We start from the raw sequence: 70,899 nt of genomic DNA, 5'->3' as shown, positions 1-70,899 counted from the left end.
GCTGCAGCAAGCCAAGTGCTGGACACGGCAAACTATGGCAGCACTTGGTAAAGAAAAAAGGCAGGGAGAGAATGTATGTGCATATATGCGCCTAAATGCATGAACCACTTCTGAAAGGAATCACAGGAAAGAAACTGAAAACAGTTGCTGCCAATCCATAGTAATACCGATCCTTGAGAGGATAAGAAGCAGGGGTGCTGGCAATACTCTCTTTCTTTATCTGAGTGCTAGTTAGAGGGTGGTATAGAGTTTGAGAAATTTTATCAACTCTCACCCCCATCTGTGCCCATTTTAAATGTATTTTACACTTAAACAAAAGCTTTTTTCTTTTTCTTTTTTTGCTTTTTAGGGCTGCACCAGCGGCATATGGAAGTTCCCAGCCTAGGGGGTGAATCAGAGCTACAGCTGCCGACCTGTACCACGGCCACACCAGATCTGAGCCTCATCTGCAACCTACACCACAGGCTCACCACAACGCCAGTTCCCCAACCCACTGGACAAGTCCAGGGATTGAACCTGTATCCTCATGGAAACTAGTAGGATTTATTTCCACTGTGCCACAACAGGAACTCCCGCTTTTAAATTTAAAATAAATCTAAATTTAAAAAATAAATTTAAATATTTACATAAATAAAATTTTAAATTTAAAATAAAATTTTAAAGTAAAAAGAGCCCTGTGCACAGCTCCCCATTTTTGTTTGATTCTTTATTCCAGGAGCTACCACTGAGAGTAGTTTGGTATTTCCTTCCAAGGTAGTTTTTATTAGTTTATATCGATAGGTTGGTCAATGATAAATGGACAGATGGATGAACACATATATAGATACATAAAGGATAAACAGATGGAAAGAGTTTTTGTTTTTCCCATAGATATTACCTACTGTTGTTCTGTGACTGGCTATTTCCTTTCAGTAATATGTCTTAGAGACCAGAGTACTTGAGTATCATAGATCTGTTCTTATTCTTTGTAAGCAGTACACACAGCATTCCATAGTGAGGCTACATCATAACTTGCTTGATCAGTGCCTTGCTCTTGGGCATTTAGGTTATTCCCAACTTCTGCCCTTGAAACAATGCCACAAGGAATATTCTTCCACCCGTATCTTTGAGAATTTGTATGTTTCTCTTGAGCAGAAGGCTAAAGAAGGAATTTCTGAGTCAGTGAATGAGTCTTTACAATTTGAATGGATGCTGCCAGATCACCTACCAAAAAAATGTCACACAAGGTGACATGCTGTCCACTCACTCATGTCACTCACTCACTCATGCCCTTGCTAAATATTTATTGAGCCTCTACTCTGTGCTGGTATATTGTTTTAGGTGCTGGGGGATTAACAGTGAAAAGGAGATAGTTCTTATTCTCATGGAACCACAGACTGGTCAGGAAAACAGCCCCCCACAAAAAAACACATAAATATATAATATGTCAGGTGATGAGAAGCACTGAAAGAAAATAGAGGTGTCTGATCATGCTCAACTTCTCCATACCTTCACCAACACTAGTGTTTCCCATTCTTTTGATTTTTTTTTTCTGATTTGATGGCTATTTCTTCTGTTGTGAATTCTATTGTGAATTGTGTCTTTATTCCCCTTTGTCCATTGTATGATGATGTGTTTTGTCTTTTTCTCACTGACTTGTAAGAAATCTTGATTTATTATGGATTTTAATCCTTTGCCTTCCATATGTTGCAACTACCTGTTACTTGTCTTTTATCTTTCCTCATGGTGTTTCACAAAGTCTTTAGGATGGAGAACCACAGGAAATTTATTTTGGACTTTTATTCCAGGAAAAGTTGGGTTTCTTCTCAGGAACTGGTTTTGTTTTGTTTTTTTCTCCCTATGAAACCATGTAGCCATATTTCTTTTTCCTTGCTTTGGCTGTAAGGAAGCTCAGAACAAACTTCTCTAGTCACCTCAGACATCCACTCAGAATGTCGCAGCAAGCATTCAGGAAACTGATCTCATCTTTGTTTCCTATTCTCTGGCTTTATAAAATCTGTCAGCTGCTTCAAATCATTTTTTGCAACAAGACGAGGCATAAATAAATGATCTTATTTCCTGCTTGTAGCAGCCCATTTCACAGATGATGAAACTGAGGGCCGGAGAGGGGCATTGACTTGCTCCAGGACTGCAGTGGGTCAGCAGAAAACTTTAGACCTTCACTCAGCCGCTCCATGTCTGGGGTGCTCCATCCTTGCTCTGGCTGTTTCTAAAGAGGAAGCATATCTTGATTTGCCAACTGTATTCATCAGAATTATTTCAGTTGCCTATGACAGAAATCCTGTTAAACAAGGGGAATTTATTGATCCACAGAGAGGTCAAATACCATGGGCTGCAGGTATGGTGTGATCCAGACACATGGGCAATATTGGAAGGCCACCTCCCCTACGCTTAGCTTTGCTTCTCTCTGTATATCTCCACTGGTTAGCATCATCCTTTTCTGCTTTAGACGAACTTCACTCCAGGTGATGTAAATATGACCCCACAGCTCCAAGACAACTTGAAGCGGGAGAGCCTCCCCTCTAGCCCCAGCAGAAAGATTCTAAGTGGCCCCAGTTCTTTTCCAACTGGAAAGCTCTCCTCTTGTAGCCAGAGTGACAGGCATCTTGATTGACAGCTCCATCCAGACTCCTGGAATCAAGGAGGAGTTCCCGGGAGACAGAGAAAAGGAGCAAAGAAAGTGTGATGGGCAAACTCTGCGCTGACTAATGCCTGTTTTCCCAGAGAGACAGAGAACTCCCCAGCTGGGGAGGGGAGATGCTCACCTTAAGAACAAATCAGCCAACAAAGCCCTTTAGTCTTTCTTTAATGGAAACTCACTTTCCCCTCCTGCTCTTGAGTTCTCAGTGGCTTTCATGGTATTCTACCCTCATCACTTTCAATCAAGGAATCTCTCAGTGGGGTCCTGCCTCCACGCACTGGCTTTTGCTGTTTGCATCTCCCGAATGCCCCCTTCCTACCCTCTAACCAAATCCTAGCACTCCTTTTCTAGAGATCCTTGCTTGAAGAGCTCAACCCAGGTGTCTCCCTCTTCTGAACAGCCCATCCCATCCAAAGATATATTTTTCAGCCATGACTCTGTGCTTGGCTCAGTGGGGGGCAATAAAGACGTGCAATGTAAGAAGGTGAATCTGTGTGACCAGAGATGCCATTTCAGAAGGGTGACTGAATGTTTCCAAAGGGCTATATAGTTCATGCTGGAGAAAGCCAACAACACACCTTTCACCATCTCCAGGGTTGTTTCGGAGACTAAGTGAGAAGAGAAATGGGAAGAGAAGACAGTGAATATGTGCTGGAAACTTTCTTCTGTGTACGATCTTGGTTTATGTGTGTGCTCTCCCCAAGTCTCCGCTACGTAACTCTTACTTTACAGACAAGGGAACTGGTGCTCAGAGAGGTGAAGTGGCTCACCCCAGATCACACAGCCAGTGAGGGACTCAGAGAACTTGGATTTGAATTGTCCAACTGTCCGGTCCTCTTCCCGCCCATTCCCTAATAAACACCCCCCATTATTAAGGGATGACTCACACTACAGAAACGTCTAATTAAATTTGAAAATAGGAAAAGCATTTGGAATGTCCTCTGAGGAGGCTAGCTTTAGCAGAATTATTTCCATACCAAAAATTTGTTCCCCAGCTATGCAGCAGCTGAATTTTTTTTGTATTCCTTGATGAGCGGGATGTCAGAAGCATAGAAGATGCCCAGTTTCCACCCTTCACTTTTTCCCTAAGCTGCCCTTTGTACAACAGGGATGTAGAAATCAATTGATCCATCAACAAAGAAACCTATCAATGAGTTCCCACTTCTACCAGATATGCTCATTTGGGGGAGTTAATGAGCCAGCGTGGACACAGCAAAGTCCTAGGCTCTATTCTCCCATACACAGTGACAATCAGTGGGGAAAATTAGTTTGTTTTACAGCCAACAGTCAGAGAACACATCTGCTGTCAAGCTCCAAGTCAAGTGACTAAAATTGTGGAGGAAAATATGGACTCTTTCCCTCTCCTACCACGCAGAGTTGTAGTAAAATAAGCTGAGTGTTATGATGCTGGCTTCCTCCTCCCTACGCTGTGTGCCCTGCAGGACAGACCTTCACGGAGCCTCTTATTTCCCATCAGGAGAATGGTGGGTTGTACCAGATGATTCTAAAGTTTGCCTCCAGAACTGGCAAGTGTCTCTTACGCTGAGCCCAGCACCTGGCAGGGACTCAAACAAGGAATTTTTGGAAAGACTTAATTGAGTAGAGTGAAAAGGTAGCATATGGGTGAATCTGGTGCCACCTCCTGGCCATGTGACCTCCAGCACGCTCCTGACCTCTCTAAGCCTCGACTTCCTCTTCTGTACAATGGATTCAGTGATGCCGGCTTTAGCAAGCCATGCAGATGGAACAGGTTAAGGGATGTGAACAGGGCTTAGGAATGGCTGACCCCTCCCCTTCTTTGCCCAGTGAAGGACAGACTTGCCTCCTGTGGAAGCCGATGTACAGAGCTCAGCCTCCTAGGCCCCCATCTCTGGCACCAACTTCAATGGCAGTTGTGAAAGACTCTGACTGGGTGGGCTGGTTGAAGGAGGGATCAGGAAGAACCAATGTCCCCAGCTCCGTGGTCCCTTCCCTGGCAGATGAGGAATCATTCTACTATTGGGGAGACTCCACAGGCTAACTCACCTGAAACAAAATTCATTTAAAGGCATCCTCCACTTTTTTTTTTTTTCTGCTGTTTAAAAGGGCTGCACCCACAGCATATGGAGGCTCCCAGGCTAGGGGTCAATTCAGAGCTACAACTAGAGCCACAGCCTCAGCCACAGCAACGCCAGATCCAAGCCACACCTGCGACCTACACCACAGCTCATGGCAATGCCGTATCCCCGACCCACTGAGCAAGGCCAGGGATTGAACCTGCATTCTCATGGATACTAGTCAGGTTCGTTTCTGCTGTGCCACAATGGGAACTCCCATCCTCAAGTTCGCTCTGTGCCACTCTGCTCTTAGGAAACATCCACATGAGCTCCTGTTTTCTAACAGAAAGAAAAACAAAGAGAATTTTCAATTGTACCCCCCCAAAGTCAAAAAAAGACAGAAAATAGCATTCAACATTTGCTTTGCAGTGAACCTCTATAGAGGTAGTGCCCCCCCCCCGCCCCACCCTTCTGCCCCCAGGCAGTGAGAGTGGCCCCACCCAGCTCCTTCCCTCAGAACGACAATAGCATCTCAGCATCAGGGCTCCAGAGCTCTGACCTGTGTCTGTGAGCATCTGTATTTTATCTCCGTTTATTCTGTGCATCCGTTAGCAAGATGTGTCCTAAGGGACCTGTTCCTTTACACCATTCTGGCTGGCAAAAGTTGTCCCAGGAACCCTCTACTCTCAGGTATCGGGGGAAACCTGTGTTCGTGGTGACCAACGAGGGCTGGCAGCATCTAGCCCAGGCTGGCCTCTTCATCTCCTATGTCGCCCTCCCTCATCTGCTCCATCCACACCAGCCTCCCTGCAGATCCTCAGGCCCATGAAGCTCGTCCCCACTCGCACATCTGCACCGTGGTCAGAAGGGCCCACTTCCTCGCCTCCTTCAGGCTTCCGCTGACGTGTCCCCTTGCCAGAGAGGACGTCCCCAACCACCGTTGGGCCTAAGTTACTCCCAACCTTGCTTCCCTGCTTCACTTGTCTTTGGAGCTTATGCCTCACGTACAGGGTGTATTTCTTTGTTTGTAGTCTGGCTCACACAACGAGAGCGTGAGCTCCAAGAAGGCAGGACTTTGTCTAGCTCAAAGTCAACCTAGAACAGTGGTGATGGTAGGCTCTCGGGGACTGTGGAATCAGTGGCTGGGTGGACAGGAGGATGGGAATGTAGGAAGGTAGGGGAATGTAGGAAGGTAGGTGATTGTAGGTTGGTGGATGGGTCGATGAAAGGGAGGGTGGTTGGGAGGATGGGCTGACTGGGTGTTGGGTGGACAGGTCAAAGGCTGGATGAGAGGAGAGGAGGATGAGCTGATGATTCAATGGGTGGAGTGCAAAGAGCGCTGGGTTTGGAATCGCACAGACTTGGGGTTTTGTCCCGGTCCTCTCGCCACTCCCTGTGTTACCTTAGCTGAGTTATTCATGCTCTCTGACCTTCTATTTCCATATCTGCAAATATATGAAACAAATTCTACCTCATGGGGTCATCCTTTGAACCCCTCACTTTTAAGAGGATGGTCAGAGGAGAGCTGAAGATAGATTGGGTACATAAAATCGAGGAATATTAGCAGAAAGTATTGTCTCTTCTGACTTCATTTCCAGGTGGGAGACCAGATGGCCCAAGATAAGACTGAAGCTACAGGGCTGAAACAAGTAGAGATGGATGGCAAAAATACGGGGAAGGAAGGATGGGTCGGACAAGTGACTCCCTTGATAAAAAGGGTCTGTAGAGAGAGTGGGACCATGTTCCCAGCAAAAAGAGCTCTAGATCAAATAAAAATGGGGAGTTCCCACCGTGACTCGGTGGTTAACGAACCGGACTAGGATCCACGAGGACGAGGGTTTGATCCCTGGCCTCACTCAGTGGGTTAAGGATCCGTCGTTGCTGCGAGCTGTGGTGTAGGTCACAGACATAGCTTGGATCCCACATTGCTGTGGCTGTGGCGTAGGCTGGCAGCTATGGTTCCGATTCAGCTCCTAGCTTGGGAACCTCCATATGCCACGGGCGTGGCTCTAAAAAGACAAAGGAAAAAAAAATGATCCTGGGCCCCCCAGTCACAGATTATCCTCTGGAACTCTATGCTGATTCAGAGAGGCAGCCCTGTAGTTAGGAACACGGAGCTAGGACTCGATCTCAGGTCTTGGCAGCCAGAGAGACCTGAGATTGAGTCCTAGCTCTGTTCCTAACTTGGGCAACTGCTTCCGCTCTCTGAACTCTGGTTTCCTCATCTGAAAAATGTAGATAATGATCCCTTTTGTCCCTTAAGGATGTTGTGGGGATTAAATGAGACTGTGTGTAACGTGCTGAGCATGGAATCCCTGCTTCCCTGGGGAGATAAGCTGCCATGTTGTGAGGAAACTCAAACAGCCCCATGGAAGGGCTCACGTGAAGGGAGACAGATTCCTCCACCGTCAGCCAGCGTCAGCTTGCTGGATGTTGTGAGTGAACTTCCTGGAGTCAGATATCCTGGGCTCAGCCAAACCTTTGCGTACGTGCAGTGCCACCCGACATCTGGACAGCAACCTCCTGAAAGATCCTGAACAGGAGCCACCCAGCTAAGCCATTTGCAAACTCCTGGCCCTTAGAAACCGGGTGAAATAATAAACGATTATTGGTGTTTTAAGGCAGGGGTCAGTGAACTTTTTCTGTCCAGATAGTAAACATTTTAGTCTTTGTGGGCCATGTGGTCACTGTCACAACCACTCTGCCACTGGAGAGCAAAATCAGCTATAGGCAATCCATAAGTAAATCTATGTGTTCCAGTAAAACTTTAGTTATAATAACAAGTGATGGGTCGGTTCCAGTCTCTGGCCCATAGTTGGCCAACTCCTGTGACGAGCCACTAAAATCAGTGCTTCACGTATTTCTCACAGTTTCTAAAAATGGTCCCTTTCTTCTGGGAGCAGATGATCTTGCCCGGAAGGCCATCTCCCGAACATCCTCTCTAACAGATTTTTCAGACCTTGAGGGAGGGTCTATGTTAATTCACTTCCATGTCTTGGTTCTTCTAACTCTCAGAGAAAGTGCTAACCTAACTATTTGTTGGAGAAACAAACCAACTCAAGACACTGTCTGTGCCACAAGTGCAAACACTCAAGGATGAGTGTGATCTGCAAGGCTTCCTGGAGGAGGTAATTTGAGCTGAACCTTTTTTTCTTTCTTTTTTCCTTTTTTTGGTTGTGGTACGCAGCAGCTCGATGTGCGATCTCACTTTCACCCTTGGGCCACAGGAGTGAAAGCACCAAATCCTAACCATTAAACCAGCAGGGACTCCCTTGAGCTGAATCTTAAAGGAAGGTATATAACCCATTAAGTAAAAGGACAATCATTTCAGACCAGAGGGAAAAGCATGAGCAAAGCATGGAAAAGCAGACGCATGGATCAGCGCATGGAGTGCCCTGAAGGCCAGGTAAGGGGCTTGGGTGTCATCCTAGAGACCAGAGCTTCTCAAATAGAGGCTTCATAGATGGGCTCAGGAGAAAGGCTGTGACTTTCATAAAATTCTGTGACCCAAAGACAATGAATCCACTGGAACAAGCCACTAAAGCCACGGAAGATTTGTGCTTTATTTTTAAACTGAAGAGGGTGGCATCTTGTTTTGGGTTGCGAAGCAGACACAAAGAAGAGGAACTGGGTAGATGTCTAGAGAGGGAAGTGAGGCCTGGAAGGAAAAGCAACCAAAAAAATCCAGTGTAATCAAGCAAGTTGCTAATATGAGTGATGAGAGCTCAACCTCAACTGGTCCTCAACTGGACCTCTGGGAGACAGTGAAAGACACGACAGTGAAAGAGTATCCCAGCTGAGGGTGGGGAGCTGGGTATTTACCCATCAACTCCCATTGGTCATTGGCCAAAGGTGCCTAGGACTCTTCATTCCCCAGCATCTCCATCCTCAGGCAGAGCTGCAGGTGCAAAGGAAGGCTCCCTGGTCACGGAGAGGTGAGTACCAAGGGGATACAGGCAGGACAGTCACAGCGTGTGCTATAGATGAGGTGACACACACACAAAATACTGTGTTAGGAAGAGGAGTTGAGCAGCTGCAGGAGGCGAGTGGGCACAGACAAGTGAAGACAGCCAGAGACTGAGACTCAGGACGTGACCACGGCGGACACTGAGGCAAGACCCTGCTGGGGCGAGGGGTGGAGGAGAGGGGACTGAGGACCAGACCTGGCTCCAGAGACACAGTGAGCCCAGGAGGGGTTAGAGATGCCCAGAGGACCTCGAGTGGAGCTGTCCAGCCAGGTGGGTGAAGCCCCACTTCGGAGCTGGGGAAGGGGTTTGGGAGAGCTGCAGAGATGGAGAGAGAACAGAACTGAAAACCGACTTGGGAGAGCAGCAAGGTGAAGGAAGAGCAAGAGGAGTTAGCAAAGAAGAAGAAAAGGGTACAGACAGCTGAAGGACAGCTTCTCCAAGCTGAGGCACGTGAGGAATTGAGTATGGGATTGTCAAGTCCTCGGTAGTATTATTGCTTTGTTGTTCCCTTTTCAGATGCATGTTTATGGGTCCTGGCTGCAAGTGAAAAATTGTTTAATCACTGAATGGATGTTCTCAACTCCATTTTGCAGATAAGCTAATTGAGGCTCGGAGGGCTGAAGCAACCTTGCTCCTGTTTTGCCTGACTGCAAAGCCCATGGTTCTTTGTTTTCAGTGGGTTCTGAAGTGTCACAGAGAAAATCAGAAAGACCATCCAGCAGGGCAGAAGGCCTGGGAGGTTGGAAAGAAAAGGCAGGTCTCCTGACAGAAAGGAACAGGTCCCTGCTGAGTAAGCAGGGAGTGGAGAGGCCAGACCTCCAGGGAGGGCAAGAAAGCAGTTGCTGTGCGGGTGGACATAACTTCTAGATGTTTCATGATGAGAGGGGCAGGTGCAGTGAAGGCGGGAGCAAAGTGGGTTGGAGAGGACAGACATCAGAGACTGGAGGCAGACAGGGAGCAGGGATGGGGAGGACCTCACTAGACACCCTGGGGAAAGACCAAAGGAATGAGGGAACCCCTGGATTTTTAGGATTTATCACAGCTTTTCTTCTGTGCTTCCCACCATGCTGTGAGGGCCTCATCTTTAACTCTCACCACTCCCTGGCACATAGTTGGTGCTTGGTAATGAATCAATGGCTCAATCAATGAATCAATCATCAACTCCAGAGTTGCCGTTGTAGTTCAGTGGAAACAAATCTGACTAGCATCCATGAGGATGCAGGTTCAATCCCTGGCCTCGCTCAGTGGGTCAAGGATACGGCGTTGCTCTCAGCTTCCGTGTAGGTCACAGACACGGCTCGGATCTGGTGTTACTGTATGTAGCTGTGGTGTAGGCCGGCAGCTGCAGCTCCTATTCAACCCCTAGCCTGGGAGCTTCCATATACTGAGGGTGTGGCCCTAAAAAGACAAAAAAAAAAAAATCAACTTCTAAAGTTGGAATCAAGACAGGGGATGTGGGTAAGAAAACTTGGGGGCCCAATGTCCCTCACTGCACTTCATGTGAAGTACTTTTTCTATTCCTCGAGCCCTGCATATAGTAGGATGCATGAAACATTTTTTAACAGGTAATAATAGTTAACACTTATTAGGCACTTTCTATGTTCTAGCATAGTTCTAAGTGCTTTGCATGTGTTAACTCATTTAGTCCTCACAACAACTTGTGTATCATGCGCATTTTACAGATGAGGAAACTGAGGCTCAGAGGGGTTCAACAACTTGCCTGAAGTCACAGAAGTAGTAAGTAATATTACCAGGACTTGAACCCAGGAAATCTGATGCCAGCCTCCACATACCACCAAGCTCTACTGCCTCTCAGCTGACAAGCAGTGGATATAAATAATAACAACGGCAGCAACTATGATAACTTGCACCTGCCCAGAGTGAGGACTGTATTGTTCCCATTTCATAGATGGGAAAAGTGAGGCTCAGAGTTACGGGCACACAAGTATGAGGCTCTAGGTCTCAGCTCCTTCCAGAGTGAGAATGTTCAGAGGCCTGACCCTTGGCTTTTCCCTCCACCTCTCTGTGCTCCTCCATCTCCTGCCCCCACTGCCACGTTTGTGTAGACCTGCACCCCTGCTCCCCAGCCACCGGAGACCTGCCGCCCCCACAAAGCTAAACTTCTCATATCCTTCCCGTCTCTCCCCCAGCCAATTACTGAGAAGTCAACTTGATTGTGAACATGTTTTAGAAATATTTTCACTGTTGTTTTAAAATGTTTTTCCCTTTGTTTGAAAAAACATCACAACTTCAACCGCAGGGGCAAGAAAAACCCTATGCCAGCACACTAGGGCTGTGAGCGTAAAACCAGGAACGACTGTATTAAATAATCACAGTGGAACACCACCCAAACAACAGAGTTCTGGCGTCAGGAGGCCTTGGGTCTTTGAGGCTGCACCAGGTTGGGGAGGTGAGGTTTGCAAACAGGGGAGAGGAGATGGGGTCTTGCTGCCCATCATGGGTTATATAAATCCTGCTGATGCCTGGGCCTTCTCCGCAGGTCATTCAGAGAAGTTTTCTCTTCCACCGTTTTCTGGGTGATGGACTGAGGCCTGGGGAAGACGGGCAACTGGGTTCATGCAGCAGATCCGGGATGAGGCTAGAGGCAGAGTTCCAGGGGCTCCACCTGGGACCAAAGCTGGGGCTCAGTATGAAACTGGGATCATAGGTCAGCATGGGACTAGGAGTATGACTCAGTCTATAACAAGGATCAGGGCTCAGTCTGTCACAGGGTCAAGGCTCAATCTCACATCAATCTCTCAGTCAGAGGCTGGAACCAGCCCCTGGTGTGAAACAAATTCAGGGGTCTGACTGAAACCAAGATGGTAGCTTAGTCTGGGGCTCAGTTTATGGAAAGAAACATTAAGAGTGGGGTCAGCATCCCAGCTGGGACCAGGATTATAATTCAGTCCAAGATCAGGGTCAAGTATCAGTATGTGATGAAGGACCATGGCTCTGTCTACAATGAGAATCAGGGTTCAGTGTTATGAGCAGGACCAGGATTCACCTTGGATTCTCAAACCACCAATCGGGAATCCACCACTTCCTGAGACCATGGGTGAGTCACATACTAGTCCTCAGTTTCCTTTCCTGAAAGCCAGGCTACTCATAATCCTTGTCCTGAATCCTTCCATAGTTAAATGTCAGGCCAGAAGAAACAGCCGATGTCAGCAAGCTTTGCAAACTGCAGGGCGAGGGCAGATGTTTATATACATACCTCAGAGGAAACCCCAAAGAAGGCTCATTGTGGAAAATCTAAATGTCACTCAGCCTTTTACTTTTCTATCCTACTTTCTCATCTGCCTGTACAACTAATAATAGCCAACAGTTGCACAGCATGGCCTTGTGCCAGGCACTGTTCTAAGAGCTTCACGTATACTTAATTTAATCCTCAAATAATTCTAGGAAGTAGGTACTCATGGTATTGTACTTTCAGAGGAGGAAACTGAGGCAGAGGTAAAAATTTTGCTTAAAGTCATTCTTAATACGTAGCAACTCTCCAAATCAAACCCAAGGCAGTCTGGCTCCCAAGCCTATGCTGAGTATACGAACTAGGGGTGGGGAACGAGTCTGGGGGATTCTTCACGGAGCAGACAGGCAGGGGTAAGAGGTGCAATCAGTGAAGGGCCGGGAGGTGACCCATGGCCCCCAGTGGCCTGCCTTTGCCCAGGATGCTGAGTCTCTCAGCAAATCCCCCCTCCACCCCCTGCCCTGCACTCCCGCACGGGGGACATAAAAGGCTGGCGAGGGAGTTGGCGGGTGGCATTAAGGCATCTCTTTAAACTTGTTTGTTTATGGAAAGAAATTTCAGGCCAGCTGCTGAAAACCTGTATTTTATGGGTAATTTTTCAATTTATTTCACACTGGTATTAAAAAACAACAACCCAACCTACCATGGAGGCTGTGATTCCACTGGGGTTGGCGAGGGAGGGGCGGTTGGCTTGAAGCGGCTCCTTTGTTCGCCTGAGCATCGCAGGGACACGGCTGCTCGCCTTCCCTGGGGAAAACACAGATGAAGAAAAGAATGAAGTCAGGGTTACAGGGGGTGTGGTTAAGAGGAGAATAAGATGAAGTCCAGCAGAGAAAGGTGGAGGATTCCAGGCCTCTTTTACAGATGATGAAACTGAGGTATAGTTAATGGAAATGAGTAGTGAGGATTTGCTCTGGATTAGACACTGCTTTGACCTGCACTACCTCGGACGTGGTAGGGAGAATTAGTAAGATACTAATTTGATGTTAGATATTTTGATAATTACATACTTTCTTCGTTTGGGGTTGCTGAGGAGCAGATTCTGAGACACAGATTGGAATCCAAGAAGTTAATTTGAGAATTGATCTTGGGGAAAACAGGGCTGAGAATAAGGAGGGGAGCAGGACCGAAAGGCAGCCCATGAAGGATGGGTTATCAAGACGGTTACCACTGGGCATGCCTGGAGCTCAGTCCTGCTGGAGACAGCACAGAGCCCGCCTCAGGCTCCCCCATGTATTGAAGGAGGGAGTTGAGGTACTTGTCCATCAGGGGGTATCTCCACTCTGCTATTTAAGTCTATCAGTAAAGTTTTTGTTCCAATTATTGTATTGATCAGTTTTACAATTTCTTTTTGGTTCTTCCTCAACTTGAAAAAGAGCATCCATGGAGTTCCCATTGTGGTGCAGTGGAAATGAATCCGACTAGGAACCATGAGGTTGTGGGTTCGATCCCTGGCCTTGCTCAGTGGGCTAAGGATCCAAAAAGAACCAAAGATAACTTCTGTTTCTTTGTCAAGATTTTCTTTGTTTTCATTAGTCTCCAGAGAATGTATAATGTCTTCTCAAGGCACTTTTTATGACTGCTTTAAAATCCTTATCAGATAATTCCAACATCTGAATCGTCCTGGTATTAGCATTGGTTGAATGTCTTTTCTCTTTGGTTTTCCTATGGATTTCTAGTTCTTGGTATGATAGGTAATTTTCTATATATCCTGGACATATGAGCTATTAAATTAGAAAACTCCAGATCATATTTAAGTCTTTTATTTTAAGCAAGAAGTCTCACTGTTTAGGTTCTCATCTACTTTGGGGGGGCTGTAGTTGCAAAGACCATTTAGTTTCCAAAGTCCCTGCAATTTGTTCTGGTCCGCTTTGTTCCTCTGGTGTTACTCGGGCTAGCGTCATCCTAATACCAAAATCATACAAAGACAGTACACAAAATTACCTATAGATCAATATTCTTCATGGATATAGATGCGATAATCCTTAATAAAATATTATTAGTAGAATTCAGCAATATATAAAAATAATCATACATCATGGCCAAGTGGGGTTTACTCCAGGGAGAGGAAGGCTGACTCAACATTCAAAAATCAACCAATGCATCATATCAACAGACTAAAAGAAGAAAAATCACATGATTATATCAGTAGAGGCAAAGAAAGCATTTGACAAAATCAACACCTATTCATGATAAAAATTCTCAGAAAAATAGAAATAGCAATAGCAGTGATGGAGAAGAACTTCCTCAACTTGAAAAAGAGCATCCACGGAGTTCCCATCGTGGTGCAGCGGAAACGAATCTGACTAGGAACCATGAGGTTGTGGGTTTGATCCCTGGCCTCGCTCAGTGGGTTAAGGATCTGGCATTACTGTGAGCTGTGGTGTAGGTTGCAGACACGGCTCAGATCTGACGCTGCTGTGGCTGTGGTGCAGGCTGGCAGCTATAGCTCCGATTGGACCCCTAGCCTGGGAACCTCCATATGCCGTGGGTGTGGCCCTAAAAAGACAAAGTAAGAAAGAAAAAGAAAGAAAGAAAGAAAGAAAGAAAGAAAGAAAGAAAGAAAGAAAGAAAGAAAGAAAGAAAGAAAGAAAGAAAGAAAGAGAGAAAAAGAGCATCTACAAAAATCTACAGCTAACATAATACTTACTGGTGAAAGACTGAATTCTTCCCCACGAAGACTGGGAACAAGACAAGAATCACTCTTGTTCGGCATAGTGCTGGAATTTCTAGCCAATGCAATAAGAGCAGGAAAAGAAAATAAAAGTAATATAAATCAGAAATAAATATATAAAATGGTTCCCATTTGCAGCTGACATAATAGTCTATGTTGAAGAACACTAGAAATCTTAAAAAATACTCTAGAACTAATAAATGAATTCAGCAAGGTTGCAGGATAAAAGAGCAACCCATAAAAATCCGTGGTATTTCTCTACACTAGGAAGGAACACATGGGCGGCAAAATTAAAAATGCAATGCCATTTACAATAGCTTTTAAAAGAAATACTTTGGTGTAAATCCAATAAAACATATACAGGACGTATATACTGAAAATGACAATACACTGATTTTTTAAAAACAAAGAAAATCTAAATACATGGAGAGACATACCGTGTTCATGGATTGGAAAACTCAACATAGTTAAGATGTTATCCCCAAATTGATATGTATGCTTAATGCACTTCTAATTAAATTCCCAGCAAGATTTTTGTTGATATAAACAAAATTATGATAAAATTTATACTGAAAGGCAAATACACTGTAATAGCTAAAATTTTTTTGAAAAATTATTCTTTTGGAAATGAAAAAAAAGAAAAATAATAAAATGGGTAGGATCAGTATAACCAATTTCAAGATTTCTTATGAAGCTATTGTAATCAAGATAGTGTAGTACTGGCAGACAGAATGACACGCAGTCCAAGGAACGAAATAGATAATCCAGAAACAGATCCCCACAAATATGTCCATTAGGTTTTGAGGGAGGAGCAAAAACAATTCAATGGAGGTTATATAGCCTTTTCAACAAATCATACTGGAATAATTGCACATCCATAGTCAAAGAATGAACCTTAATTTAAACCTCACACTTTATATAAAAATTAATTCAATTATATATCAGGGACTTAAATGTAAAACAATATAACTTCGAAAAAAAGGGAGAAAACATCTAAGACTTGGGACTAGGCAAATGTTCTTAGACTTGACCCCAAAAGCATGATCCAGAGAAGGAAAAATTGATAAACTGGACTTTATAAAAAATAAAACCTTTGCTCTATGAAAGATCCTGGTAAGAGCATGAAAGAATAAATTACAGACTAGAAGAAGATATTAGCAAAGAACATATGTAATAAAGAAGTCTTAACATGCAACAATAGAACAAAAAATCCAATTAAAAATGTGCAGGAAGACATGCACAGGCAATTTTGCCAAGGAAGATATACAGAAACTTGACACAAAGGATCATAGTAGCTTTATACTTAATAACCAAAAACTGGAAATTATTCAAATGTCTTGATGGATAAATGGCTAAACAAACTATAATACATCCATATCATGGAATACTACCTAGCAGTAAAAAGCAACTATTAAGACATTCAATAACTTGGACAAATCTCAAGGAAATTATGCTCAGTGAAGCAAGCCAGTCTCAAAAGGACACAGATCGCATGATTCCATTATCTAATAGAAACGTAACAACATAATGATAGAAATGGAGAACAGATGAGTGGTTGTTAGGGGTTAGGGCAGAGGGGAGAGTGTGGACAGAGTCCTAAAGGATAGGAGGAGGGAGTCCCACGATGGTCCAGTTAAGTACCTCGACGGGGTGGTAGGGACGTGAAGCTACACATGAGATACAACTGCATCCCAGGCAACACTTCAATTCCTGGCAAACCAGGATAGTTGGTCCCTCTAGCAGGTCGCATCCAGCAGTCCTTGCAGCTCTTAGAAACAGTCCTCTGGCTACTTAGGAAGAAGAGCTTGCAGGGGCCAGAACTGACACAGACAGGAGCTACTCTGTCACTGAGGCAAGAGTGACCCAATGTGGCAAACTGGCCAGATGTTCACCAAACACTTGCTTTTCCTCCTGAGCACATGGCTAGACTGTATTTCCCAGCCGCCTATGTGGGTAGATGTGGCACGTGACCGAGTTCTGGCCAATGGGATGTGAGGGGGTATGTGCTTAACCTCCCATAGGTGGTCCTCTATACCCCGCCCCTTCCACAGTGAGCTTAAAGCCTTCTGCTGGAGAGAGCAGAGCCCAAGCTGGAAGGAACCTTGGTCCTGGCTCTCTCGCGGAGGAGAAGGATTTGCTGATCAGGGACACGCATAATGTACTGCTGCCATCATACCAATCTTCATTTATGTGTGACAGTGTCCAGTAATTGCTTAACTCACGGCCCTGGTGTGCACACCTCCTATTTTGCCATCAGCACCACTGGCCTCAATGTCCTTACTGGGCGCTTACATTGGAGGAGGAGGGCGACTGGATGGCAGGCTGGGATTTCCAAATAGCCCCCTACTGCTACAGAGAACAAGACCCTCTGAGCAACTCAGGGTTGGGTGGGGACCTGAGTCCTGGCTCTCAGAACCTTAAAAATACCAAATTCTCCAAGGCAGTCCTTGGAGAAGGGCTCTCAGAGAACACAAAAATCCCACCCGTGCCATTGAAACACTAGGGAAACCGAGGCCCCGAGAGACAGCAGGAGGAACTGGAGGTCCCCGAGAGAATCAAGGGATGAGTGAGTTCTCATTCATTCACTCATTCATTCATTCCACAACTATTTATTTAGCACTCGATGCATTAGCCCAAGGATAAAACGGAGGACTCCTGCCCTCACGGAACTCACACATAAGCAAATCACAAACATGAAAGGCCTGGTGGTGCTTAGCACTACACACAATGAAGCAGGACAAGGAGATAAAGGGCACAGACATCCCACTTTATCTGGAGTGGTCAGAGAGGGCCCCTCTGATCAGGTAACCTTGATTGGAGACAGTCCCTGAGGATATCTGAGGAAGAATTTTCCAGGCAGGGGTAACAGCAAATAGCCCTCCTGGGGACACATGGCAGAGTTTGAGAAACAGAAGGAAATGGGTGGAGGAGGTGTGGGGTGGGGGCGGTGGGGAGGACACGGGAGCAGAGGGAGGGCGGAAACAAGAGGTGAGAGGCCACGCCTGCAGAGCTATGTGGCTGCTGAGCGGCCCCAGCCTCTGCCTGACTTCCTGCCCTTCCCCAGCTCTGCTCACCTGGGGATTGTCCTGCTTTGGACCCTGGAGACATCAGGACTGGCGGTGGCTGGGTAGGCGCTGACTTTCCAACTTCCTAAAGTTTGATCTTTAAGGGTCATGTCACATCTCCAAGCACCCAAATTCTGTGTATAAGCTGGGAGACTCCTGCATCTGGAGAACTCATTCATTCGTCCCTTCTACAAACATTTGGGGATCTGCTCTGTATCCAGCCAGAGCCAGGCTCCAGGCATCCAGATAGGAAGGACCACATCTCCAGCCTTAAAGGGTTGCCAGTTTAGAGAAAGGGACATACACATCCATAGGTACCACCTGAGGGGAACCAAGCTGTGAATCAGAGGTTGTGGGAGCCCAGAGGAGGCACTGGACCTGGCCTGAGAATCAAGGAAGTCTTCCTGGATGAAGGGCATATTCAAGACTGGGTCCTGAATGAGTCCATGGGGAAGGGGGATGGGAGGTAGGCCAACAGTCCATGGAGAGGCCACTCATGAAAGGCTCAGAGGTGTGAGGGGACTGGAAGTATTTGTGAAGCACCACAAGGAGTTGAGATTTCTGGGATTTAAGGGGTGAAGGATGGGGTAGTGGGGAAGGCTGAGATCAGAGAAGTTGAAACAAAAGGGCTTTAGAATTCTTTTTGTTGTTGTTGTTGTTGCTATTTCTTGGGCCGCTCCCGTGGCATATGGAGGTTCCCAGGCTAGGGGTTGAATCGGAGCTGTAGCCACCGGCCTACGCCAGAGCCACAGCAACGCGGGATCCGAGCCGCGTCTGCAGCCTACACCATAGCTCACGGCAACGCCGGATCGTTAACCCACTGGGCAAGGCCAGGGACCGAACCTGCAACCTCATGGTTCCTAGTCGGATTCGTTAACCACTGTGCCACGATGGGAACTCCTGGGCTTTAGAGTTCTTGTTGTGGGTTAAAGACTCCATGTTGTTAAAGACTCCATGTTGTTTCTATGAGGATGCAGGTTCAATCCCTGGCCTCATTCAGTGGGTTAAGAATCTGGTGTTACTGCAAGCTGTGGTGTAGGTCTCAGCTGCAGCTCCGATTTGACCCCTTGCCTGTGAACTTCCATGTGTTGCAGGTGCAGCTGTGAGAAGAGAAAAAAAGAAAGAGAGAGAGGAAGGAAGGAAAGGAAAGAGGAAAGAGAGAGAGAGAGAGAGAGAGAGAGAGAGAGAGAAAGGCGGAAGGAAGGGAAGAAAGAAAGAAAAAGAAAGAACAAACAAATTAACCAATGAACCAGAGGGCTTTGTAGGCTATGGTGGAGGGGACCACTCATGCTGGGACACTTGGCCCATTCCACCTCTGCCCTAGACGTGCTGGGCTACCTGAGAGACACCTTCAATCCAGAGGCCTCAGTGGCCCCATCTGTGCAATGGAGCCATTTGCGGGGGTGGCTCTGACATTCCACCCAGACCCCTGGATGTTGTCTGCCAGTGCTCGTGGAGTCCTACGGAAGGCCGGCTGCTTCACTCTCTGTGGTCTCCCTCCCCCTGACATGCCTCAAATGTCCTCATTGCACTGGGGGCTTCACTAAGGATGAGGACGAGAAGATGAAATGGCGATGGCATTTCCTTTTTTTTTTTTTTTTTAATCAAAGCACACACATAGGAAAAAGGAAGGACAGTTGTTCAGCAAGAGAGTGCCAAGAGCCAGTTCCTCTGTGCCCAGAGAAGTGGCTAAAAGTGTGGGCACTAAACGCAGACAGATCGCTAAAATGCTGAATGGCCTTGGGCAAGTCACTCCGCCTCTCTGAGCTTCCCTTTCCTCTCCTGTGGAGCTAATGAGAACAGAACCTCTCTGGATTGTGTTGAAGGTTATACGACGAGTAAAATGCTTAGAGCAAAGCCAAGCACATAGGCCTCAAAAAATTACAGTGTTATAATTGTTGTGATCGTTTTCCGTGGGTAGGGGGTTGGGAAGGCGGATGTATTTGGCTCCGACAGGGTTAAAATGAGACCAACTGCTCCCATCCTGTAGATAAGGTTGGAGGAAACACAGTCCAGGTCCCCGACCTTTCAGAGGCGAATTTACGAGGTGCTGGTCACTTTGAGGCTCAGGAGAAACAAGAAACGGAGAAAGTAGGAAAAGAAAATCCCAGGCGGGGAGCGGGACGGAGGGAGCGGGAGGAGGGTCACCTGGCTTCCGCGCGTCTGTACCTGAGTGCGTGGCGTGGGGACCATATCTGTGTCTTGCTGCGGGACCGTCTTGGGTGCGAGAACGACGCCGGAGCGCGCCCTTGGGAACGAAGCCACCTCCCGGCTCCTGGCGGCGGGGCGACCCCCGCCACCCCCACTGCGCACCGGCCGCGAGCGGGTTAACGCGCCGCCCCCGCCGCGCCGCCTCGTCCCGCCCTCCGCGTCCAGGCTCCGCCGACGCCCTCACTCGACCCGGCTTGCCCGCCCCCGGACAGACAGCGGGTCCCTGGCGGCGGGACCGACCCCGCACCCCGCGGATGCGCCCGGCGCGCCTGGAGCAGCCCCCGCGCCCGCCGCGCCGCCACCGGGTCGCCGCTGGGCCGTCGGGCCTCACGGGGAGCCCCGTGCGCCCGCCGGGACCAGGCTGCCCAGATGCGTGCGCCACTCTGCCTGTTGCTGCTCGTCGCCCACGCGGTGGACATGCTCCCTCAGAACCGAAGGAAGAAACAAGGTAAGAGTAGCAGCCGGCAGGGTGGCCGGGCAGGCTCAGCGGGATGGCGTCGGGGAGGGAGGGTGGCCCTTGGGGCATCTGCCTCGTGCCCAGCGCCCTGGGCCGGTAACTCTTCCAGATAGCTGTCAATCCCATTTTACAGATGGGGAGACTGAGGCCCCAGGGCCAAACTGGACCAAAGAGCCTCTCCAGGGAGAGAAGGAGCTGGCAAGACTCTCTCACTGCCCACTGTATCGGCATTGCTGGGGGAAGGAAAGTAACTTGCAGGGACAAGAAGCTTCAGGTGGCAGGCTTGAGGGCACAGGGCTAGGGGACAGCATGAGTGGCTCAGAAAACATCCTGAGCATCTATGCTGAACCAGGAGGTGACATAGAGCACCAGATGCCCTCGTCTCAGCCCTGTTATAGATCCTGACTCCCTGTGTCACCTCCGAGAAGGCAGTGATTTTGGTGGGTACTCCTCTGGGGAGGGAATGAGCTGCATGAGCTCAGAGACACGAGTTCGAAGACATTTATTCTGGGATGACCTGGAAGATGTCCAGCCCCTCCAAGAGCCTCAGTGTTTCCACCTTGATCTCCTGGGGCCCCTGGGAGGACAAACCAAAGTTCAGATTCTAAATGTACCTGGATCACAAAGCCAGGGGCCCCTTGCATTCTCACCTTGGGGTCCTGTGCCATGAGCGCTCCCTGCCAGAGTCCGAACGTCCTCAAGGGGTGGGTTCGAGGCTGTCTGTGCGGAGCCAGGGTTGGCAGAGCCTGTGGGACTGAGGAGGTGAGCAGGCAAGTCTGCCACCTGAGCCAGCAGCCCTTCGGCCTTAAGTCTGAGAAGTAACAGCCAAATGCCAGCCACCGTGCTCAGGATTTTCCAGGCACGGAAGGCATCGCCACTCTATCCGTGTGACATAGGGGTTGTCCCATTCTAAACGCCAGGTGCCAAGGCTCAGGCAGGCTAAGGGGCTTTGCTGAGTTGTCCGGCAGCGGAGTAGAAGACACAGGCTCTTCTTTCTTTCCAGCTCTGTTGTTAGGTCTGAGCAAGACTACATAGGAGAGCGAATGAGAGTCTGCCCTCTGGGGGCTTCTGGCCCATTTGAATGAAAAGCCCTAAATAGACACAGTCACTCCTGGAGTGAAACAGGACACAGAGATGGGCTGTGGGAGAGCTGGGGGTGGGGTTCCACAGGACAAGGAGGCTGTGGCCTCAAAGACTCCAACCCCAGATGTGACTGGACAGAGGGACCCACAGAGGGGTCATAGGAGCCGGGGGAGGGTGAGACCTCCTGGGACCATTGCTCTGGGAATGTCTCTGGTATAGTGGTCAAGCCCCTGGGTTCTGGAGTCAACCTGCCGACTTCAAGTCCCTGCTTCCCCAGTTGCCCGCTGAGTGCCTTGAGGAAGTCGCTTTGCTTCTCTGAGCCTCAGTTTACCCATCTGAAGGTCTTGTAGAAGCTCTCTAAGATCTTCTTACTCAGTTCTTGAAAAGAGCAAAAAGCGAAAAACAAACAAACACAAAAAACCTGTCTCCTCAGCGACTCCTCTTTAAAATCAGAATAATAATCTGGAGTATCCAACTCGCAGGGTTGTGGGTAAGACAGAAGGAGTTAGTGTGTATTTTAAGCGAATAGCCAAGTGCATTAGTCACTCTCCTTCCCTGTCCATTGTGTCCTTGACTACTCCTAACAGCCTAGCGGGACGGGGTGGGGGGGATGCTTGTTTTTTAGACGAGAAACTGAGATTTAGAGAGAGAGACTGATTTGCCTGAGGTTGCACCACAGTTTGGTAGCAAAGCAGACTTGAACCCCAGTCCGTTTGAAATGACGCTGAGAAGCTGTCTCCTGAGCTGGGTTGGTTTTCCCTTCTCGGAGCCTCAGTTTCCCCATGTGTAGTGGAGCTGCTTTAGAAGGTCTTTAAGATGCTTCTCTGAAAGACACACACACACACACACACACACACACACACACACACACACAAGAATAAAGGAAAAGAACATTTCCAATCCCTCTCCATCTCCACTTGCTCAGTTCGGTCAGGCATGGCTGTGCCTACCGCTGCCACTGAGGGTCAGGGGATGGGTGATGCCTGTCCCCACGGTAGCTGATCTCTTGCATCTGGGGCTGGGGTGGAGGTGGGTGTCACAAAAGCCTTCCTGTAGCATGTTCTTCAAAGTGGTCCTGGAAGTCCTGGCCAAATAGACTTGGGAGATGCTGGTTTGAGCAGATTTCTCGACTGCGGGACTTAGCACATTCGTGGTGAGGGGGCTGGGGATAGAGGAGCCCCTTTCCCAAACCAGTTACAGATTAGAGACCATTTATTCATAAGACGGCTGCTTGGAAAATTCCACAGGAGATCCCTGAGCGTCTTACCAGCTTTGACATTCTGGTCTAACTTTGCAGGAGAATGTTTCTGGAAGGCACCTGGGTATTGGCGGGGCCTCTTCTTTCCTTCCTTCTTTTCCCTTCCCTTTTTTCTCTTTTCTTTTCTTTTTTTTTTTAATTCTTTCCTTTTCTTTTTCCTCCCTCCCTTCCCGTCTTTCCTCAGTCCCTCCCCTCACCCCTTGTCCATTCAACAAGTGTTGCAGGGCGGGCACTGTGTCAGGCTCCGGGCTGAAACTTTGGGATCATTCAGGCGAGCAGACCTGAGGCTTGTCCTTGAGGAGCTGCCGATGTGGAGGGCTGCCCTTCTCTCACCTCCTCGCTCTCACCTCCCTTCCACGCCCCAGTCCTTGGCCCCAGCCTGCTCTCTAAGGTCAGAGGGAACACTCATTGGGCCCAGCAGCCGCCCCAGCTGAGATGTCACCCTCAGGGACCAGCTCCCAAAGATCCAGGCTTCCTCAAGCTCCAGGGTAATTGTTTTTCGAAGAAACCTAATTTTTCTCTTTCTGAGACCCGAAGGACGGAAAGGAAAGCCTCGAGAAAGGTTCTTGGATCTCAAGTGTCTCTTACAAAACAACATGTTGATTAATTAAGTGTAAATGAATCAGAACCAGATGGCGATGTTTCTCTTGAAACATCCTGGGGTATCCTGGCAGTGGGGCAGGCGGGCAGGGTGAGGTCTGGACCCCCATCTCCTTACGGAGCTTCATGCAGACAACAAGGGGGAGACAGGTCGTGACGGACTTCCCTCGGCATCCAAGGCCTGCTGGGGAGGGGGCTTGGTGGCAGCAACTGTCCCCCACATTCACTTAGCATCTTTAGATCCTTCTAGACCTAAGGCAGCAAAGGGCAGAGGGAGGAGCTCTGGAATTCAGGGACCTCCTGCCTGGGCCACAGGCATCTGATCCAGGGTTCCACATCTGTGAAATGGGGACGATTGTAACTTCCTCTTTGGGACAAATTCACCACAATTCCAGAGGGACGGTGTCAGAAGGCATACAGTAGGTGCTTCATAAGGAGTCAACTACTTCCCCCTCCCCTTTTACAGCAGAGTGGGTGCTCCCTGGGCCAGTGGGGCAGGGGGGGGTTGTCTCCTGGGTTTGAATCTCACCCCAGCACTTCTCCCCTCTACGGGCCTCTTTCTTTGTCTGTAAAAGGACTTTCTTTGCCCACCTAAGCTTGTCGGGCGGCATCAGTATAATAATTCTCCATAAACTGAAACGGCCCATGCGGATGGCCCAGCAGGCAGCACTGTCCCCTGCATGCAGACAGAGCCACTGAGACTTGGCAAACAAGCACCCGAGGTGGGGGCAGCGACTGACTGGGGGGATCCAGGTTTCTGGTCCCCAGGTCAGGGCCGTGGCTGGGCTCAGAACAAGGTGTGTCCCACCTCCCTCTCCCGTGGATGGAGACCACCCCACCCCTGCCCAACCACCACCTTGAGGCCACTCAGAGCCAGCCACAGGCTGGGAGCTGTGCCTGTAGGTTACCCAGTCTGGCTGTGGTGCTGTGTGTGTTACACCTGTTTCCCAGACAAGGGGGCTGAGGTGCAGCAAGGGGCAGGGAGCTGCCTGGGAATTGCCAACAGTCGAGCTGGGATGCGGACCCAGAATTTTGGAGACGCCAAAGCCCGTGCAGAGAAATGGAAATGAATCCTGCCAGTGATGTGCCAAGGACTGCAAGGAAGAGGCATCTAAGAGGAGCCTCATCAGAGGGGCAGGCCTTAGGAATTTGTCAGGCAGTGGGGGCCAGCAGGGTAGGGGCTGGGGACTCCGGCAGGAGGAGGGAGGGTCTGGCTGGGTGGGAAGGGCCAGAGGGGCCATGTGGCAGGGGAAGTGGAGGTCCCATTGCAGACAGGACCAGAATCTAGTCATGGAGGGTCTCAGATGCCACTTGGCCTGTCACCATTGCCACGAAGAAATATTTATGGAAACCCCTCCTGTGGGCCAGGCCCCAAACTAGGTGTGGACAAGGACAGCAGAGATGGGCTCCACCACCCGTTCTCCTAGAGATGTCAGGGATGGATCCATCAGAAAAAAATGACATAGACGGGGCCCCATGGCTCCTCAGCGAAGCCTAGGGTGGCTGGTTGGCGGCCGTCCTAGTCTCAGCTGAGGAATCTGAGACTCACAGATGGGACGTTGTTTGGCTGAGGTGTCACAGGAGAGGGGGACCTTGTTTTGTTCCCCTGCCTCCTCTTGTCTGTCTGTCAGGCCACCACGTCTTCATCCATCTCTCCATCCTTCCATCTAGTGAAAAAACTGAAGTTCACATTGATTCAGGCTTTTTCAAACTGAGGTTTGCAACCCAGCAGCAAAAATAAGTTTATTAAGTACAGCTAGCATTAGGGGTTTTTTGGGGGGAGGGGAGTTAGATACTTTTTTAAAAAAAATTATTTTTACTTTTATTTTATTTTTTTGATCACCCCACGGCACATGGAATTCTCAGGACAGGGATCAGATCCGAACTGCAGTTGTGATCTAAGCCACAGCTGCAGCCACCCTGGATCCTTAACCCACTGTGCTTGGCTGGGGATTGAACCTGTGTCCCATCGCGCCAGAGACTGTGCCCATCCCATTGCGCCACAGCAGGAGCTCCACAGCTAGCATTTTGCGTGCTAAAATGGAGTAAAATAGAACAAAACAGTACAGTACAGAATAGAATAAAATAGAGTGGGCTCGGCAAACTTTTTTTTAAGGGCTAAATAGTATTTTAGGCTTTGTGGGCCACGTATGATCTATCACATGCTCTTCCTTGTTTTTTTTCTTTATAAGCTCACAGGCCATACCAAGAGGCTATAGCCCAGATTTAGCCCATGGGCTGTAGTTTGCCAACCTCGTTTTTAGAAAATACCAGAGTGTGTCGCAAGATTATCATTCTGAAGAGTTTTTTTGTGATGCAGCGTGTTAAAGGGTCTGGTGGTGTCACTGCAGTGGCTCAGGTCACTGCTGTGGTGTGGATTCTATCCCTGCCCCAAGAACTTCTACATGCTGGGGGCATGGCCAAAAAAAATTAATTATTATTTTGAGAAATGTGTTTTGACTTACACATGTATGTGAATGTACGAGTGGGTGTCTCTGTGTGTGTGTGTGTGCGTGTGTGCACGCAAGGGTAGATGTGTGTGCCCATGGATGTGGGAAAGTGTGAGAGTGTGTGTGAATAAGTATGTGTGTGCTCTGTGTACCGGGTGCATACTGATGTAAAAATGTAATTTGTGAACCCGGAGAGTCTGGCTCTGGAGCTCCAAACAGGACACCCAACTGCCTTTATAAGTAGTAATCACCCACGACACATTTTGCTTCTTTATTTCTTTTCTTTCTTTTTTTTTTTTTTTTTTAGGGCCGTACCCACGGCGGCTAGGGGTCCAATTGGAATTACTGCTACCGGCCACAGCCACAGCCACAGCCACAGCAATGCCAGATCCGAGCCGTGTCTGTGACCTACACCACAGCTCACAGCAACGCTGGATCTTTAACCCACTGAGCAAGGCCAGGGATCGAACCTGCAACCTTATGGTTCCTAGTTGGATTCGTTTCTGCTGCGCCATGACGGGAACTCCAGTTTTGCTTATTTCTAATGGCCCTGAATCTGGTGGCCATGTCTTTCCCAAGGCTTTTTTTTTTCCCCCTTCTTCTTCTTCTTCTTTTTTTCCCCAGGGTGTATTTTCATCCCTGGAAATGGAAGGACCCCTCAGGGCCCTAAATATCCTTCTGCCTCAGGCACCCCTGAGCAGCCGGGGTATAGCAGGTGAGCACCAGACATTGCCTATTCCTTTTGCATCGCCCCCCGCCCCCCTCAGCTATGTGAGGTGCCCCCTCTTCCTTTACAGAAGAGGCAGCCTGGTTCAGAGAAGAAAACTGGCTGGCCCAAGGTCACATAGCAAATGTTCCTGATTCCAGAACCACAGGAGCAAATCCTGCCTACCATAGACTGCTCCAGAAAAATCTGTCTGATGCTGCCATTAACCACCCTCCCATTTACATAGCACTTTACAGTTTGCAGAGCAGTTCAACCTTCATTTTCCCTCTGGCATTCCGGAGAAGGCTTGTAGAATAATTGGACTGTTAGGGCTGAAAAGGCCAGTTGAGACCTTTACAACCCATGGGTATAAAAATGGAGCCTCGGAGTTCCTGTTGTGGCTCAGTGGGTTGAGAATCTGACTAGTATCCATGAGGATTCAGGTTTGATCCCTGGCTTTGCTCCATGGATTAAAAGATCTGGCATTGCTGTAAGCTGCCGTGTAGGTCGCAGATGCGGCTCAGATCTGGGGTTGCTGTGGTTGTGGTCTAGGCCGGCGGCTGCAGCTCCAGTTGGACCCCTAGCCTGGGAACCTCCATATGCCACAGATACGGCTCTAAAAAGGCTAAGTAAATAAGTAAACACAGAGTCTCCAGCGAGGAAGTATCTCATGTAAAGATGGCCCACCTGGGGGTGGTGGAGGTGAGGATGCAGGAGAGGTGGAGGGGGTCAGAGTGGCTCTGATAGGCAGAAGAAGCCAGTTTGCTCCAGAGCCTAAAACCTAGATCGTTTCAGAGCCTCAGTTTCCCCCACATGACTGGGGCATGCTCGGTCTGCTTCGCCTTTCTCCCAGGCCTAGAATGCTCGTTAGATGAGAGGCTGGAACCCAGAGGGCTTTCATAGCGTGAAGATTGTCTGCAGAGGTTTCTGCATAACCAGAGGCCAGCCTGGGGTCCAGGAGCCTTGTAAGGTCCTCTCGAATTATCTGAGTGCCACACGGGGGTCTGTGTGTGAGCTTGGCCGTGCGGCTCCCTGAGCGGGCCCTGGTGGAGGCCTGTGCGGCACACAGACCCCCAAGGCCATGGGGCCCGTCCTTCCCTCAGAGCCCCAGGCAGTGGACACTGTCAGGACACAGGGCAGCCCCAGGCTCTGAGGAACACAGCCCTCGTGTACATATCTACACGCATCTATGTTCCTTAAAACATTCATTTGTTTCTTTAAAAATAACGGTTTTTCACCAGCATCAAGGGTTTAGAAAAGTCACTTTGTGATTTGGTTTTATGGTTAAGCATTTATTCTCTGCCAGATGTTACCTGGGTTGTTTTATTTTATTTAACAATGTCAGGCCCTCGCATGGTACATGTGAACTGACTAAATTCCCCTAATAAACCTGTGATGTGGGTACTATTATTATCCCTATTTTAATAACGGAAAACCAGCCTCAGAGGGGTTAAGTGACTTTCCCAAGGTCACACGGCCACGTTCAAATCTTCCTGGTCCCAAAGCCCCAGCTCCGACTTCTGAGCTCAGTTGCTTCCCAGCCTTATTTAATCCTCACAGCAATCTGTGAAGGGATTGTTATTAGCCACATTTTACGGAGAGAACTGAATTAAGGGGGGGGGGTTAGTTGAAATATATGAAATAGTCATTTTTGTATGTCGAAAACAGCCAAATATTAGCGATTTCGTATGTTTCAGTCCAGTTGCTTGGCAAGTAAGTTTGGCAAAGCCAAGACTTAAACCCAGACAATCCATTCCAAAGGTTGGGTGCATAGCCGCCCTGCCCAGCCTTCTCCCGATTCATCCAGATGATAGTGCATGGGGTGATTGGATCCTATTATTCTACAGAGCCCCTCCAAACTCAGAGAGGGCAGTCGACTTGCCAAGGGCACACAGCCAGGGTGGGGAATGTGCCTCCAGGTCTCCGTGGCCAGAGCCTCCGTTCTTAGCCTCGCGCAGCAGTCTGCACCACCCAGGACACACACATCCTTGACCCCACCCCTGGGGATTCCTCCAGGTCCTGGAGGGAATGATCTGGTTCCCAGCGCATGGATGAAGCTCATCTGGGGCACTGCTGCCTCAGGCGAGGCCACCACCGCCTTCCCCAGGCACGATTTCTTGTAACGCCACATGATTCCTAGGGCCCCTGCTCTGTGTCCCGCGGTGGGGGCTCCTCTGTGCCACCATCGCAGGTTGGGGGGTTCTGTTTCACCAGCTCAAAAGAAAGGCATTCCCAAGCCCAGGCGACCCAGACCACATAAGGAAGCCACTCCCTTTTGCCAGAAGCCTCCACTTTCCCTGCAGCCTGACAGCAGTGCCCACATCCGCAGGGGTGGAGCCACCCAGAAAGGAATGTCACAACTGCCCTTCTGCAGCCTGCTCTGGTGTTGGCAAGCAGCTGTCTCTAGCGAGTCCCAGATGAACAGTGGGAGGCCAGCAGGCTGTCACGAAGGCCACGGGCCCTACCGCTCACCAGCTGAGTGATCTTGGGCAGGTCACCTCTTTCTCTGCGCCTCTGCCGGCTCCTTTGCAAAAATGAGGCATGAAATGCATCCCTAGCACCGAGTGAGCACCCAGTTAGTGAGGATGAAGGGGGTCCAGTGCCGGGCAGGGAATGTGGGATCTGGGCCAGAGCTCAGCCCCCAGCTCTGCTGCTGCTGTGCTGGGGCGAAAATAGTTCACTCCTGAATCTCAATGTTGTCAGTACTACGAGGGCGATCACTGCATCGGTAGCACTGGGTTGTCCTGAAGACCAGAATTATGCGTGTAACCCCCCTGGGAGATGGCGGGTGCTAATAAGTGGTGACAACGGTCATATGCATCATGGGAAGGTTGGAACCTGATGTCAGACATGCTCCTGCCTGTGGTTTGAAAGTCATCAGTAGACCTAAGTCTCCGAAAGAAAGTTATTTTGGGGGGATACCAGGTTCAAAGCGTTGGGTCCTAAGTGCTGGGTGTCTATGGTCCAGTGACTCATGCTCTCTGAGCCTCTGTTCACTCCTCTAGGAACAGCAGCAAAGATGGAAGGGTGTGTTTGTGTGTGTGTGGTGCTGTATAAATGATGTGATGACTGTGGATGAGGCCATGGAGGAGCCTGACGTCCTGCCCTCTGCCTACGGCAGGATGGAAAAACTCGGTCAGATGCTGCTTTGCAGACATGCTTTTCCTTCCTCCTCCCCTCCTGCCCGGCTTCTGGTAGGCCTTTGAGTCAATCAGACTTAATTCATAGCACATTATCAGCGTCAGTCGCGCTGATAATGTTCTTGTTTTTCCTCTTTTTTTTTTTTCTTTCCTTTTTACGGCTGTACCTGCAGCACATGGAAGTTCCTGGGCTAGGGGTCGAAGTGCAGCTGCAGCTGGGGCAACACCAGATCTAAGGCGTGTATACGACCTACACCACAGCTTAAGGCAAACAGCAATGCTGGATCCTTAACCCACTGAGGGAGGCCAGAGATTGAACCCACATCCTCACAGGGACACCGTCAGGTCCTTAACCCACTTAAGACACAATAGGAATTCCTTTCTTTGTTTTTGAAATAGTTGTAAATTGCCAGTTTTTTATTTCACTCTTAAAATTTATTTTGCTTATTATCAAATTTTTCATTTTTATTTTATTTAAACATTTTAAAGTTTTCGTTTTTATTAACTTTAAGGTCATTTATTTAAATTTACAGATGTATTTTTTAATTTTATTCTTGCATTTTATTTTTCTGTTTTTATTTTATTTAATTTAGTTTTAAAATGCCGTCTTAGTTAAAATTTTTATTAATTTTAATTATTTTATTCAATTTTTTCATTTTAAATCTTAATTTTGCTTTTTTTAATTTAAAAAATGTTATTATGTTTTTATTTGCCAACTTTTTCAATTGGGTTTCCTGAATTTTTCTTACTAGTTTATAGGACGTCCTTGTTTTACCTACATATTAATTCCCTGTTGATTTTGTTGATTTTGACATGGAAGAGATCTTTCTTCAGCCCGATTCCCAGCTGCTAACATTGTCCTTGGAAAATTGAAATTGTTACTTATGAGGCTGTTCATGTAGTCAATGCCTTGGAGGTTTTTTTGATAGGAAGTAGGCGGGGAGTTCTTCTGCCTTATGGTCTGAGCTTTTTGATCTTACAAAAAGTCCTGGTAAGGAGCTCTCATGAGGGGAGTAATGAGCCTGACTATTATCCATGTAGATGCGGTTTCAATCCCTGGCCTCGCTCAGTGGATTAAGGATTCGGTGTTGCCTTGAGCTGTGGTAGGTCACAGATACGGCTCGGATCTGGTGTGGCTGTGGCTGTGGTGTGGGCTGGCAGCTATAGCTCAGATGCGACCCCTAGCCTGGGAACCTCCATATGCTACAGGTGCGGCCCTAAAAATAAAAAAAAAAAAGTCTCATGAGAATGGTGTGAGCACATGATTTTCTCTCCTTTGGGCCACCACCTTTCCCACAAGCAATTTTTCCTTGACGAGTGTGAACAGTCCTGATGCAGCAGTCTCCAGCCCTTCCCCAGGTCACTCCTGAAACTCTCAGATGGGGCGTTGCTTCTCTGTCCACCTTCATTCCTGGATGTTCCTCAGGTCACTGCATCTCAGCCAGCACATACCTGTTGAACACTTGCTGTCAGCTGGACCCTGTCCTTGGAGGGCCACAGACTGAGGAAGGTGACAGGCCCAACAGAGTAAGTAGGAGAGGTGTCAGCCAGAAAGCCCTGGCTGGAGAAGCTGGCTTGACGTCCTCCCCACGAGCTGAGCTTCCTCACCAATGGTTTACATTCTCCCAGGGCTGCTTTGGCCTTCAGTTCATTGATCATCTTGTTCTCTTGCATCAACAGCTGCCCCTCCAGCCGTCTCCCTGGTAAATGAAAAAGAAAAGAAACCAGGTACTCAGGACATTTGTGGGTGATGCAGACTTTACTGAAGGCCTGGGGATGAGGTTACGGGCTCCTTCTGCAGTGCAGACAGTTTCAGATTTAAGACCACTGAGTTGTTCCTGCAGCCCTCTCTCTCCTCCTCCTATTTGTCCCTGAAAACAGCTTGGGGCCCCCTCTGGTGAGGCTCAGGCCCAAGAGGCGTATGACTTTCAATGGCACTTCTCTGCTTTTGGAGAGCCACTGGGCATGAGTCAGCAGGGAGCGACCAACAGGCCGCCAGGCAGGCGCAGCTCCCAGCAGTTAGGAGCCAGGGCTCTGGTTTGCATCCCACCTGACTCCCTCCTGTGAGTTCCTGGGTCAACCACTTCACCTCTCTGAACCTCAGTGTTCTCATCCATAAAAATGGGGTAAGTGTGGCCCAGCTGTGCAGGACTGTGATGGGTTTGCAGGGATTTAACACGAGGACTTGGTAGCACAGGGTCCTGCCTGCTGCACACGCTCAGCCAGCATCAGCCTGGTTCTGCCCATCTGCAGACCTGGTCCCTCAGAGGATCTGCAGGAGTTCACAGAGACCAGCATCTCTGGCTGTGGCTGCTCATCTTGATTCCAGCCTTTAATCCTGGTTTTAGATGATGGGCAAGAAGGATAATGGTTCCCATTTTGCAGATGAGGAAACTGAGACCCATAAACGGTGGGTGTTGCATTTCCAGGCCCTGCAAGCTTAGGTCCCCCTGACTGCCTGGGTTCTGGGGTAGTGGAGATGGTGCCCCAGGACCACAAGAAGTTTCCAGGGTAGAACCCCACCACACACTGTGCCTGTGTCCCTTTCTTCCATTCAGCTTCTCCCTACTGGCATCATCCCATTTCTTGAGCACCTACTATGTGCCAGGTGATTTGTGTGTATTACCCACAACCTTAGGAGGTAGGACCCATTTTACAGAAGAGGAAAGTACGTTCCAGATGGGTGAAGCCACTTGTCCGGGTTTCCACAGCCCCCATAGAGTCTGGTTCGGAAGCCCGGCTGGAGATCCAAAGCCAGGGCTCTTTTTCACTGTGCCAGGAGTTGGTGAGCTGAACCCAGGGCAGAGCATGAGGATAAATTTGGTTCCCATTTCTGAGTCCTTAGCGTATGAGCCAGGCACGTGGCTCAGTGCTCTGCGGGTTATTATCTCCTTTTATTCTCCAGGCGACTCTTCGATAGCATGTTCTTATTTTGTGGCTGAGATGCTGAGGCTCGGAGAGGTAAAAGAGATGTCCCAGGGTCAAGGTGACAGAGCTGGGATTCAAACCCAAGTGTAAGTGACCTGGACCCCCGTCTGCCCAGCACTGTCTCCCATCTCCCGTTTCCTGGGGTTGGGCAGTTGGTCTGGGGTCCTGACCTGGGCAGGTATCACTGTGACTCACCACCTAGTCTCACCTTCCAGAGTGACTTAGGGAACCATCCAGACAGGGCCTTGGGTTCCACCCCAGCTTCAGGGCCTCAAGTGTGCAGCAGGTGTAGAGAGCAACTGAACAGCAAGGTGGCTTAAAACAAGCAGAGGAGGAGTTGCCACAGTGGCGCAGTGGAATTGGCAGCTTCTCTGGGGCACTTGGATGTAGGTTTGATCCCCAGCCTGGCACAGTGGGTTAAGGATCCAGGGCTGCAGCGTAGCTCAGATCTGATCCCTGGCCTGGGAATTCCATATGCCACAGGACGGCCAAAAAAGGGGGGAAAAAAAAAGAGGAATCTCAAATGAGTACCGCGTCCTGGTGGCCTGTGACAATCAGGAGGTCACAGTAGGTCACCCAAACCAGTGACAAGGAGGAGCAGAAGTCACTCAGCCATCTCCGGAGGAGGCTGTGGAGTAGACACAGTCACGGGAGTGAATGATCAGGTCCCTTTAGGTCGCTGAGACCTGCTAACACCAGTTACATGCCGCACCCCGGACCAGGCCACATACCTTTTAATTCTCATAAGAGCCCACGAACAAGACTTTTCTGTCTGCTGGTCCAGACGCCCTGAGGAACTGCAGGTCTTGGCCCTGAGCTCCCAGCTCCCCCAACCGTCCATTCTGCTCAGCCCAGAGGGTGCTCTGAGGATGGCAGACACTCGGCGGCCTGCACCCCACAGTGCCTGCCCGGCTTGCTTCCAGGAAAAACCAGCACCACCCACCCTCCTTCTGAGCCCACCACCTGGGTCTGGGCTGATCCGCCTTTCCAAGCAGTCCATGTGCTTTGGCCTCACTGCCCTCTGCCATGCTAAGCTCTTTCTAGTCCCTGGACCTTGGTACCTGCCATTCCCTCTGCCAAGAAGGCTTTCTTTGTATGTGTCAGCAAGCCCTAGCTTGTGGCCCAGACTGCTCTCCTCTCCTCCCTCTGTTGATTTTCATTCACTCCCTTTCACTATCTCAAATGCTCTCTTCTCCCCCTTAGGATTCAAACTCCATGAGGGGAAGGCCTGGCTTGTCCGCTGATGTATCCCCAGTGCCTAGAGCAGTCTTTGGCACATAGTAGGCCCTTGATACCTATTTGTGGCAGGAGCAGGCTTTCCAGTGAGTGGGTGGTGGCCTCCATCTGACATCTGAGCAAACCAAGGTTAAATAACTGTCCCTATAAATAGGGAGTGAAGTGTGAACTGGGCTTTAATGGCAGCGCTGTCTGATCCCAACCTAGGGCTCCCACCTCTGGTCTGTGCCTCACTGCTGAGCAGGACTGATTGGGAGCCCCATCTATGGTGGGGAAGGGGTGACGATAGAAGATGTGTCACCTGGAACAGCAAGGCTCCAGCCACCCTCAGTCCCAAAGGTGGTGCAGCAATGGGAATAGCAGGTCTGGCCTCCCAAGTCAGGCCAGGGACCAGGCTGTTCACAAGGCCAGACAGGAGGGCCTACTGGCCAGAGGGAAAAAGCCAAAAGCACCCATCCAGAGACTGGGATTCCAGCCCTGCCTTCCTGGACCCACCGTGTGTCTGCCACTCTCTGAGCCTCAGGGCATCACCTGTAAAATACCCCTGCCCCCATGCTACAGAGTTCAAACTTTAATAGACACTGCCCAAATGCTTCTAGAAAGTGAGCAGGGGAGGTTGCCATTCTTTTACTTTGCCTTTCTGGCAGGTCACAAGTAATAATATTTCATTCTTGTTCTAAACATCATTTTGAAAAGTTATTAGTACAGTGGACCAGCTCTTCATGAGGTTAGTGGCCCATTTCTCTTTCTTCTTTGAATTGCTTGTAGTATTTTTGCCCATTTTCACACCTTGGGTTTTTCTCCTTTTTAATTTAATTTAAGGAGCTCTTTGTATATTAAGGATGGTAATCCTCGGCCTCCTTTGTGTGTAATGGGCTAAATGATCAGACTGATCATGTAACAGAGGGTCACAAACATGACTTTTGTTCTCTCTTCACCCCCCCCCCCATTCTGTTATATCTCTAAAACCCAATCCTTACTAACTTTGAGGAGGTCTCAAGAGTTTTTCCTGGTTTTAAAAGCTCTAATCTGGTGCTAAATTTTAAAACCACAGATCTGGGAGGCTCAGTGATTAACCAGCCTAACTAGCAACCATGAGGATGCGGGTTCAATCCCTGGCCTCACTCAGCTGGTTAAGGATCCACCATTGGCGTGAGCTGTGGTGTAGATTGAAGATGCAGCTTGGATCTGGCCTGGCTGTGCCTGTGGTGTAGGCCGGTGGCTACAACTCTGATTCAGCCCCTAGCCTGGGAACTTCCATATGCCGCAGATGTGGCTCTAAAAAGGCAAAAGACAAATAAACGAACAAATAAATAAAACCACAGCTCTAACTCAGAGCTCTCTCCTTCCCCATCATTGACTTGCCTCCTTACTCTGTTGATCCCTGGCGGGGGGCGGGGGGGGGGGTGCTGCCCATCCTCCCTCCCTCTGTCCCCTGTGCATCATCCCCCAGAAGAAGGGAAGCAGAACAGCCGTGTCTCACTTCGCCGCTGTTGTGGTGGCCTCACAACCCATCTAGTATCACTTTGTGCATCTTTCTGAAATGTTCCCACAGCTCTGTGATTTGTCTTTTCACTTTGTCAAATACATCAAAAGAAAAGAGATTTTGTTTCTGGTTTTCACTGGAGTCTAGACAAGGGCCTGGTACCTTGTCAGCCTTCAAGAAATACCTGCTGGAGGGCTGGGCAGATGGGTGGAGGGGTGGTTTGGGGGGTCCTTACAAACAGTAAGTTCAATCGTCCATTGGACAGATGGGGAAACTGAGGCCCAGAGACAGGGAGGGACTTGTCTGAGGACCCATAGACTTGGGATGAGTCCACGCCTAGGGTGCTCTCTCTTCTACAAGGTTTTGAGAGAGGGGAGTCTGTGGGGAGAGAGCAGACCCAGAAGAGTAGCCCTAAAGATGCTTCCCCCTGTGTCCAAACTGGATTCCCAACTCTATTACCACTTGGAACCTCCAGTTCTCCAGGTACTGGCTGAAAGGGGCTAAGACTGTCCCTGGAACCCCCGATAGGGTCCAGGGCTAAAGCCTAGCCCCCTCTTTGGGCTGAAGCCCAGCCCCCTCCTTGGATGCTCATTGGCACTGGAGCCCCAGGTTTTCTCTGTGCTGGGAGCTGATGGCCAAAGCTTCCTTAGGACTTAATTGTAAGGGGGTGTTTATATGGGACATGTTTCAGGAGCCAGATTCTCCCTAGGCTTTAATAATAGCTACCAGTTACTGACTGCCTGGCTTTCAATCCCAGCTTGTCACTCAGCAGCTGTGTGATCCTAGACAACTTACTTACCTTCTCTGTGCCTTAACTTCCTTGTCTTTAGGAGGAGATAATAATATCTCACAGGGTTGCAACAGAGTCTGGCCTTGAAAGAGCTCCACACTGCTCACGGGTACCCCATTGTACCCCCCCATCTACCAAACTCTATACTGAGCATGTCAGACGCACCAACTTACTGAACCCTCACAGCAGCACATGAGGACAATGGATATGCCCATTTTACAGATGGGGAAACTGAGGCTTAGGTTAGGATTTGCATCCAGGCTGTCTGCTTGCAGAGGCCGACTTAACTGCTCCATGAGGCTACCCTGCCTCTCCACTGCATTCACGTGGTGGGACTTTGGGGCTTGAAGGTCGTTAGAGAGTATCCATGCTGTCAGGGGACACCCCTGGAAGTGGGCAAAGGGCACCAAGAGCGTTGGCTCCAGATCCTTCTGCTCACCCCCCACAGGCCTCCGTCAAAGCCCCTCAGCTCTCACCTGCCCTGTTAATTGGGTTCCCACATCACATCCCATCTTGGGAAAAAGAAAGCTTTCTTGGAAGAGAAAAGTTTGAAAGCCCTTTATCAAGACCAGTCCCTAAGGATTTCCCATCGTGGTTTATCTGTAACGAACCCACCTAGTATCCGTGTGGGTGTGGGTTAGATCCCTGGCCTTGCTCAGTGGGTTAAGATCTGGCATTGCCATGAGCTATGGTGTAGGTCGCAAACACAGCTTGGATTTGGCGTTGCTGTGGCTGTGGCTGTGGCCAGCAGCTACAGCTCTGATTCGACTCCTGGCCTGGGAACTTCCATATGTCACAGGTGTGGCCCTAAAAAGACCAAAATAAAATAAAATAAAAATCCCAACCAATCCCTGTTTTTTCTGCTGGGAAAATGGAGGCCTGGCGTGATGAGGTAAGTTGCCAAAGGTCACACAGTGGAGTTCCCGTTGTGGTGCAGTGGTTAACGAATCCAACTAGGAACCATGAGGTTGTGGGTTTGATCCCTGGCCTTGCTCAGTGAGTTAAGGATCTGGCATTGCCATGAGCTGTGGTGTAGGTTGCAGACGCCACTTGGATCTGGAGTTGCTGTGGCTCTGGTGTAGGCTGATGGCTACAGCTCTGATTAGACCTCTAGCCTGGGAACCTCCACATGCTGCGCGAGTGGCCCTAGAAAGGGCCAAAATAAATAAATAAATAAATAAAGTCACACAGTGAGCCTGAGTCCCCAGAAGCCCCCAGCTCTTAGCCCCGCACTCTGCTCATGGCGGGTCTTCAGCACGCGGGGGGAAGCAAGTAGTTTGTGGAGCAAATGGCAAAACCTGGCACCTTGCAATCATGTGCATCCTAGGAACCATGGGCTCTCATTTCCTCTCAGGAAGTTCCCCCACCTTCTGTGGGATCCTGGGACTCACCCTCCCTGGGGCTTGTGGGGGGGCTCCTGGTCTGGGTGCTCCCCCTAGATGTGGTATCGGGTCTCCAGATTAGCTGGACATGTCCTGCCAGGTCCTAACTGCTGTAAGGTCTTCCCACAGGGCCAAAGCTGAAGCCTTCATAGCCTCCCAAGAGCCACAAGAGGCCCCCACAGCCACAAGGAGCCCAGGAACCATGAACTCCCTGGGTCAGGGGGAGGGAGGGAGGGGAGGAATTAACAGCCAGTATTTCCTGCCTCCTGTACTGCTGGGCATTTTATACCCAGCTCTTAGGGCCCTTTTAGCACCCATGGCGGGCTCAGAGAGGATCAGAGAGGCGAGAGACCTGCCTGAGGCCACACAGCCAGATGGCCCCACTGTGGGCAGAGCCAGGACTTATCTGAATCCAGTCCCCAGCCCACAAGTTTTCATTGAGCACCTGCTGTGTACCAGGTACCAGCCCTACAGCCACAAGCAAGCCAGAAGCACTGGCCTCAAGGAGATTCCATTTGTGGGGTGAGTGGGGGTGGATGTAGCCAGACCTTTTGAGCACCTACTATGTGCAGGCACTGTTGTGAGCATCATGCACTTGATCCTCAAAATAGCCCGGTAAACTTGGCACGGAAGAAGAAACTGAGGCACAGAGAACTTCGGCAGCTTGTTCAAGGCCACATACACACACACACACACACACACACACACACAGAGCAACCCTGTTCCTCTGACACAAAAAGAAAAGGATCTGTCCTCTCCATATTTTTCCCAAAGAATGGCAACCACACATACTCAACACTTGTGACAGTTTTACATGGGACAATTGCGAGACAGTTCCTTCCACCATTTCACATACCTGACAATATCATGACCCTTTCACACACGAGGGAATTTTGTGCCAGTTCCCCAGACTGATTTGGCGACAGGTACCCACTCAGGGCAGCTTGGTGACAATTCTGTTCATGGATAGCGTCGTGCCAAGCTCTGGGGACACGCGTCCTGGGGAAGCCCCTAGAGGGTGTGCCTGCCTCCCCTGACCTTGGTCTCAGCCGCTGCTCCTACCACCCACCCCATCCCTGTGCAGCTCACTGGATGATGAGGAATTCGGTAATAATTCTTTTTGTTAAAAAAAAAGTGCTGATTTTCTGGAGGTGGCTCAGGGCCCCCAGACCTCCCACCAGGAACGCAGATATGACTGCCTTTCATGAAGGGCTCGTGGAGGGCAGACAGCATCTGAGGAGGGTCCAGCCTGGGTTGCTAAAAGATGGGAAAGTGGCAATTTGGGTTGGTGGGGGAGGAAGCCCTGGCAGGAGGGCCGGGCAGGGGCAGTGCGGGCAAGGCCTTGCCATGCTTCAACCCCTGGGCACTGGAACCCTTTCCACGGGAGCGTCAGCACACACCTGCCACTGTCCCAGAGTCACGCACATGCTCAGGCACACGCGAACCCAGCCCCTCCCCTTCCAGCCATGCTGGGCTGGCCACAGACTGTCCCCACCTTGGGCCACATAGGAAAATACTCCTCCTGTGAGTGGTACAAGAGGAGTCAAGCTGCCCCTTCTAAATATCAACCTGACCTCTCATCCATCCTCAGGCCATCAAAGCCAGGCACTGTGACACAGTAGAATTTGGGGACGCTGTCTAGCTCTGCCACTTACAGTTGTTGGCCTTCAAGCCTTGGTTTCCCTCCTCGGTAAGATGAGGAAAAGTAACAACACCTGTCTCCTTGCTTCTTCTTCTTCTTCTTCTTCTTCTTCTTTTTTTTTCCTGTCTTTTTAGGGCTGCACCTGCGGCATGTGGACGTTCCCAGGCTAGGGGTCTAATCAGAGCTGCAGCTGCTGGTTTACGCCACAACCACGGCAACCCCAGATCCCAGCCTCATCTGCAACCTACCCCGCAGCTCACAGCAATGGCAGATTCTTAACCCACTGATCGAGGCCAGGGATCGAACCCTTGTCTTCACGGATACTAGTTGGGTTTATTACTGCTGAGCCACAATGGGAACTCCCTCGCTTCTTAAAACATGGTCTGGAGGCCCAACACCATCAGCATCTCCAGGGAGATTTGTAGAAAAGCAGAACCTCAGGCCCCACCCCAGACCTATAGCATCAGAATCCACTTTTGAACCCAAGATCCCTGGACACTTTGTGTACTCATTAGAGTTTGGGAAGTCCTGGCGGATCTAATGGGGCAGATTCTGAAGATCACACAAGATCACTAGAGTTCGTTCACATGTGAAACCAGGCACATCACCAACAATAAACCAACAGCATCTATGGAAAGGTGGCCATGCCTCTGCTTTTAATAACCAGTGACAGTGATTCTGCTGTGCATTTAAATCCGAGGATCACCACTGGCTGGGAGACAACAGAAGTGGATGTGAACCCTGGCCCCCCCCTCCCCTCTGCTCAGGGAAGCCTGTGTCTGCAAAGGATTCTGTGTGGATTTCAAGCAGGAGCCTCCGGGGCCAAGATGGGTGACAAGGAAATGAGAGTTTAGAGGGGACTCACAGGACAGAGAAACAGGCATTTCACCCCCTGATTGAACAGACATGTACGGATCTGCTCTGCAGGATGAGGGAGAATGAATGAGAGGTGCAGAAGAGGAGGAGGGGGGTCAGTCCTGGGACAACCTGTATTGCCACTGTTTGGCTATTTTCCTGTCTCGGTCAAGGTCAAATGGACATCGAAGGAGGCAATGGCCTTAGCACAGCCCTGGGCCTTAGCAAGAGGAGCCCTTATTCTGTGTGGAGGATTAAAAGAGGCATGGGGCTACACTGACAGCCAGGAGGCTGAGTGACCTTGAGATTAACCCTTCAGGTTCTGCAGTCACACTGCCTGGGTCTCCTTATCCAGTATACCTCTTACTAAGTGACCTCGGGCAAGCAGCCGCACTGCCCTGGACCTCAGTTCCTCTTCTCTGAAGTGGGTATGATAATAGTGCCTAAATGTGTTTCACAGCATCTCTACACGGAATGGTAAGCAGCTATAAAAAGATAACTTAAGCCAGCAAAGCAAGGCGCTGAAGAGCCTGAGCAGGGTGCTGTGGTTTTTCCCTGCCTTCCTAGAGCTCACCTTTCAGTGGTGGGTCAGAGACATCAAAAAACTCAAACAGGGAGTTCCTGTCATGGCTCAGTGGTTAAGAATCTGACCAGGAACCATGAGGTTGCAGGTTCGATCCCTGGCCTTGCTCCATGGGTTAAGGATCCAGCATTGCCATGAGCTGTGGTGTAGGTCACAGACTCGGCTCGGATCTGGCGTTGCTGTGGCTGTGAGTGTAGGCCAGAGGCTACAGCTCGAATTAGACCCTTAGCCTGGGAACCTCCATATGCCGCGGGTGCAGCCCTAGGAAAAAAAGACAAAAACAAAACAAAACACCTCAAACGGGAGTTCCCATGGTGGCTCAGTGGGTTAAGAACCCCACATAGTGTCCATGAGAACGTGGGTTTGATTCCTGGCACCGTTCAGTGGGCTAAGGATCAGGCGTTGCCGCAAGCTTCAGCATAGGTCTCAAGATGTGGCCTCGATCCTGCATTGCTGTGGCTGCATCCTCAGCTGCAGATCCAGTTTGACCCCTAGCCTGGGAACTTCCATATGCTCCAGGTGCAACCCTAAAAAGAAAAAACCAAACCAAACAAATATGTCCCATGTTGGGTGAGGGTAAATACCCAAGAGCAAAGCAGGACGAGACAGGATGCAAGGATGGGTGCTGCCTCAGGTGAGGGGGTCAGGGTGGTCCCACAGGGAACAGGACATTCCAGCAGAGACCTGAGGGGGTGAGCCCTGGAGATGAGTGTGGGAAGGGAATTTCAGGCAGAGGGAAGGGCAAGTGCAAAGGCCCTGAGGTGGGAGTGGTCTTGGCATGTTTGAGGAGCTGCAAGGATGAGGCCAAGGTGGCTAGATCAGAAAGAGTGACAATTGGGAGGTGCTGGCGCAGACAGATTTCTGATAGATCACGTGTGAGACCCGGAAGGAAAGAGAAGAGGGAGCTGACTCCAAGACTTTTGACCATGAGTAGAGACCACTGACCCAGAGGGACAAGAGAGGCAGGTTTGGGGTGGGGTGGGGGGGATGGAATAACAAGATTCCATTTTGGATGTGCTCCTATTATTATTATAGCTCAAAGTTCCCACCCATTAACCCCTTGGTGTCGGGTACTGACACCTTAGCCGGGATTTGCAGCCTGCCCCTTGCCCAAGTTCCCTCCCTGCCACCAACTTCTATAAGTCACCTCTCTGAGAAACCTTTCTTCCTCCTACACAAACTAGTCCTGCTCTTGTCCCCACATCTGCCTCTCCAGAAAACCAACCCCAATGGCTCCAGTCTGAGCCCAGCCCCTGGCTGCCTGGGTCCTTGGCTCCGAGCTCTGTGAGCAGACAGCTTTCTTTCAAGTGTAAGAGCCTGGTCCTCCCAACTAGACAGCAGGCTCCCGGAGGACGGTTGGTGAGCCATCATTCACTCATTTAAGAAATGTTGGGCATCGGAGTTCTCATTGTGGCTCAGCGGGTTAAGAACCCCACATAGTGTCCGTGAGGATGCAGGTTCGATCCCTGGCCTCACTCAGTGTGTGAAGGATCCAGTGTTGCTGTGAGCTGTGGTGTAGGTCGCAGACATGGCTCAGATATGGCGTTGCTGTGGCTGTGGTGTAGACCGGCAGCTGCAGCTCCACCTTGACCACTAGTATGGGAACCTCCATAGGCCACAGGTGCTGCCCTAAAAAGAAAGAGAAAGAAAGAAAGGCAGGTGGGCATGTACAACATGCCGGGCTGTGGGAATGTGAAGGAGAGTGAGCCTAGCTGGGCCCCAGCCCTCAAGAGAGCACTTTGGGGTGTCTCCCATGCATCTCCCATGAATCCAGTAATAAAATCATGCTCAGAATTCCCGCTGTGGCACAGTGGGTTAAGAATCCCACTGCAGGGGTTCCCATCGTGGCACAGCAGAGACAGGTCCGACTGGGAACCATGGAGTTGTGGGTTTGATCCCTGGCCTCACTCAATGGGTTAAGGATCCGGCATTGCCATGAGCTGTGGCGTAGGTCACAGATTTGGCTTGGATCTGGCATTTCTGTGGCTGTGGCTGTGGCCAGCAGCTGTGGCTCTGATTGAGCCCCTGGCCCGGGAGCCTCCATGTACTGTGGGTGCAGCCCTAAAAAGACAAAAGCCAAAAAAAAAAAAAGAATCCGACTGCAGTGGCTCAGGTTGCTGCAGAGGTTAGGGTTCAATCCCTGGCTCAGTACAGTGGGTTAAAGGATCCACCATTGCTGTAGCTGTGGTGTAGTTGGCAGCTACAGCTCAAATTCACTCCCTGGCCCAGGAACTTCCATATGCCCCAGGGGCAGCCATAAAGAAATTAACTACATTAAATTAAAAAAATAAAATTAGGGAGTTTCCATTGTGGCTCAGCAGGTTACGAACCCAAGATCCATGAGGATGCGGGTTTGATCCCTGGCCTCACTCAGTGGGTTAAGGACACAGTGTTGCCATGAGCTGTGGTGTGGGTCACAGATTTGGCTTGGATCTGGCATTTCTGTGGCTGTGGCGTAGGCCAGCAGCTGCAGCTCCAACTCTACCCTTGGCCTGGGAACCTCCATATGCCGCGGGTGTGGCCCTAAAAAGCAAAAACATAAAAAATAAAATAGTGCTCCTTCCTCTGCGTGTGAGCGGCGCTCAGTACTTTGCATGCATGAACTCACAAAGGCCTGGGTGGCAGTCGCTGCCGTGGTCCCCAATTTGCGGAGGAGGAGACCGAGGTTCAGAAGCCGCTCGCCTGAGATCACCCAGCCAGAAAATGGTGGTTTGTCGTGCTGCAAAGCTGAGATCATCTCAGCATCCCCATACCCCCCGGGGAGTCTCCCAACCAGGAGTCATCTCCCGGGCCCATGCCTTGTTGGGGATGGTGCAATCTGCCCCCGAGGCAGGAATGTGCCTGGGGGTCCTCTGAGCCTGCCTCCAGGGACAGTGACTGCCTCCCATATGTGGCCATCTGAGCAGGCAGACGGGAGCCCAGATGTTGTTTATTTCCTCTGGTCATCGGTGACATGCCTCCCCCACTGCCAGGCAGGGATCGGAGGCTGTGCTGCCCGTCAGTCTCTGCGTGGGGCCCCTTGCATGGTTCTGGATCCTTCTCCAGGGCTGAGCAGGGCTCGGGGCAGGCCCGGTCCTCCTCAGATTGCACTGCCTTGAGGCGCTGGCGGAGCGGGAATGGTCTCTTTTTCTTCTTCCCCATCCTCCTCACCCCCGGGGAGTCCTTCCGGACAGCTGTGTTAAATCCTTTAGTCCCCCATGACACACGATGTTCTCATGCAAGACACACTTCCCTGGGCACACCCCAATTATGAGGAAACTCTGCCCCCAAAATGTTGACATCACATGAGAAGTTCTGCACCGATTGCCAAAGCAAGTCCAAGATGGCACACGCCACTGGAGGCGTGGCGGGTGGCGAGGGTACTGAGACCCTTGCTAAGTGCCTGTGCAGGCCAACTGTAAGGGTGGTTGGTATGATTCCTAGTTCACACGCGGGAAAACTGAAGCACAGAGAGGTGAAGGCACTAGTTCGAGGTCACATGGGCAAGGAGAAGGGGCAAATCTGGGATCTGAACCCAAGCAGTCTGGCTCTTAACCTTATTGTGCTCTTAAATTGGGAACTTGCTGGCAGGGCGGAGGCTCAGGCCCGGCCCAGACATACTGAATCAGCAGCTCTGGGGGGAGGCCCAGCCATCTGTGTGTCGACAAGCGCTCCTGGTTGGGAGTTCCCTGATGGTGCAGCGGGTTAAGGATCTGACACTGTCTGCTGTGGTTCAAGTCACTGCTGTGGCACGGGTTCAGTCCCTAGCCCGGGAACTTCAACATGTAGCAGGCATGGCCAAAAAACAAAACAAAACAAAACAAGCCCTCCAGGTGAATTTGATGCATGCTCAAGTTTTGGAACTCCTGCTCTGTATTGCCTTTTTTTTTTTTTCTCTCCCCCCTCCCCCCCGCTTCTTTCCTTTTTAAGGGCTGCATCCAGGGCATATGGAAGTTCCTGGGCCAGGAATTGGATCTGAGCCACAGCTGCCACAATGCTGGACCCTTTAACCCATGGCGCCAGGCTGGAGATTGAACTTCTACAGTGACTGGAGCTGTTGCAGTCAGATTCGTAGCCCACTGTGCCATAGCAGGAACTCCTGCATTGCCTTATGTGTGAATGAATGGAGTGTAAGGTAAATATTAGCTTGAGGGGGATAAAACATGGCAGCTGGGAAGTTCCTGTTACAAACCTGACGAGTATCCATAAGGATGTGGGATCGATCCCTGGCCTCTCTCAGTGGGTTAAGGATCTGGCATTGCCATGAGCTGTGGTGTAGGCTGCAGATGTGGCTCAGATCTGGCATTGCTATGTCTGTGGCATAAGCTGGCAGTGGCAGCTCTGATTGGACCCCTAGCCTGGGAACTTCCATATGCCACAGATGAAGCCCTAAAAAGCAAAAAACAAAACAAAAAAAAATGGTGGCTGATCTTTGCCCTCAGTGACAGGGAATATTCGGGAGGGGAGGGGACCATGGCAAACCGGAAAGCAGATGCCCCGTCTGGGGAACTCCATCCAGTGCAGGCCTGGTGTTTATCACCATTTCCAGAGAAGTCCAAATTCCAGGTTCTTAGGTGAAAGCTGATGTTTTTAAATATTGGCAAATTAGTCTTTGTTGTTGTTGTTGTTGTTGTGTGGTTGGTTTGTTTTTCAATGTGTAGCTGGTGTTCTTGGCTTGGGTATTTGGTATTTTTCAGTGGCAGCCTCCTCGTGGGCTGCGGAGGAGGTGAGGCTGTCTGGGGAGAACAGATAGTGTCCAGGGTCCTCAATGTCACCTTGTGCCTTTGATTCCCCTCGAGGAACGCGCTGCAGAATGAAGGGGGGTAGGAGGTATGATAACACAGAGATGCCCCTGAACCTACTCAAATCCATAAATGGAAAAATACAGAGATCCCTTGCCAACACAGAACCACTGACTCCTCTCACAACAAGGGGTTCATCATTCTTAGGATGTGGGCGACCCCGAGGCTGGGAACCCTTGTTTCAAAGAGCCCAGGTGGTTTGATCCCAGTGGAAAGAATAAGCTGCCCTTCACCCAAGACCAAGGCTGTCTCCTCCTGTCTATGCCCTGAACCCTTCACCATCCTGAGGGGGAAAGACCATTTCCCTGGAGATGGTGGTTGTTGGCTGGCATCCACCAATGCCTCTGGCCTCCGTCTGCTCCCCTGTGAAAGGGGAGGACGGTCCAAATGGGGGTTGATGACCCCACTGTGTGTCATGACGGTGAGGAACAGGAAAGGAACGTACGTTTATGGGGAAGCCCCTACTACGTGCCAGGCACTTCGTGCCAGGCTGGTTTGTTTGCGTGCACTCATAACAAAGCTCGCGAGAGTAGGAGTTCTGCAACAGTATTTTTCTTTTTTTCTTTTTTAATCTTTTTTCTTTTTATGGCCGAATCTGTGGCATAGGCAAGTCCCAAGGCTAGGGGTCGAATCGGAGCTGCGGCTGAGGCTTAAACCACAGCCACAGCAACACCAGATCTGAGCCACATCGGCAACCTGCACCGCAGCTTGCGGCAATGCCAGATCCTTAACCCACTGAGCGAGGCGAGGGATTGAACACACAACCTCATGGACACTAAGTTGAGTTCTTAACCCACTGAGCTACAATGGGAACTCCTATGCCACAGTCTTTCAGATGGGGAAACTGAGTTCCACAGGGATGAAGGTAGCTTTCCAAGGTCACTCAGTAGGTGGTGGAGCCAGGATTTGAACCTGGGCATCTCCATCATAACACACATCCTTAGATATTTGAGTGCAGAAAACAATTCAATAACAAGAGCACCATTGAATCAAGTGTCTGCTGCCATTCTCTGATCTAAGAGTTCTCTAGGTACCATCTCCTTTCATCACAACAACACTGCAAGACAAGCATATCATCCCCTCTTACAGCTAGAACAACTGAGGCCCAGAGAGTTAAAGTACTTTACCTGTAAGCACACAGCTGCTGCCCTCATTTCATAACCATGGAGCCCCTAGTGCTGGACCTCATACAGAGGCTCAGTAACTATCTGTTGAATGAATGGATGGACAGATGAATGGATCATTCAACTCGGGACTAATGTGCATGCTCAGAGGGTTTTTTTATTACTCAGTGAATTTTATTACATTTATAGTTGTACAATGATCAGAGTTTTTATGAGCCAGCATCCCTTTGTAAACTGCCAACCCCAATGTGATAAACTCTCATTCTCCATAAATGGACATCCGAGTGCTTGGGGAATGACAAAATGACTCAGATGTCCCTCTGTGCCCTGTCAGCTGCTGGAGCAACGCAAGGCCATACTTTTTGGGCCAACTGGCATTTTGGCTGGAGGAGGAGGGTCTTGATTATGGGAGAGAGTTATTAAGGAGAATCACGTGGGGTGCCACCCCCTCTGATGCTTCAGGAAAACTCAGGGAGGTTGCAGTCAGAGCTCTGATACTTTCATCTACAAAAGTACATCAGAGCTGGGAGAGGCCAGCATCTGGCTGAGGTGTAGAAGGAGCCAGGGGTTTTCAGCATGTGCTCCCTAGAATCAGGGCCCCAGAGCATGCCATGGCGGTCAGGCTGGGTGGGCAGTGCTTCAGTCCCATCAGCCTTGCTGAAGCAGAGCTGCTCCATCGTGATCCATTGGGCTCCATTTCTCTGTTGAGCTACATTGTTGTGATTGTAAGCTGACAGGAGGAGAGCTAGCTCAAGTGAACAAGGGACTTGTTTTGGAGCTATGGGGTGAGCCAAGCCTTCAGGGACGAAGACCTAGGCTTGGGAGATGGTCAGAAACTGTCTGACCCTCTGGGGCCCATGAGGTTTCTGGTGGCGTTTTTCCTCTCTCTGCATCCGATTTGTTTATCTCTCTCTGCTTCTGTATTAGCCAGGAGTCTCTGGTTGCAAGTGACAGAAAACCTTACTCAAAGTGGCTTGAGAAAAGAAGAGACTTTGTGGACCCTCCCAGGGTGGATCAAAGCGCATAGACATCTCTTACATGGCCTCCTTTTGGGGATGCTCATGCATCGCCCACTAGCTCTGGTCTGCATCTTCCCAAATCAAAATAGAGAGTAGGAGTTCCCGTCGTGGCGCAGTGGTTAACGAATCCGACTAGGAACCATGAGGTTGTGGGTTCGGTCCCTGGCCTCATTCAGTGGGTTAAGGATCTGGCGTTTCCTTGAGCTGTGGTGTAGGTTGCAGACGCGGCTCGGATCCCGCGTTGCTGTGGCTCTGGCATAGGCCGGTGGCTACAGCTCTGATTCAACCCCTAGCCTGGGAACCTCCATATGCCGCGGGAGCGGCCCAAGAAATAGCAACAGCAACAACAACAACAACAGAAAAAAAAGACAAAAAAAAGACAAAAATAGAGAGTAAACACACACACACACACACACACACACACACATAATCCTAAGACTAGCTCTTGTTGAAACATGCGCCGGTGTCTGAACCAATCACTGTAGTTAAGGGGACCGGATGCTCTGATGGCCTGAGCACAGGGTAAATGCATCTGGATGGAGATGGTGCCAAGTGAACCTCAGAGTCAGAGAGTGTGGAGGGATGGGGCCTCTGTTAGCAAAGAGAGGGGTCACAGAAGCTAATGCCCACCAAACTTCTCACACAGGTACACTGGAACAGTCCACCCTGTCCTCCTACAGATGTCCTTAGATCAGGGGGTCAGCCTATACCATTATCTGTCAACCCACAGTGAGAATTCTTAAGAGAGATGTCTAATCGGCCCAGCCTGGATGAGCGGGTGCAGTCTGCCCACCACTGGGTGGGGAACCGGGTCATACAGTCCAAGCTTAGTTGCTGGGTCTGGCTCTCTGGGAAAGGAGATTGTGAGCAGGAAGGAAACTTCCAAAGTGCCAATTACATTTATTTTGGCCTTGTTTAAATGCAGATTCCTGGCCCAAGCTTTCCTGGAGAGTCTATGTACAGTCAATTTTAAGAACCATTAAGTTTGGCTCTAAAGCAGCACTGTACAAACTCTAGTTGTAATCACTTATTCATGAAATTCGCATTCAAGTCTCTACACCAATGACCTTGGGGAGGTGGGAGGGAAGAGCATTACTCTTTCTAATGAGTTAGAGAGATGTTAACTCTATAGCTGAGTAAGGCCATCAGAATCAAAAGAGGTGCTATTACAACATAGAGGCACTAGAGGGCACCCTATCAATTGCTGGGGTTCAGGAGGCAGCAGGAGGCAGAGCCACCTCTTCAAAGACCTGGGGATGAAGGATGCTAGTTGAGACTCGCGCACATCTGTCCACCCGAGGTGAGAAGAGGGTCCTTGTTTGGTTCTTTTCTTCTGCTGCATGTTGGAATATCACTCTACAAATAGTGCACTAGTTCTGTTTTTTTTTGTTTGTTTGTTTTTAATGGCTTTATTGAAATATAATTGACCTATAGTGAACTACACATATCAAGTCTACAATGTGATAAATCTTGACATATTTATACACCCTGGAAACCATCACCACAAACAAGAAAATGAACATCTCCATCATCCTAAAAGTTTCTTCCTGTGCAATTCCTTTCTCCCACCCTCTCTCCATCTACAGCACTAGCTCTAATTGAGGCTCCTTCGCTGTTTGGCTGCCTGACCTCGGGGAAGGCACCACTCCTTCTTCCCCAGTGAAGCTGCGTGGGTCAGGCTGAGTGGTCCCTAAGCCCTCCTGAGAGACAGACGTTAGTAAGAGTTTTGCTTTGTTACCACCTGTGCTGCAATTACAGTTCCTTCTGTGGGCTTCAGCTCTCCCACCAGGTTGTGAGGTCCCAGAATGACAGGGCCATGTGTGGCTCACCCCTGCAGCCCCAGGCTCTGCCTGACACAGAGGAGGCCCTGAGCAAATATTTCAAGAGGCATCATGGGGCTGACATGGGTCCCTGCCCCACTGATTTTGGGGACGCTAGGCATGTCATTTCACCTCTTTGAGCCTCTTGTTTCCTCAGCTGCAAAAAGGGCAACAATACCCATGACCTTGTCAGGCTGAGTCTCAGTCCACAGACTCAGTTTTCAGGAAATATTTTATTTTTCTGTTACGAGACATAATTTCCGATTTGACATCCTATTCTGCCAGGTGCAGAGATCACTGCAAGCCAATCTCTTTGCCCTTGGTGGGGATCGCATCTCAGGGCCAGCGGGCTTACGTGGTGCTGAGGCACTGAGGAGGGGCCCTCTAGTCTTCACTGACATCTCTCTGTGCCCACCTACATCACCAGTCATTATGTAGTCCTCATATCTGTTAGAAAGGCCCCCAAGTAGTCTAAACGAGATAGACGACACTTTCCTCCCTGTCCTATAAAGGAATCCGAGACAGACAGTCCTGAGTTAGTGTGGTTGTCTCTCTTTCAGGTGCCTTTTCCCCCAGCATCTGCCGTAGCTCCAGCTATTATAAGCCAGCAGTCCAGCAGGTGTTAGGAAGAAGCGAAGAGAGCCGTCCTTCCTCTGAAAAGCGTTTCCTGGGCGTGGCATAGGACACGCCCTCTTAAGAGCCCATTGGCCAGGACTTAGACACATGCCCACACGCAGCTGCAACGGAGCCTGGGAAATGTAGTCTGTATTCTTTATGACTTGACTTCTGCTAAAAATTAGGGTTCCATTACTGAGGAGGAGAACGAGATTGGACACAGCGAATGACTAGCATAGTGATCAGGAGACGGACGGGAGTTTGGAGGAGTAGGTGTAGAAAGATCCTAATCCTCCCCTCTGCTCCCCTTCCCCAGTCCTCCTGGACACAACAGAGGCTAAACACTTTTTTCTTTAAGTACATTTGTATTGTGAAGTATTTCAAATCTACAGGCAAGAATTAAAAATATAGTGAACATTTGTGTACTCACCAACCATTTGATCAAATCTTGCCCGTTTCATATTTACTTCAAATTTTAAGAAATTAAATATCCCAGATACAGGTTGGAAGAGCTCAGTCTTCTGTAACGCTTTGCCCCACTTGCCACCTCAGGAGTGTCACCATCCTGAACTCAGTGTTTATCGGTCCTTTTACTCTTAATACAAATTCAGGTGTCATAAATGTTAGAGTATTTTTCAGGCTTTTGAACTTTATATAAGTGGCTTCTTACTATATGATTCATTGTGCAACTGCATTTTCTGCTTTCACTATTGTCTTTAAGACACATCTGTGATGATAATTGTGACTCTACCTCAGTCACGTATCATGGCTGGGTCATATATGCGGTATATGGCTGTGATATACAACTATACTACCGTGTGTTTATCTATTCTTTTGATAGATGATTAATCTTTTGCTCTTGTTTGCTATTTAATAATGCTGCAATAAACATCTCTGTATGTGTCTCTTTGTGCACATACACAAGAGTTTCTCTAAGCCAGTGGTTCTCAAAGTGTGGTCCCTGGACCAGTGGCATCAGGATCACCTGGGAGCCTGTTAGAAATGCAGATTCTCAGGCCCCACCTCAGACACTGCAGGGTGGAACCCACCGATCCGTGTTGCGAAAAGACCTCTAGCAGATGCTGATGCATCTGATGAGTCTGAGAACTGCTGTCTAGAGTTTATACCAGAAGCCAAATTGCTATGTATAGAAAAGCCCCATCTTTGGAGTTTCCTGATGGCTCAGTGGGTTAAGAACATGGTTGTTGTCACTGCTGTGGCTGGGGTTGCTGCTGTGATGTGGGTTTGATCCTTGGCCTGGGAATTTCCACAAGCTGAGGGCGTGTGGAAAAAAGAAAGAAAAAAAAAGGCACATCCTGGAGTTCCTGTTGGGCTCAGTGGTAACGAACCCGTCTAGTATCTATGAGGATGCAGGTTTGATCCCTGGCCTCACTCAGTGGGTTAAGGATCTAGTGCTGCTGTGAGCTGGGTGTGGGTTGCAGATGTGACTCCAATCCTGCGTTGCTATGGCTGTGGCATAGGCCAGAAGCTGTAGCTCCAATTCGACCCCTAGCCTGGAAACCTCCATATGCCGTGGGTGTGGCCCTAAAAGGACAAAAAAGGAAAAAGAAAAGGCACATTCTCAAATTTACTAGATGCTGTTAGATTTTTCTCCAAAGTGTACATTCAATAGGAGCATAAAGGGAAAGTTTCCTCTCATCCATCCCAGCCCTTTGTATCATCAGCATTTAAAATTTTTTGCCAATCAGGTGGGAGGTCTGGGCTGGGTTCCCTTCTCAGTTGATGTGCTTCTCTGGGCCTGGGAATCCTGTCCCTCTCCCGTCAGGCCCCCATCAGGTCTACAGCTTTGGAAACGCAAACCTTTGCTCTGCTGTCCCGTGGTGGTTTCTCTTCCCACGGGCCTTAATTACTATGTCTCTGGATGAGCGCACTCCACCAGCCAGCGTTCTGGGTTGTAAGCAACAGCCAGGGGAGTTATCTGCAGGATGTGGGGGCCCAGAGGATCCAGGGAGCAGGTGATCAGACTTGGGGAAGCAGCAGGACTCATCCCAGAGAGGGAGAGAGGAGACGGAAAGGCCCCGGGGTGGCCTGGGCAGAGCCAGCTGTGTCTCCACTGGAACCTTGTCACCACGTATTTCCTCACTCTTTTTTTTTTTTTTGTCTTTTGTTGTTGTTGTTATTGTTGTTGTTGTTGCTATTTCTTGGGCCGCTCCCGCGGCATATGGAGGTTCCCAGGCCAGGGGTCGAATCAGAGCTGTAGCCACCAGCCTACGCCAGAGCCACAGCAACGTGGGATCCGAGCCATGTCTGCAACCTACACCACAGCTCACGGCAACGCCGGATCGTTAACCCACGGAGCAAGGCCAGGGACCGAACCCGCAACCTCATGGTTCCTAGTCGGATTCGTTAACCACTGCGCCATGACGGGAACTCCGTATTTCCTCACTCTTTGTGTCCCACTCTCAGGACTCTTGTCATGGGTGTGAGTATCTGATTGGCCAGGTTTTGGTCAGTGCCCACTCACTGTCCACTTGAAGAAAGGCTGGGCCTTCTGGGTTTCTGTTCCAGGGGCGGGCACCAGGATTTGGCCTTCTCCAGTGAATTCCTCTAAAAGGAGGATGGGGCCCCAGTAGGAATTGGACAGAGAAGGGGGGCAGAAGAATCAAGAATGTCCCCTGCTGGGTGGCCATGGACTCAGACGAGTCCATTACTGACCGTGATGGACTCTAACCATGAAACAGCTTCATGTTTCCATAATCACTGCCTCTGAGAAGCTGCCTGGTCTTTTCCTGTCCCTTCATGACACCTGGTCACTTTCTGACTCTCCCCAGCTGCCCCCCACCCACCACGGTCTCCTCTGCTGCCTTGTGCCTGGGACCTGCCAGCCGCCAGCCTTCTTGGGTGAAGCAGCGGCACTAGCACCTAAGCCTGGCTACTCCTGGGCGGCCCTTGCCAGGAAGGATGTGCAGGTTCTCCTGCTGCCTCCCCTCTGAGCGTTGCCCTTCTCTCTCCTCGTCTCTTTTCTCTGCGTAGAGACGTATAGGAAGGAGCAGACCTGCAGGCTGCTGCGCAAGTCCAACCAGGGCATGAGAGGCTGGTCATCCCTTTTTGCGGGCACCCTGTCTATGTGAGGGGTACCCCTGCATCTCCTCTCACTTGGTCTGGGGGGTTGGGAACAGAGGGGAAAGCACAGCAACCCCCCTTCCCCAGGCTGACAGCTCCTAACTCCTCTGAGTGTCCCTCTGCAGGTGGTCAGCTTAATCAGATGGCAGCCAGGACAGCAGAGACTCCCTATGAGCCTTAGAGAGGCTCTCTTTCTGGGGTATTTTCCACCTCTTTCTTCCCAGCTTTGGGTGCCAGTTCTGGAACAACAAAAAATCTCTTCCTTCCACTTGCTGCACTTGATGTTGGGAGCCCTTGATGATGGCGGCAGGGAGAAATGGAGTACTGTTCAGAAACGCAGCAGGGGGGTGAAGGGGCTCCCACCTCCATATGCACGTGCACCCCACATACACTCAAAGATACACACTATGTTAAGATTAAGTCTGTCCGTGAATGACAGAGGACTCTGTTTTGTTTAAAAAAATGGATATTGATTTCTCTCCCATATAATCATCTACACAGACAGTCAGGGCTAGTACAGCACTTCTACTTTCCTCGGGGACCCAAGCTCTTTTTATCTTATCTCTCCACCATCTTTAACACATGGTTTTCTACCTCTTGACCCAGAATAGCTGCTTGTGCTCCAGCCATCGTGTTCACAGTCCACACTAGAGAAAGGAGGAGGGGATGACTGAGGGCATGGCCCTGTCTTTAAGCTTTCTAGAAGTTGAACACCCTGTTTCCTGGCCAGATTTTGGCCACACGACCATAGTTGTGTGGGTAATGTAGTTGTTTGTCTGGGCGGCCCATGTGCTCAGTTAATATCCCAATGAGACAGTCTGAGCTGCTCACACATATGGTTTGACTCTCTCTCTCCCTTTCCCCACCCCCAACCCTGGTCTGGCTGGCAGTGGGCACTGGTCTAGGAGGCAACTGCACAGGCTGTGTCATCTGCTCAGAGGAGAACGGCTGCTCCACCTGCCAACAGAGGCTCTTCCTGTTCATCCGCCGGGAAGGGATCCGCCAGTACGGCAAGTGTGTGCATGACTGTCCCCCCGGCTACTTCGGCGTCCGAGGCCAGGAGGTCAACAGGTGCAAAAGTACGTGGCCCCTCCCTTGTCCTGTGCTAGCACTGTGGTCCTGAGCACCCCTGGCCCACATCTCACCTCCCAGCCAACACAGCCACAGAGAACATGCTATATTCCTGAGCCTGGACCCCGAGATGCTTGCTTGCTTTCAGGCTGGCTCTGAAGCCCAAAGCAGGTCATTGCCATCTCTGGGCTCAGCAGTAGAGGGGCAGGGAAACTTCACTTCTGCCCTGGTTTGCTGTGTGGCCTTGGGCATGTTACTCACCCTCTCTGGACCTAGCTTAATGCGGAAAGGAGTCCTTACTCCTAAGTAGCTTTCACTGTGACCTGGGCAAGGGATGACCATCTCTGAGCTTTGATGGAAATGGAGTAGGGAGTCCTCACTCCCAGCCCAGGTTCTGTGTGACTTCGGGCAAATTCCTCGCTGTCTCTGAGCCTCAACACAAATGAGAAAGAGAATCAAAATAAACATGTTCCCTCGGACGTGTCACCTGCCTCCCCCAGAGCCTCAGTTCAAATGAGAAAGGGAGTTTTTGAATGCAGCCCAGTTTGACCCCGGAAAAGTCTGGGACTCCAAGGACACACTGAATCCAGACCCCAGTGCTACAGAGCTTGGGGTTGCTCAGAGGCCCTTCCCCCTCAGGCAGTCCGAGAGGGTCCCCTCCCCGGGCAGCCACCCTGACCAGGGGTGGCCCTGGCTGTATTGCAGAATGTGGGGCCACGTGTGAGAGCTGCTTCAGCCAGGACTTCTGCATCCAGTGCAAGAGGCGGTTTTACCTGTACAAGGGAAAGTGTCTGCCCACCTGCCCGCCTGGCACCACGGCCCAGCAGAGCACACGGGAGTGCCAGGGTGAGTGGGGGCCTCCTTGCCCTGCCCCCGTCCCCTCCCTCCCTGGAGCAGGGGCTGATGAGGGGTGTCAAGATACCTGGAAAAAAATCATAGTAGAATGTCACGTGGTGATGGGAAGCCCAGTACCACCTCAGGTACATGCAGGGATCCTTCAATACACTAGCCTCATCATAAGCACTGTTATTATTGTAATTACTATTACTACCAACTTCGACATCATTATTGTTGCCAAGAGAGGCAGCCGAGCACAGAAAAAGAGCATTGCTTTTGGCATAAGACCTGGGTTCAAATGCTCACTCTAATATTTACCGTTTGGAGTTCCCAGTGTGGCTCAGTGGGTTAAGAACCTGACATAGTGTCCGTGAGGATGTGGGTTCAATCCCTGGCCTCACTCAGTGGATTAAGGATTGGGCATGACTGCAAGCTGTGGCTCAGATCTGGTGTTGTTGCGTCTGGGGTGTAGGCCAGTAGCTGCAGCTCCAGTTCTACCCCTAGCCTGGGAACCTCCATGTGCCGCGGATACAGCCCTAAAAACAAAATTACCATTAGTGACCTCTGTCCCTCAGTTTCTCCAAATGTTGAAGAAACAACAATAGAACGTAGAACCTACTTCATGGGGAGAGATGTCACAAGGGTTAAATTTAAAGTACTTAATACAGGAGTTCCCGTCTTGGCTCAGTGGTTAATGAACCCAACTAGTAACCATGAGGTTGTGGGTTTGATCCCTGGCCTCACTCAGTGGTTTAAGGATCCCGCGTTGCTGTGGCTATGGCATAGGCCAGCGGCTACAGCTCCAATTAGACCCCTCCATATGCCGTGGCCCTAAAAAAAGACAAAAATAAATAAATAAGTAAAGTCCTTACAGTAACCAGCACACAGTAAGTGCTCAGTACCTGTCACTATTATTACGTGTCACACTAGCTGTCATTACGGCTCTGTGTCTCCCCACCACTCCTTTTCAGACTCTTGTGTGAGCCCCTCTTCTGTGATCTGTCCTTCCATGAGGCTGTTCCCTGGAGTTCTCACCTGGATCTCACATCTCTGCCTATACCTTCTCTCTGGGTTCGCGTTCATGGTCATTCTGAAAGCTGATGGTTCGTGACTCACTGTCCTTAGCTCCATTTCTCCCTAAGCAGCAGTCGCACCTCCTCACCTGCCCACTGGATGCCAGCCTGGTGCTTCCTCCATCGATAACCAGCTCCATGGTTATCGTGCTGGCCATACTGGAGACATAGAATCACTGTGGACTCTTCTCTCTCATCCCACAGCCAACCCAATCGGCTTGTCCTTCACTCATGAAATATTTACCAGGGCATCTTCTGTGCTCCAGACACTTTCCAGGTTGTCAGGGACATATTAGGGAACAAAACAAAGCCTCTGCCCTTGTGGACGTGACATTTGAGTGTGGAGACAGAAGAGACACAGAAGAATGAATACAGATGTGAGGTGGTAAAAAGAACTTTGGGGGAAATGAAGCAGAATCAACCTCCCCAACCTGCCCCCTCCCCCTCTGCCCTTCCCCCACGCCACCCCCACACCTCCCTTCCTCCCCACCCTCTGCCCATTGCTGGGATCGTGGCCACAGCATCTGCCCTGTCTACCTGCCTCTGGTCTCCCTGCCTCCAGCCCACGCTGGCTCTCCTCCCAGAAGCCAGAGTGATTATTTCAAAATGAAAATCTGATCAGGTTTCTCTTCTGCTCAAGACCCTTTGCTGGCTCCATTGTCCTCAGGTTGAGCGCCCCCGGGCCATGGGCGGCCTGGTCTCCATCTGCCACCTCTCCATCCCTGTCATTTTTGCCTCCCCCATTTGCATCCATGCTCCAACTTCCTGTCCGAGGGCAGAGTCATCCAGGGACCTTGCTGGGCTTATTCCTTCCACCCCGAGCAGTTCTCTGTCCTGCCCCTCCCTGGGCCAGGCTGACCTTCAGCCTCCCACTTTGAGACTCAGATCAGGAGTCTCCTCCTCCAGGAAGCCTTCCAGGTCACCAAGACTGGGCCTCTCTGGTCCCCCCACAGCTGCCTGTCTTCCCCCATCCCTGCACGAGCACCCTGTCCTTCCGGCCTTATTGCTCTCGATGATGGACTCTGGGAGGCAGACCTGGGTCTGCCTTGTCCCTGCTGCACCTTGGCACCCAGCACAGCATGTGGCACAGAGTAGGTGACCAGTCTCTGCATCTAGAAGGACCGTTTCTCTAAGGTCTGGAGACTTGGTTTCTGGACCCAGTTGGATCTTAAACACTTGCTGTTCTGTGGTGCGAGCTGTTCCTAAGCTTAGCAAGTTCCTTACCTGCTCTAGACCTCAGCGTCCTAATCTGCAAAATGGGGGTGTTAACAGCTGCCCTATTCTCTGCCTGCCTTTAAGGGACTCTTCAAAGAATCACATGTGCAAGAGGATTATATAGATCTATGTATCTCATGTATTTTGGAAAACGACTCCCTACTGAGAACTTACATGACCATGACCTCATCCTCACAACAGCAGCTTCCACCTCCTACAGCTGATCCAAAGCACACGATCGAGTTCAAAACCCAGGTCCTGGCCCTGAGGGCCTCCCAGCTGACCTTGCAGCCAGGTCTTCTGCCTGTCCCACCCCACCCCCACTCTAGCTGTCCATCCGGTCCCTCTCACGTCCCTCACACGGGATGGCCAGGCCTCAGGATTCTGCGCACCTGCCTGAAATGCACTTCCTTCCGTCGCCACCTGATGGCGCTCTCCCTTTAGATCCTAGGTGCCCTTCTTGGGAAGCCTCCCCCACCCCCTTTTGTTCTTTTCTTTCTTTCTTTCTTTTTTCTTTTTAGGGCCACACCGGTGGCATATCAGAGCTGCAGCTGTCAGCCTACACCCCAGCCGTGGCAACACCAGCTCCTAGCCGCGTCTGTGACCTACTCCACGGCTTGTGGCAACATTGGATCTTTAACCCACTGAATGAGGCCAGGGATCGAACCTGCATCCTCATGGACACTAGTCGGTTTCTTAACCCACTGAGCCACATCAGGAACTCCAGCCTTCCCCTTTACAGCCACACAATGGGTCACTCAGGCTTCTGGCCCACAGCAGCCTGGGCTTGTTGTAGGAGCGCTCCCAGCCAGGCTCTCATGAGTAGCCATTGAAACATCTTCCCTCTGCTCCTTGTAATTGCCTATGATTCCTTTGCACGTGGAGATGGGTCTTCAGGGACCTGAACCCCCCAGACGCTGTCCTTGATCTGAGGGACCCTCACTGCCATCTGACCCCATCTGTCTGTCTCTCTCCACCCCACAGACGAGTGTGAGCTGGGCCCCTGGGGCAGCTGGAGCCCCTGTACCCACAACGGGAAGACGTGCGGCTCGGCCTGGGGCCTGGAGACCCGCGTGCGGGAGGCCGGGCGGGCCGGGCGGGAGGAGACAGCCGCCTGCCAGGTGCTGTCCGAGTCACGGAAATGTCCCATCCGGAGGCCCTGCCCAGGAGGTGAGCACCAGCCCGACACATAGGGCTACACGAGGGAGGGCCCAGGTGACTCTGAGTGACCTCGGGACACTGTCCCCACAAATAGTCCCTGTAAAGCTGCCTGAGAGCACGTGCCCCCCACCCCGCCTCCATAGCTACACCGTCGCATGCATTGAGCATTGACCTCCCTGAGTCCTCCTTGCTGGGACCTGTCCCAGACACCTTGGGAAGATCAAGCTTGTCCTCCCCAGCAGGAGTTCGAGACCCTCTTGGAGTGACACCTCCTATAATAAAGGGCTTGGAACGCCCTCTTTACACTCTGAGGTCATGTGATGCACTTGCATTGGTCATTAAAAAAAAATCAGAATAGTGCCTACCTGTCATAGAAAAGAGAAATTAAAGAAATTTCACGGTGGCAGCACTCGGACCCAACACACCAGAGTGAAGTCGAATCTCAGTGAAGGTGGCAGCCTCCACGGTCAGGGCCTCGGGCACAGCTGCGTTGCCTGCCGTCAGAGACAAGATTTCCCAAGTGGTAACCAGCTCTTAGGAACGTCCAACAAAACCATCTGACTTCTTGATTGACACCGAGCTGGCAGCCCTAGAATCCTCAGTGAATGGGACAAGTGTTCTTCCCAAGGGACTGTCCCATGTGGCACCCCGGTCCCTGTCCACTGAATGTCCCCACGATCCCCTTCATTGTAACAACCAAGAGTGTCATACAGAGTTCCATAATGCCCAGGGGCTATTAGGAACTACTGATTTAAATAAAAGAGAGGCTGCCGGTGTAGGTAAGATGCAAACAGTGAGTAGTAATAATACAGCTTACCTCAGGGTGCACCTACTATGCACAGGGCACTGTGCTAATTCTCTACATTCATTAGGTCTTTAATCTGTACAGTGACTCTGTGAGGTGGGTCTTGTTATTATTCCAGTTTTATCAATGAGGAGACTGAGGCCCAGAGAGGTTGAGCCACTTGCCTGAAGGTTGCCCAGCTAGGGAAGGGTGAACCTGGCATTCCAACACAAATCTGTGTGCAAAAAGGAATCTGCAGTCACGCTAAGGGTGAGAGCCAGAGCCAGGTCACTGAGGGATCACAGCTGGGGTGTGGTGGAGCTGGAACTTGAACCCAAGGGCACTCCTGGTTTCACAAAGGCTAGTGGTGGAGTTCCCATCGTGGCTCAGTGGTTAATGAATCCGACTAGGAACCATGAGGTTGCGGTTCGGTCCCTGCCCTTGCTCAGTGGATTAAGGATCCGGTGTTGCCATGAGCTGTGGTGTAGGTTGCAGACGCGGCTCGGATCCCGCGTTGCTGTGGCTCTGGCGTAGGCCGGGGGCTACAGCTCCAATTCGACCCCTAGCCTGGGAACCTCCATATGCCATGGGAGCGGCCCAAATAAATAGCAAAAAGACAAAAAAACAAAAACCAAAAAACAAAACCAAAAAAAAAACCCAAACAAACAAAGGCTAGTGGTATCCGGATTGGGAGTGCAGATAACAAAGGTAGGAGCTCTTGGGGCTCTTGGCGGCTGGGGACAGAGGATGAGTTCAAGATGGGACCAGAGAAACGAAGAGCCCCCACACAGGAGAAGCAGGACAGACAGACTGGTTTCTCAGCGCTCGTTACTCTGGCCACACCTCTCGTGGCATCTGAAAGCTGGTGGCTGATTGGCTGGTGGAGGGATGGAGAAAGGAAATATCTTCCAGATAATAATAACAGCAGTAACAACAGCAACAACAGTAGCAGCAAACATTCATAAAGCGCTTGCCACGTGCTGGGCGCAGTGCTGCGTGCCTTGTAAATACGACACCTTCAGCGCTCACAGCAGCAGCATCGCAGTCTCAGCTCAAAGGCCCTTCCTCTCAGAGAGCCTTCCATGAGCTTCCTTCAACCACGAGTCACTTTGCGTCACATCCCTTGCATCTTCCTGAAATGATCGTGCACAGTCTTTGCTTGTTCAGTGTCTGTCTTCCTCACTAGAGCGTGAGCTCCAATGAGAGCCAGCTCTTGGTCTGCCTGGTTCCCAGCTGCCTGGCACGTAGTGGGTGCTCAGTTAACACTTGTTGGCTGAGAAGATTGGTGGGGGTCAGGGAGTGAGAAGAGGGGCAGGTGTCAGGCAAGCATGGGATGGGGTGGGGACCCAAAGCCTCTCACCCTCTTTCCCACCTTCAGAGCCGGCAAGGGCCCCACACCCCGACCCTAGACACTGCCCTCACCTGAGGGCTGACCATCAGCCGGGAGCTCAGAGTGGGAGCCCGGCTTCAGCACCTCCAGGGGGCTTGGGCGTGGATATAGGGGGCCCCAGAAGTGAGCAGCCAGGTCTCAGGGGCTGACCCTAGTCCTCCTGTGGCAGGGGGAGCACCACCTCCAGGGGAGACCAGCACATAGTTGGTGCTCAGGAAATAAATCGCCCTCCCCTGTCACCCCCCAGCTCTCTAACTTCCTCCCCCTGTGACCTTGGGATGTGGTGCCCTGAGCCTCACACTCAAGGGGGCACCCAGCTCCTGTGGGAGAGCAGCGTGGAGCCAGATGCATGAACACGGTCTGGCTGTGGAGACACCTTTAAACCAGAAACACAGAGTTGTCCTTCCTCCCAAAGGTGCCTGGGTCTTCTCACCTGCTGATAAAAATAATAATGACAACAACTAGGAAGGGCATTCCAGGCAGAGGGCACAGCCATTGCAAAGGTGTGGAAGTGACATGGACCTGCCAGTGACCCCGGCAGCGGCAGCAGGAATGTGGCAGCGGGGGGAAGCACAGACAGGTCCTGGAGACAAAGTGGTGTTTTTCCTCCAAGTGGGCTGGCAGTCACTTGAAAGAGACTCGGGAACTCCAGCCCAGGTCGTACCACTGAGTAAGCAAGGCCCCTCCTGGGCCTCGGTCTTCTCATCTGAGAAACGGGACTTGATCAGATGTTTGAATTAGAAACCCACCCCAGCTCCACAGGATGGGGTGGGAAGGGCGTCATGGGCTCAAAGTCCCAGCCAGGTCTGGGCTTTGCCTCCACTGCCCACGTGGAGACTGGGTGAGGTACAGGTCCCAGAGATGGCGTCACAGGGGACAGCGGGACTGTGCCTGCCTCCCTGCCATCGTGAAGCTGACAGGCACAGGGCACTTGGAGCAAGGCCCTGAGCTGAGTGGGGAGGTCGCTGCGGGGACCCAGGTGAAAGATGTGCGGCTCCAGCCAAGAGCCCTGTAAACTGCGCAGTGAGTGCTCGTGGGAGGGTCGTAGGCATCCCCTCTAGGCCACCCTAGGTCCCGACAGGGGGCCCTACGGGGACCTCCAGCCTTGTCTGGCAGCCACCCCCCCCCCCATCGTGGGCGGCGCTGACTCCCAGGGAACTGAGATGGTCAGTGAGGCTGCCGTCCCAGCTCCAAAGAGGAGTGACTGTCGGCTCGCCGCCCCAGTGTCATCCTGAGCCCTGCTGCGGGACGGGCGGGCAGCCTCGTCTGTCAGGTGGCCTCGCCCGGCCACAACGCAACGCCCTACACTCTCTCTCGTTGCAGAGGGAACCCCCAACCAGAAGAAGGGCCGCAGAGAGCGGCGCCCGCGCAAGGACCGCAAGCAGGACGGCAGGCTGGACGCGAGGCCCCGCCGGCCGCCCGTCTAGGAGCCCGGCCGCCCGGCTTTCCCTCTGGCCTCTTTGCTTTCCTGCGGCTCCTCCTCCTTCTCTCGGCCCTTCATCTCTTTCCTCCACCTCCTCTCTCTTTTTTTTCTCCTTGATTTCCTGTGTTTCCTCCATCTCTGTTACTCCCCCTTCTTTCTTGCTTTCTTTTTCTTTGTTGTTCTCTTTCCTCCTGTTTTTCCTTGTTCTTCTCCCGTGTCCCCCTCACCACTCGCTAAGCTCGCCTCCCCCGACCAGTCATCGGTCTGTCTCCGCCCCCCCTTTAAAGAAAGCAAACATCTTTTTCTAGGTCTTTCCCTGCCCCTTGCCCTGGCAGAGAAGATGTTTCTAAGGGCCGGGCTCAAGCCACAGCCCAGGCAGGCGTGTTGAGTCCTGAGAGCCCTGCTTCTGCTCCAGAGGAGACAAACCCCAGAACCCAGAGCTGTGGGCGCCCCTAGCTCTGGCCTCTCCCTGGAGGCCTTTCCACAGCCCTCGGCCACCAGCTCCTCCAGGAACCCCCTGGAAGAGGCCCCAGGGGGCCTCCTGATGCCCACTTGTCCCCAGTTGGTGGTGCAGGAGCTGTGCCTGGGCCTCTGCCTGGACAGCCAGCCCCGTGCCCACTTGTGGCACAGCGGCCACCCTTCTGGAAGTTGCCTGTTGCCCACCCCCATCACTGCTTCCTCTCTCATGGTTCCCTGCCTGCTGCTTCCCGAGCACACGGGGACCCTGCACTCCATCACGTGGGGCTGTCAGCCCTGGGGGAACCACTGGCTCATCCTGGAAGAGGCCATGGAAGCTGAAAGGAACTTTGAGATTGTCCAGGCCACTCCATCCCCCCTCCCCCTCCTCCTGCCTATTGCACAGATGGGGAAACGGAGGCCCAAGAAGGGACTGGCCCAGGGTTGCACAGGGAACCCAGGTGCTGTGCCTTCCACCTGGTAGTTGCCCTGCTCAGCACCCCTGCAGCTGAGTCGAGACTTTGGGGGCCTCTGGGGAAGTGAGGAAGGAAGTTGTCAGGTCAGGAGCAGGAGAAGATGCCCTCACTCACCCACACAACCCCCGACACCCCAGCTAGCGAACTCAGTGCGACACCCGCGCACCCGCAGGAAGAGCAGAAGGAGTCTCCAAACTGATGTCCTTCCACCATCAAGTGGCCCCTCTTCCTTTGCTCCCTTGACTTCCCAATGCCAAGCAGGGATCCCGATTGGCATTGACCTTACCAGCCTGCAGAATAGGAGACCCCAGGGGCCCAAGGTGGCCCGGGAAAGGGCAACATCAGTGGGCTGGAGGGACAAAAGGTGATGAAACAGCCTGGTGTGTGGGGATCCCCTAGCACTGCTTCTGACCGACTCTGGGGGAACCTGCCCCCCAAGGCCCACCACATTGTCACCTCCCCCCTCACCTCCCTGAGGACAGCTAGAGTCCCTCTCCTGGCCAAGCCACCAGCTTCTCTTCTGCAAAAGTCTGTGCCTCTGAAATGCTCTGATGTTGTTTCAAGACCCTACTTTTTTTTTTTTTTTTTTTAATAAAGGGAAAAGAAAAAACTCACAAATGCTTCTTGGGCATCAAGCAGTGTTACAAAACCACGATGTTGATGAGTTTGGAGTAGCCGAATCTAAACCATGTGGGGTGGTTTCCACTGGAATGCCCAGGCGGAGGGGGCCAGGGTGTGTCAGGGACTTGGGCCCTCAGCCCCTCCAGGCCCCTCACAAGAAGGAGGCTCAGCCAGAGGCAGAAGAGAGCTGTGCTGTGCTCCCCCCATCCCTAGGCCTCTGGACCCCAAGATCACAGGAAGGGCCCCAGGAGCCCAGCTGTGCTCTGTATGCCATGTCTGCGGGGTCAGGGACGCCTAGGAGGTGTGACAATTCCATGAAGCCACCTAATTCCCTGGGCTACTGGTGAGAGGGGCCTGAGCATGGGAGGCACAGGTCCGAGTCCCAGCCTGTCATAGGCAATCAGTGGCATAAGGACCAAGTCATTTCCTCTTGCTGGGCCTCAGTTCTCCCATCTGATGAATGAAGAGGAGGCGTGACTGGCTTCGATCCATTGCCCGACTGGTGTGGCCCAACAGCCTCCTCGGGGTGCTCCTGAAAAATTCAGATTTCAGGGTCCCACCCCAGACTTACTAATCGTGAACGAATGTGGGAGCGATGAGAGCAAACATTCATCCCCAGCCAAGATCCGGGCAGAGGGCGGCTCTCGGATCACTTCCAGCCCTGAAGCCCTGGGTCTGAATGTGAGGGGCTGCAAGTCTGATTCTGACCTGAAGGTTCAACAGCCTGCTTCTCCGAAGTTTATATTCTACACGGAAATTTTCGGATAAGATTTAAGTTCTGGGATGCTGAAGGTTCTAAATTCCAGAATACTTTTTTTTTTTTTTTTTAGGGCCGCACCCACAGCATAAGGAGGTTCCCAGGCTAGGGGTCAAATTGGAGCTACAGCTGCTGGCCACAGCCACAGCAAGCAGCATCCAAGCTGCGTCTGTGACCTATATACCACAGCTCACAGCTACGCCAGATCTCTGACCCACTGAGCAAGGCCAGGGATGCAACTTGCATCCTCATGGATACTATTTGGGCTCGTTATGGCTGAGCCACAACAGGAACTTCTCTGATTTCATAATTCTAAGAGATTGAGATAAGAGGGGAAAATTCTAGTCCTGCAACACCCTCCCCCCCAACCCAGTCAAGTTCTTTCCCTCAAGGAGCCTGATTCTCTGCCCCTTGAGGGCTATGAACAAGGGTTTTTTTGGTTTTTTTTAATGTTTTTATGTTAGTAGGTAAAGATCCCTCAGGGCCTAAGCCCCTCCTAATATCCTTTGGATCTCAGGCATTTCCATGCCTCCCCCCCAGCTCCTAATCCCTACCACCCCCAGCTTCTCCCACATTCTCCCAAGGACTTAGGCCCCTTACTGGGAAGCAGACCCTCTCGAGTACCTATCTCTTATAGGCCAGGTCCTAGAGACAGCTCAGAAACTGGTGGGGTCACACAGCAAGAGAAGGCAATCAGGCAGAGTAGAGGGGGCAGTTCTGGCTGTGGGCCGTTCTGGATGCTCTTCCAGTGGGAGAGGGTGGGTGACAGCTTAGCCCAAGATTAGGAGTTCCATCTGACTCTTTCGGCCCCTCACCCCATCTCCACCAGCCTGGGCGGACTCCCCTTCCCCCTGTGCTCAGGGCACCTGCTTGATGCAGAACCACAGTGCCTGTCATACCCACCTTCCCTCACCAGAGGGCGCCACCCATCCAGACACCAGACAGAAGCGGCCACTGTAACTGAACCCCAGAAGTGATGGTGGCTTCCAAAGATCAGCTTTCACAGCAGCACAGGTCAGGCCTTGGAGGTCCAGGGCTCAGGTTCTTTTGTGCACAGAGGAGTAGCCGGCTCAGAGGCCCAGCACCCCACAGCCAGTCTCCATAATGGCGACAGTTCCTGTCCTGCCAAAACACGCAGAGCCCCTAAACCCCCACTTGTGGAGCGTTCTGCTTTTTCATTTCCAGGTATACAAAAATTTCAAACCACCCTATGTCATTCTTCTGACTCAGGAAATGTGTGTTCTTACAATAACAAAAATAACGATAATAATGATAATGATAAACAATTATAAGAATGTCATATGTATTGAGCACCCATTATGTGCCAGACACTTCTATGTGCTTCAGGAGCAGTATCTCATTTCCTTTGTTTTTTTTTTTTTTTCCTCAGTATAGATCACACAAACTCTCATTTTTCTGACTGTCTCCTATGCGCATACATTGTCACACCCTTCATCTCCTGCCACCTCCACTGCATCCCTGAAAGCCAACTTAGAGAAAAGGAAACTGAGGCTCAAGTTTTTCAAAATTCATTCATCTATGGAGTTTTCCTTGTGGCTCAGCAGGTTAAGAACCCAACACAGTCTCCATGAGGATGCAGGTTTGATCCCTGGACTCACTCAGTGGGTTAAGGATCTGGTGTTGCCACAAGCTGCAGGGTAGGTCACAGATGTGGCTCAGCTCCAGCATTGCTGTGGCTGTGGCTATGGCTGTGGCTCTAGCTATAGCTCTGTATCAACCCCTAGCCTGGGAACTTCCATATGCCGCAGGTGTGGCGGTAAAAAGAAAAAAGAAAGAAAGAAAAACAAGAGCATTAATAGCATCACTGATGCTGGTAATGTGTACCACATCTTTTTATCCATTATTCTGTCAATGGCCATTTAGGTTGCTTTCATATCTTGGCTATTGTAAATAAAGCTGCAGCGAACACTGGGGTTCAAGGATCTTTTTGAATTATGGTTTTCTCCAGATAGATGCCCAAGCTCAAAATGTTTTAAACAGGAGTTCATGTTGTGGCTCAGCAGGTTAAGAAGCACACTAGTATTCATGAGGTTTCGGGTTCGATCCCTGGTCTCGTTCAGTGGGTTAAGGACCTGGCATTGCCACAAGCTGCAGCGTAGATCGAAGATGCAGCTGGGATCTGGGGTTGCTGTGGCTGTGGTGTATGTAGGCTGGCAGCTGCAGCTCCTATTTGACCCCTAGCCTGGGACCTTCCGTATGCCCTCCACCAGGCAGCCACCTCATGGGCAGGCAGCCACCTCATGGGCAGGCAGCCACAGAGGCACACGCCACTCAGCATTGCCGCTGGGCAGCAGAAACATCATCCAGAATAGGAATCCCAAATGGCTCTTATACACACACCAGCAAAGCTGGTCAACCTCTTTAAAATTAGATGATAATAAAGTCACACAGACCTACTGTTTCTCACCTATCCAACTGGCAAAGAGCCAGAATTTCAAACCACAGGGACTTGGCTGGGTTGTGGGCGGGCCTCTGGCACCTTCTGCTACCTTCCTCCTTCTGTAGAGGCTGGGCTACGCCCTTGCCCGGGGAAGGTAGGAGAAGGGTTAAAGATCTGGCATTGTCACTGCTGTGGTACAGGTTCAATCCCTGGCCCTGGGAACTTCTGCCTGCCACAGGTGCAACCCTCCCAAAAAGCAACCTGGAAGAATCTATAGGAGACTTGTTTGTGATATAATCTCATTGCATTTGATGGAACGCCACACAGCAGAGAAGCCTGAGGAAGCGGATGGTGTATTGACCTGGATCAATCGCCAGACGCATTGTTACCTGGATAAGTAACGACAGTGTGCCGTGTGCATGGGGCTGAGGTTGAAGGTCATGGGAAGGAAACGTATCTTCTCTCTTTTGTTCCTTTTAACTTTTAAGACACATGTACATCTTACTAAGTCCAAAAAATAAAAATGAAATGCTTCGGAGACATTTTGCAAACTGGTCTTTAAATACCCTTAATAAAGACCCAAATGGCTTTGACGAAAATTCCGAAATGAAGCCTATTTCAGACAGTGTCTTGAAGACACGTCCTTGAGTTCAGGGAGTGAGGCTCCACCTTTTCCCCACATGTGTGGTGCTCCCGGCTACAGGCCAAAGAGGAAGCTTCAGGGGTGAGCCCCTGCTCCCCAGCCCGTGATGAGGTTCCCTTTGTTTTATCGACTGAAAAAATTCCACAACCTAAATTTAAGAGTTATGTTTTTTCGGGACAATCTTAGGACTTCAAGCCCAGGAGACAGCATCTCAAATAACCCTGGGGAAACTGCTCTGCTGAGGCGAAGGGGGAGCCAGGGGGCATAGGAGTTTTTGCAATGATGGGGCAGGTAGTCAGAATGTCAAGAGATGATTATTAACTAAAGAAAGCCAGATGTCTCAGGTTGAGAAATTTGGCGCTTTTCTATGTCTGGGAAGATGCAAGAGTCTGGGCTCACTGAAGTCAGTCGTGCCTTTGACAGGCACCTTGGCTAGGAACCTGTATTTTCCCCTCCTGAGGTTCCTCAAGCTGCACCGTGAGAGGTCGACCACTAGATGGCGGCACTCCCGGTTCCCTCAGGTCTCCCCGCAGGAGTGGCTGTAATGGCTGATGGCTGCAGCTTTCCTTTTTTCCCCCTTTGTTCACTGACCCCACAGGCGGCGTTCTTAGTCCAGGTTTTGTCCGCCTTATGCAAACCTGGTATGAGATTCTACGGGGTCTCGTTCGGATGCCAAGATTCAGGAGTGAATGGTGCCTGGGCTCAGTAGGGTTCCTTGATCCACCCGAAAGTGGGGATGGCAGAACGTATGGGCAAGTCACACAGCAAGTCGCACAGACTGCGGTGCGGATCCCAGCTCTGCACCCAGCAGGCTACGTGGCCTTGGGCATGTCACTTTGTCCCCAGAGTCTCCCTTGCCACAGCTGCCAGTGAGGCTAAGAGCGGTATCCACCTCCCCAGGGTGGAGGAGGAAGAAATGGCAGCCAGTGTGTAAAGGCCTGGCGCACAGCAGGGCTTGGTGATGGCAGCTTTTGATACTGGTAACTCCACACACTCTTTCATTCACTCATCAGCATCCCGGACTCCAAATAGTATCTATCCTTCAGCACACATGCTCCTCCTTCAGGAAGTCTCACTAGATCCATCTTTTCTCCAGTCGGAAGTTCCCCTCTTCAGCCCCTCCTTCCACATCCTTGCCTGATGCCCTGGGGGTGGCCGACCGAGGAGCATGTGCAATGGGGGTTTGGGGAGGGTGGGCTTCCCTGCTGGATGGGCCGAGGTAGATGCAGGAGCACTGAGAGGGACCTAGGGACGGCCAACCTGCCAGCTGATTGACAAAAACAGAGGGGGCAGCAGGAGGCCAGGAGCCACCAGGAACAAAGCTTTGGAGGGCACCTTGCACTATGTGGGGCTGGTACAATCTCACCATGGCCACCGGTCTGACCTAATTGGCCCCCGTCCCCCTCCAACCTTATTTCCTGCCCTCTCCTCCTTGCCCACTTCAACCACATTGGTCTCCTTTGTTCCTTAAACACACCAATCTCCCTCTGGTCCCAGGGCCTTTGCACTGGCCAACCTCTCCGCCTGGGGTGCCCTCCCTCTAGATCTCCACATGGCTGGCTCCTCCTCTTCCTCTCAGTTCAAAAGCCACCCCTTCAGAGAGGCCTTCCCTCGCACCTTATCTAAATGCCCCTCCCCATGAGTCATTCTCTATTTAGTACCTCTGAAAATTTCCTTGTAGCCCGGATGGTGATTTAAAGGACCTTGTTTATCTAATTCTTGACCTTGTTATGTCTGCCCCCTCGTCTGGCTAAAGCTTGTCTTCCCCAGCAGACCAATCACAGGGGCTGCTTCTGCCCCACCTCTGCGCCAGAACATTCCAAGCCCCCAGAGAGTGCCCCCGCACGCACAGACACCCAACTGATGAATGAAAAAAGGAAGGAAGGAGTTGGGGGCCCCAGACTACCCTCCTTTGGAGCGCTTCCTCTGTGCCAGGCACAGACAGCCTTGTAGAGACGGGATTGCTAGTGGCTCATTTCCTAGAAGAGAAAACTGGGCCCCAGAGAGGTTCCATCCCTTGCTTGGGGGTCATACCGTTCCAGGGTGGGAGGTCTGGGTTTTAATCTGCACATTTTACCACTTTCTCACGCTTTCTGTTCTGCACTGAGCAGACCTCTTGTCCCACCTAGCCCCTGTCCACTGGTCACCCTGCACCCTGCCACGGGGGTTCCCTTTCTTTAGACGACAGAGAGGCCATCTTGTCCTGAGCCCTGTGACCACCTTCAAAGGCCCTTCTCTAGCTTTTTTTTTTTTTCTTTCTTTCTTTTTTAGGGCGTATGGAAGTTCCCAGGCTAGGAGTCCAATCAGAGTTGCCACTGCTGACCTACACCACAGGCACAGCAACGCTGGGTCCTTAACTCACTGAGCAAGGCCAGGGATCGAACGCACATCTTCACGAATCCTAGTCAGGTTCATTAACCGCTGAGACACAAAGAGAACTCCAGCCCCTCTCCATCTGGAAGGCCTTCCTATCTCTCATTCCCCAAGGACACAGCCGAACTTTTGGGGGTGATGAAAATACTCTATTTCTTGTTTGGTAGAGTGGTGCCTTTGGTGTCTGCGTTTGCCAGGACTCATTTAACGGCACACTTAAAATCCATGCCTTTCACCGTATATAAATTGCCCTTCTATTTAAAAATGAATGGAGTTCCTTTCTGGTGCAGGGGGTTAAGGATCCGGTGGTGTCACTGCAGCAGCTTGGGTTCAATCCCTGGCCCAGGAACGTCCATGTGCTGCGGGAGCAACTAAAAAAAAAAAAAAAAAAAAAGAATTCTAGGGTACCTGCTACAATCCTTCTTCACCTGTCTTGACACTGGAGTGTGGCAGCCACTGGGCACCGACTACCCAAAACCATCCCCCGCTTTCCCCACCTCTGTCTTGCTAAATGAACACATGTTGGTCTTGGTTTTGCCAGATCTTTGCTTTCCCAGCCTCCACTGAAGCCAGGACTGGTCATGTGATATCAGTCTGGCCAATGAGCTCTCAGTGGGGTTCTGCTGATGAGGGAAGAGATGGAACTGGTCTTTCCCTCCTGCCTTTCTCCCGCTTTAAAGGCTGATGGAATGTCTGAGCTGCAACAGCCATCTTGTCTCCAAGAGGTGACAAGTTTGAGGGCAAGGCTAAGAGAGCAAAGCTGGAGTTCCCGTCGTGGCGCAGTGGTTAACGAATCCGACTAGGAACCATGAGGTTTCGGGTTCGGTCCCTGGCCTTGCTCAGTGGGTTAACGATCCGGCGTTGCCGTGAGCTGTGGTGTAGGTTGCAGACGCAGCTCGGATCCTGCGTTGCTGTGGTTCTGGCGTAGGCCGGTGGCTACAGCTCCGATTAGACCCCTGGCCTGGGAACCTCCATATGCCGCGGGAGCTGCCCAAGAAATAGCAACAACAACAACAACAAAAAGACAAAAAAAAAAAAAAGAGAGCAAAGCTGCCAGCCCTGACCCTGTTGAATCCTTGAAAGCGAGTATTGGAAAACCTCCACACACATAGGCTTCAGCAACTAAGCAGGGTGGCTATGCATCCAGCATGCCCAGGGTTGGACATGCTCATTGTTCAGTGTTTTCAAATCACTCCCTCCAAATAAAGGTTTGGTTTTTTTTTTTCACACATAATATAAAGTCTGGAGGTAAGTGGCGGCTGGTGTTGGTGACTCAGTTATGTCAGGGCTGGCACCTCTGTGATTCTCTTGAACCTTCCCTTGTGGTCGTAAGG

General features: G+C 50.7%; 1 protein-coding gene across 1 annotated transcript; it reads left to right on the top strand.

Annotated features, from left to right (window-relative positions):
- Positions 1 to 20,124: 20,124 nt before the first annotated feature.
- Positions 20,125 to 61,909, top strand: RSPO4 (R-spondin 4). Its single transcript, XM_047770343.1, has 5 exons — positions 20,125 to 20,293; positions 53,775 to 53,963; positions 54,661 to 54,801; positions 58,065 to 58,250; positions 61,739 to 61,909. The coding sequence occupies exons 1-5, from the start codon at positions 20,215 to 20,217 to the stop codon at positions 61,840 to 61,842; spliced, it is 699 nt and encodes a 232-aa protein (XP_047626299.1). The 5' UTR covers positions 20,125 to 20,214; the 3' UTR covers positions 61,843 to 61,909.
- The last annotated feature ends 8,990 nt before the right edge of the window (positions 61,910 to 70,899 follow it).

The sequence above is a fragment of the Phacochoerus africanus genome, chromosome 3, assembly GCF_016906955.1.
Source record: "Phacochoerus africanus isolate WHEZ1 chromosome 3, ROS_Pafr_v1, whole genome shotgun sequence".
Lineage (NCBI taxonomy): Eukaryota > Metazoa > Chordata > Mammalia > Artiodactyla > Suidae > Phacochoerus > Phacochoerus africanus.
Note: the sequence above shows the minus strand (reverse complement) of the source record. Positions and strands in the feature narration are given on the sequence as shown.

What these genes read in the sequence shown, in the direction of transcription:
- RSPO4 (XM_047770343.1), top strand. Translation starts at nt 20,215, where the DNA reads ATGCGTGCGCCACTCTGCCTGTTGCTGCTCGTCGCCCACGCGGTGGAC. An exon ending in GAACCGAAGGAAGAAACAAG is followed by an intron (nt 20,294 to 53,774) that starts GTAAGAGTAGCA and finishes TCTGGCTGGCAG; the next exon opens with TGGGCACTGGTCTAGGAGGC. An exon ending in GGAGGTCAACAGGTGCAAAA is followed by an intron (nt 53,964 to 54,660) that starts GTACGTGGCCCC and finishes GCTGTATTGCAG; the next exon opens with AATGTGGGGCCACGTGTGAG.